Source organism: Camellia sinensis, chromosome 3 (genome assembly GCF_055761805.1).
Source record: "Camellia sinensis isolate YWXY chromosome 3, ASM5576180v1, whole genome shotgun sequence".
Lineage (NCBI taxonomy): Eukaryota > Viridiplantae > Streptophyta > Magnoliopsida > Ericales > Theaceae > Camellia > Camellia sinensis.
Genome location: NC_138963.1, coordinates 217,293,245 through 217,347,146, shown reverse-complemented (window position 1 = coordinate 217,347,146; position 53,902 = coordinate 217,293,245). Strand labels below are relative to the sequence as shown.

The following is a 53,902-nucleotide window of genomic DNA, read 5'->3' as shown; positions in this document are numbered from 1 at the left end:
AAGACTTTAATTAGGTTCTTGAATAAGCCTTTGATATTAAATGCAATGCAGTAGGACCAATGTGTGATTGAATGATCACTATGTCCTTTCTCTTGTTATTAATTTTAAGCACCATGATTAATTGTTAGTTATTAACACTAAAAAAGTAACAACCTAGCTAAGGTGGTATGCACTTTTGGAAGATAAAACTTCATCAACTCCAAATCATTGTTGCCGCCAAGGAATCTTTGAAGTAAAATGACAAAGGCAATCACTCAAGAGCAAGAGGTGTTGTGGCCGAACATCATTTTCATAGACTCTTCAAATCAATTCACTGAGGTCTACTACTCTCAATGGTTTGGTTGGTTTATTAAGGGTTCGTTTGGGAAGAATTTTTTTAGCCTGACTTTTTGAATTTTTGGTTAATTTAGCCGGGCTAAATTAGTTCTACTTGGGAAGAACTTTTTAGTTTTTTTATGAGAGAAAAAGTAAAATAATTATAGGTTTGATATGACATTTTATCTTATTGACTTATTTTGCCTATTTTGTCTTTTTGTACCTTTTTAATCCCAACCTAAACCCTCACTTGCCAAACGAGGACTAAAGATGTCGGATTGTTGTTTCTTGATTTTCAAAATTAAAAAAAAAAATAAATCTCTTTTTTATCAAATTATTTTTTCATCAGAAATACTATCTGGTACTATACAACAAGACCAAACTACTACATACAATTAACAGTAGTATCTTGTCTAAAATTTGTAGTGAAATCAGAAAAATAAAAAATAGTAGTGTGTTCTGACTAGGATTTATAGTGTTAAATCCGTCTGAAATATGAGAAATCAATTAGATAATTTCCAAACAACAGCTAATAATTTCAAATTAAAGCTTCAACTCTCTCAAATTTTAAATCAAATTAGCATAAAGAAGACGAAATTCATTACGAGAGAAACGATCAAAACATAGAAAAGCAAGCATCTAGGGTTTCAATTATCAAATTTCCAACCAATTGGAAACGATGGGGATACAAGTTACCTTGAGACGAGTCCAAAACCTCTCCAGCCTCTCTCTCCAATTGTTCCTGCGGGAGATGGCTTGATAGAGCCACATCACCCGCAAGAAAATGAATGACTCAAATTTGTTTCTTTAAACAAAAAAATTCAAGGGCAATGGTAGAGGGCCACAATTTTTGTGGCTCAAATGGCTCAAAATTGCCAAAACGACGTCGTTTTGAGCACAAAACATGCCAAAACGACGTCGTTTTGGCAATTTTGAACCATTTGAGCCACACAAATTGTGGCTCTTAAACATTATTCAAAATTCAAAACACACCCACAATGAATTTTATTCCCTTTTTCTCTAACACTCCTTTACTCTCTCCCTCACTGACAGACGCACACGTCTCACGTCCCACTAGTTCTCTCTCTCTCTCTCTCTCTCTATACATATTTATATATATATATATATATAATTTTTAATATAAAAATTTAATTTTATAAAATTAATATCATTAAAAATATACCTTTAAAATGAGACTAATATTACACATATTTAATAAAAATTTAAAATAAAGAAAAAATAATTACTATGTTTAGTTATGTTTTCAAATTATTCTTTTATAAATATAAAAATTAATTTTGTGAAATAAATACACAAAAATCATATATTTTTGAAATTCTCAAAAACAATTTTCATTCCAAAAAACAAAACAAAAAATCATATAAAAATAATGACTTTTAATTTTATTTTATTAACCAAACGAGTTTATAATTTTTTTAAAAAGAAATAAAAAATATATATATTATACTTGATTTGCACCTATGCACAGATTGAATTTGTGTTTTAAAAAAAAATAAAAAAAATTACACCTATGCACAGATTGGATTTGTGTGTTTTTTTATTTCCTTTAAAAAAATTATAAACTTGTGTGGTTAATAAAATTAAATTAAAAGTCATTATTTTCATTTTTTTTTAAAACGAAGATTGTTTTTGAGAATTTCAAACATATATGATTTTTGTGTGTTTATTTTCATAAAAATAATTTTTACATTTTAAAAATAATAATTTGAAAACATAACTAAACATAGTAATTACTTTTTGTTTATTTTAAATTTTTATTAAATATATTTAATATTAGCCTAATTTAAAAGTATATTTTCAATGATATTAATTTTATAAAAATTAAAATTTTATATTAAAAATTATATATATTATGAAAATAAAATGAAAAAGATTAAAATAATTTTTTTAATTTTTATTAGAAATGTGATAGAGAGTGTGTGTGTGTGCGCGCGCGCATGCGCGCGCACTGTGAGTGTGTGTGATTTTAATTTTTTATTAGAAATGTAATAGAGAGAGAGAGAGAGAGAGAGAGAAAGTGTGTGTGTGTGTGTGTTGTGAGTGTGTGTCAGTGGGCGCGCGTGTGTGTGTGTGTGTTTTTTTTTTTTAAAGAAACAAATTTGAGCCATTCATTTCTTTGTGAGTGATGTGGCTCTATCTAAGCCGCCTCCCGTAGGAATAGCCGGAGAGAGAGGCTGGAGAGGATCTGGACTCCCTTAAGACTACTGCCAAGTTGGGGATTTCTCAGGAGTGAAATGTCCTTTAGCACAGAGAGAGAAAGAGAGACGAGCTGAGTCAAGGAGAAGAGGAACCGTGAGTGTCTCAATCGATCGGATGTTTTCAGGAAAAACGACAATTTGAGTGTTTGTCTACTCAAGACTTTCTGCGTACGGGACAACTTATACGCATCGCCAAACGTCATAGTGAGGTTAAATTTGAAATATCTATTCGGTGTCGCCACTACCAGGGGTTGAGAAGTTATTGGTTGCTCCTCGCACCGCCATGGGTACCCAATGGTAGAGATAAGTAGAGGATATTTCAATCTATCCAAACTGACCAAACCGAACCGAACCGATCTGCTCTGCTCCATTTTGGACGGATGCGTAATGACGAGCGGACGATTGCAGATTGATTTTTCAATCTGCCTACTTTTGGATGAATAGCGGATTTGAGGTTCCTTTGACTACAATCGAACCGCCAAACTGCAAACACCCCTAATAATTTGTAAGACTTTATATTTTCAATTTGTTTAGATATACTGTTTGTGTTTTCGATTGAAAAAGAGTTTAGATATTCTGTTGTATTTTCAATTTGTTTTCAATTTGGAAATCTTTTTTTCAAATGGGATATTTGGTATTTTTGTATGAAAAATATAAGGCTTAATTTTTTCATTTAAAAAAAATCAAATTAAATAATTTTGGAATAAAAAAGAGTAATGAAATAGTTTGATAACGCATGGTTTTCTTATATATAATTATTATTGGTATTTGACAATTTACTTGATAATCTTTTGGTTATGTTGATTTAGATTGTTATCCAAAAAAAATTGTTGACAAGTTGTATTATGTTCAAAATTTGTAAAAGTTTAAACCACTAAACGGATCTGCCAATCCGCTCCATCCGCATCCGTCAATTCGGCGGACAAATGCAGATTGATTTTTTCTAATCTGCCCATCCAGCGGATGGATGGCGAATTAAAGGATTCCCAGCCGCAACCGAACGGCGAACACCTCTACCTAATGGTATTGTGATTGGTGCAAATGATGAGATTCACGAATTTGTATTGAGTGATTAGAGAATATGAAAGGAAATGGTGAATTGTAATTGGCATTTGGTATGGCTACGTAACACCCCAAGACCCACCAATAATTTTCGATAGTAAGGGGAATAATGCACCGGCCTTCACATGGAAGAACAAGGCTCGAATTGTAGGGGCATGACTTTCGCAAGATAAATGTGCTACGTTTCGATCATAATTCTGCCTCTTATTATGGGGGTGTGTGAGATCCATTGTTATCCCAGTGATGGGTCATTCTTAAGGGTTAAATTTAGCCATCAATCGACTGTCCTGGGACCAAGGCTTACATATACTATGATACCCTTACAGAATATTCTCTTTTTTTTAAAAAATAAATAAATAAATATATATATATATATATATATTCGGCACAACCATTACTATTTCGTCACACTAAGGTTAAATTTTAAAATAAATAAATAAATCTTACTATTTTAACATACGTAATTATATAGTTTATTAAAATTTTAAGGGTGAAGCACCAGTAAATCCCAAAATGTGATCTTATAAACTGTTTAGTCCTCCTTTTTTTCTTATGAACCCAAAAGTCCTATTAATGAAAATTACACAAAATGATAATCACTTACATATTTGGATTTAATTTTCTAAGGATAAAAGTGGATTTTTCTAAATATAAAATTATACATTTGAACAATTCACATTATAAAGGTGTAGGATTTTCCCTCCTAGAACAAATTCTACATTACGAAAAAAATGTGTAACACTCCAAAAACGTAATACTCTAGTGTAACACTAGCGTAACACTCAATGTAAAACACTAAGAAATTCCTTGGTGTACTTTTCTCAAACGTAACAACGTAACACTCCAAAAAAACTCATTAGTATACTTTTTCAAACATAACACACCAATGTAGCACAAAAAAAAAAACTCCTTAATGTATTTTTTCCAAACGTAACACTCCAATCAATATAATCTCAAACATAACACTCTAATATTACACACAAAAATATTAAAAAATTTCTTAATGTAATTTTTCTAAACGTAACTCTCACAATTTGAAATTATACATTTGTTCAAAACTTACTAAGGAATTTTTGTACTCCTTTTGAAATAGTTTGAAGAATCTCACATCCTTTTGGAATGGTTTAAAGAATCCCATATCATTTTTTTGGAGTGTTACATTAGAGTGTTACGTTTGAAAAAAGTACACCAAGGAGTTTTTTCGTGTGTTACATTGGAATGTTACACTAAGAAATTTTTTTGATGTGTTATATTAGCGTGTTATATTTGGGGGAAAAAAAACACTAATTTTTTATTTTTGAGTGTTATATTGGAGTGTTACGTTTAAGTGTTATATTGGAGTGTTACAGTTTGAAATTATACATTTGCCAGCGTTTACTAAGGAATTTTTGTACTCATTTTGAAATGTTTGAAGAAACTCACATCCTTTTGGAATATTTGAAGGATCCCACATTTCAAGTCATTTTTGTACTCTTTTTGAAATGTTTTCCAAATAAAAAAGATTCTCGTATAAAAATTCATCGCAAATTTGATTCTCATAGATTGTGTACATTACCTTTCTAGCACAAAAGAAAAAAAAAAAAAAGAGAAGCAAATATAATAGAAATAAGGTTATAATCATAAATCTAATTTCTAAATATTATATTAAATCTACCTTTCCAAAATCAATGTGACTCATTGGTCTATAAGAAAATCCTTGGGACTAAATGGATCGGCATTTTTCAAAATGAGATTTATAAGTAAATTTTTCAAATTTTAATTCGCATTAATTATTTTTATTAATAATTTATTAAGTATATAAATAAAAAATTGATGACAAATAAGGATATTTTATGTTATTTATACAAGTAACAAAGGTAAAATATACATAATCTTGTTATCTAATTACTAATGTTTAATCAACTTGATTTTCTTTACACAAATGATCATTTTGACAAAGCCAATATAATTAAAGATTCGTATTATTAAGATGAGCCAACAACGTACCAAATAGGGAAAATTATCTCCAGAAAAATGTAATTGGATATGATCGATGAGTCAACAACATACCAAATGGGGAAAATTATCTCCAACAAAATGTAATGGGATATGATCGGTTAGTTTACAGTGGATATATATATATACTCTCTCACAGTAGCAGAGCTAAGAAAATAAATCAGAGGGGACACTTCATAATTATAATATTAAAAATATTTACAAAAATATTTTACATAAATTTTTACGATTGACTTCAAGAAAAATTAAAAAAAAAAAAAAAACTGTGTGTTTAGTTTGAGTTTTTTTAATTAAGTTTTTTAAAAATTTATTTTTTATTTTATTTTATTTTATTTTTGTTTTTAGTGAATATTTTTAAAATTTTAAGCATTTTTTTTAAACTTTTTTAGATACATGATGTATCTAAAAAAAATAAAATATTTGTGAAAAAATATTTTAAAAAATTAATAAATACATAAAAATATGAAAAATGTATTGATTTTTCGTATTTTTTTATATTTTTGCTATTTAGTGAATTTTTTAAAGATTTTTTCACAAAAATTATACTTTTTAAGCATATTTATATTAGGTGTGTCTAAAAATTAAAAAAAATTACTTAAAATATTAAAAAAAATCAATAAATACAAAAAAATACGAAAAACAAAAACGCAGAATTTTTTGAAAAGTGTTTTTAGAAAACTCAAACTAAACAAAGTGAATATGTTATTTGTAATTAGTGTATCATGGGCAATATTAAAAAAGTCATGGATATAAAGTTTTAAAATAAATTATATAATGTTAAAGTAATTTTTTTATACAAAATATGCGTAAAAATTCAATATAATAGTCATACCACGCAATCATTGACATGTGATATTATCAATCAATAATAAAGAAACACATGGAGGGCGAACCCTGCATATTAAATGTAACTTAACAATTCAATAAATTTTATATTTTCATTGAAATTAATTATGTTTGCATATCAATAATGATAGAGATCACCATTATATTGAAATTTTCATAGATAATAATATCATAATCTCTTTATTTTCAATCAAAACAATCATTATTGTTCTTATAATTTTAAAAATATCATTGACATTTCACTCTAAATAATATTTTTATAATTTATTTTTATATAAAATATTTGTTTTATGTTTGTAAAAAATATATATATAAATAAATAAATTCAAAACTCAGGAGGGACACGTGACCCTCCTGAGCCCTCCTACCCTCCGCCCCTGCTCTCTCAGTCCTAAAATAACAGTTCTTTTTGGATAATTTAATTTTTTTATAGAATATAATTATTGTCCTTTAAAAATATTAATTTTTCAAAATTACCCTTTGATAGTATATTTTTTTTGAGAATATCAATTGTCATAATTATACTTTTTGTGTTGTTAATGAATTTAAAAATTGGACAAAATAAGAAATTTATATTATTTTAGTCCTTAATTTTTGAAAGGGGACTAATGTTTTGAAACAATAAAGAATAAAATAAGGGATTAATATTTTGAGACGGAGGGAGTATTTGTTTTTTATTAAAGAAAAAAATAGTATAATAGTAAGGATTTAATGTGTATATATATATATATATATATATATAAAGGGACTAGTCTCTCACTTCTATTATACAAAAGAAGAATTAAAAAACACCCAAAGATGTTGCTTCTTTTCCTTGTAGCTATTCCCATTTTCCTCTTATTCTTGTTCTTCACAAAAACAGAGGAAATGGGCATGTCCTTCTTCCACCAGGCCCTCCTGGGCTTCCCTTCATTGGAAACTTACACCAACTCAATAACTCCGCTCCTCACCGCTACCTCTGGCAACTCTCCAGCAATACGGTCCTCTCATGTCTTTACGACTCGGCTCTGTTCCAACCCTTGTGGTTTCTTCAGCAAGAATGGGAAAAGAGGACATGAAGACCCATGATCTTGAGTTTACTAGTAGGCCTTCCATGGTTGGTCAGCAAAAACTCTCTTACAATGGCTCGGACTTGGTTTTTGCACCATTAAATGACTACTGGAGGGAAATGATAAAGATTTGTGTTCTTCATCTCTACAACTCCAAAAGGGTACAATCTTTTCAATCAGTTCGCGAAGATGAAGTGCTCCTAATGATCAAGCAAATATCTAAACTAGCTTCTGCCAATAAAGGTATTGTTAGCTTCATAAACTTTATTGGGGTTATTTTTTGAAAGTTCAAGTTTTTAAGACAATTGATTATCTAACAAGGTCTTAGAGTTTTGGTTCCATTCTCGATAATTGGGCTTATTTACTAAGAAGTTTTTTGGGACAATTGGTGACCTAACAGGTACTAACTTGAGTGACACACTCATATCTCTCACAAGCACCATAATCTGCAAGGTTGCTTTTGGGAAGAGGTATGAGGATGAAGGTCATGCAAGAAGTAGATTTCACAGCCTACTTAATGAAGCTCAAGCCTTGGCAGCGATCTTCTTTGTATCGGATTATTTTCCTTTGATGGGATGGATTGATAAACTCTCTGGACTATATGGCCGGCTTGAGAAAAATTTCAAGGAATTGGATATGTTCTACCAAGAAATCATTGACGATCATCTTGATCCAAAAAGACAAACAACTGCGCAAGAAGACATCACAGACGTCTTGCTTAAATTGCAAAGCGATCGTTCATTTGCGATTGATCTTACTTTGGACAACATTAAAGTTGTGCTTATGGTAATCTGTCCCACATACTGTGAGATGTACTGTATAATTGATTTATGTGTACTTATAATTTTTTCAACCTAGTAATTTTCTTATAGAATATATTTATTGCTGGAACAGACACAAGTGCGGCAACATTAGTTTGGGCAATGACAGCGCTAATGAAGAACCCAAAAGTGATGAAAAGAGTGCAAGACGAAATCAGAAATTTAATCGGAGAGAAGGTGTAGACACCCCATTTTTGACCGTCCTCAAGACTTGAACGTCATCGCTTGAACACTCGGTGATCATCCATGTTTGTGTTCGTCTTGAGTTCTCGGAGGCCTCGGCTACGCGCCTTGCCTTAGGATCTCTCGATTCGACTGTTTTGTGTCTGGTTTTGCACCAAACACTTGTGTTTTTGCTTTGGAGGGCTGGGAATGGCTTTTGGGACATCCCCACACTCCACCAGCCATGGCTTGAGGCTACCGGCTGTGTTATGTTGCCATCGGCCAAATGTGATGGCCGGCCGGCCAATTTGACTGCCGGTCGGCCACTTTGATGGCCGGCCGGCCAAATGTGGTTTTCAACAGATATCTCTGTAGACAGCTGGCAGCTGTCATTTTAGGCCATACCCCAGCCCATACCTGGACGTGGGAGTTCTGAGGAGCTGCAGATTGATATATTTCTATATCAATCAAGCTCTCTAACACAAGGAGGAGGAGATATACAACTTTGAGCAAAAAAAAAAAAACCACTCTCTCTCTATATCTCCCTCTCTCTATATATATATATATATATTTATCTGTGTTAGAGTGCCCTAAAGTGAGTATTTGTCCACTTTCTCACACTAGAACACCTTGTAGCATACCACCTTTGAGTTGTTGAAGTGTTAGGGAGTTGTTTGAAGAGTCTTGGAGCTGGTTTTAATCCAAAAGGGTTGCTGATTTGGTGTTTTGAAAGAGGTCTTCAAGGGTGAGACACTTACCCTCTTATTCCTTCTTTTTTTGTACAAGTTTTTAGACTATCTTTCATATTGATTCGAGCTTAGCTATAAACTGAAAAAAGTTTTGTATTTGCATGCTTAACATGTTTGTTTAAGGTCATTTTGGTGTTGGGGGTCGTCCACCCCCTCTTAGGCCTTGTTTGGCCTCATTTTGAGCCTTATCGGTTGAGCTTTGGAATTTTCATATATTGGCCTTCTCACCACTGAAATCCAGAGGATTTTCAGTGGTGAAGAAGTGGTTTTGAGGTCTTGTATAGGGGAGGGACACCCCTCTCCCTTCATTATCTCATTTTCTTGTGTTTTGGCTCATAAGGGTAGCATGTATGCCTAGCTTTGTTTGGCTTAATTTCAGAGGTTATTTGGTGTTTATTTAGCATGTTTTACCTCTGTCCCATGTTGGTTTGTTGGCCCCTCTCATTCTTAATACACTTTGTAGACACCCCATTTTTGACCGACCTTAAGACTCAGACGTCACCGATTGAGAGCTTGGTGATGTTGCATATCGTGCTCGTTCAGAGGTTTCAGAGTCTCGATTGCGAGCCTTGCCTCCGGACTTCCGGACTCTTTCATGCTTTGCCTCGGTTTGCGAACCAGGCTCTATTTTCTCTGTTTTCTCTTCCCGAAGGGAGGGAGAGGTTTCGTAGATCATCTCTCAGTGGCCGTAGGCTATGTTTCGTGGTCATAGGCCATTTTGCCCATTTGGAGTCCAGTTTCCGGTTTTTCGGAGCCCCTGGCCGTGTGCCTCGGTTCGGGACCGCTTAACCACCTCCGTTTGCTCCGGTTTTTGGCATGCATCTTATTTGCTCCCTTTTGAGGGACACTGTGGCTCGAGAGACCAACTTTGTGGTCGAACACCACTTCCGGTGCCTAACAGTCAGTTTTCGGGGCCTCGGGCTGCGCGTTTCGGCCCCCGAACCTCCATTTTGTATCGGTTTGAGTTCATTTTTGGCAGGGACCTCTGTTTCATTGTTAAAAAGGTCGTAGAAGGGTGGGAGGCCATTAATTGTTCTGACAACTAGTTTTATTCCTCCATCGCCCTCCGTCGCCCGTTTTTCTCACTTGAAAGCCAATGTTGACCACCCTAAGGCCACTTTTTCCAGCCCTAAACCACATATTTGTGTTGTACACACCTGGGAGGCCCCCAATATCATATGGCCGGCCAGTAATTGTGTGTGACCCTTTTGAACCCCTCCTAAAAGTGGCCTTTTCTCTCTCCTGGATCATCTTCTCCAGTTTTTGACCACATGGTTGTGTTGTGCACATATAGGAGGCCATCAATCTGGGGTGGCCGGCCACTAATACTGCTTGACCCTTTTGACCCTTGGCCGACTGGCCATGGGGAGGGCCGGCCGGCCACCTGCAACTTAGATACCTGGCCGGCCATGATCCCCTCCTCTGGTACATTACAAATATGTATTTTGTTTCCCCCCAGATTGTGTATCCGGGGGGGCTGCACTTTTGGGGGGAAGTTTGAATTCCTTTCCTCCCCTTTTTTCCCCCCTCTTTTGCCTATATAACAGCACCTCCAGCTACATTTCAAGAGGTTACAAAATTTCCTTTGAGGCTCCCACATTGTATCTCTCTCTCTCTACACCCCAACCCTCAAAATCTCCCAAACCCTACACCATTTCTGCACCACCACCTAGAACCATACCACCACCATCCATTCCAGCCACTTGGAGCTGTTTTCCAGAGGCAAGGAGCACCTTTTCTCAAGCCAAGAGGCTATTGAAGTTTGGTCTACAAGGGTGACCCATACTTTCTCTCTTTTTGAGCTTCTTTTGCATGCTTTCTAAGCCATACTTGCTTCCATTTTTGAGCTCCGACCCTAACTGAAAATAGCATTATTTTGAGGTCTTTTTCATGTTTGTTTAAGGGCCTCTCCCTGTTTGAACCTTCCTTTTTACACTTGCTACTTTACCTCTCTTGTATGCCTCATTCTTGCATAGTATTTTAGGCCTATTTTTAATCTGTTTTGAGCTTGGTTATAAACTGAAAAGTGGCTTATTTTGAGCCCTTCTTCAATATTGTTGAGAGATCTTCACTATTTGAGGCTTCCTTTTGTCACTTGCCTCTTTATCCCTCTTTTGGCCTTATTTTTGCATGTTTTGTTAGCCCCTTGTGCTTGTATTTTTGGGCTCTGGTCCAAACTATAAATAGCCTCATTTTGACTCCATCTTCATGTTTGATCAAGGGACCTTTGCTGTTTGAAGCTCCCTTTTTGCTCTTTGTGTTTAAACCTCTTTTTAGGCCTTATTTTGCATAGTATTTTAAGCTTGCATGTGCACTGTTTTGGGTTTGGTCACTAACTGTAAAATACCATGTTTTGGGCCCCTCTTCAACTTTTTTGAAGGGCCCTCCTCTGTTTGAGGCCAGCAACCATCACTTGCTTCTTTGTCTCCCTTTTGGCCCATTCCTTGCATAGTGTTTTAGGCCTTCTTGTGTTTGTTTTTGTGGCTTGTTGTAAACTGTAAAGTGCTTCATTTTGAGCCCCTCTTCAACTTTGTTGAAGGGTTTTCAGCCATTTAGGGCCAGCAGCTGCTACTTGCTTCATTATCTCTCTTTTGGGGCCATTTTTGCATGTTAACTTAGCCCTATTTGTGTTCACTTTTTGGCCTTGCTTAAAACTGTAAATATGTTTGTTTTGGGAATTTCTTGATTCTGTATTTACACTTCATGTTCAAATAATGCATGCTTTGCATAGCCATAGGTCATTCCATGTACCTAACTTCATGTTTCGGGTCTCATTCCATGTATCGGGTGCCATGTTTCCATGTTTCGGGATCATTTTGCATCGCATTTCAGTGCTGAAACTTGCATGTTTATATGTCATATTCCATGCCTTGCCATGTCTTGTTAGAGTGGCATTTATGCCTTAGGGTCGGTCCTCGGTTTGCGTGCATGTGTGCACGCATTTCGAGTGTTTCATTTTCGTCTCATGGCCTCTTATGTGAGTGTGGCTGAGGTCCACTCATGTTGGTGTAAGTCCATTATGCATTGTGTATGCCATTTCATTTCATAGCATTGCGTATGCTAGGTTGTATGTTAGCGCATTGTGTATGCCATGTTATCTCGTGCATCATGTATGCCATTTCATAGCATTATATATGTTAGGTTGTATCTTAGTTGCATTTCATGCATATCATGCATATTTCATCGTGCTTGGGATAGGAATTAGCCCGAGCACGGGAAACGAGGGACGTTTCGTACTTCGAGTGACGAAACATGTCTCAATTCCCTGTCACCGACACTCTGGATTGCCCATGATGGAGTTAGGTCTTGTTGTGTTTTCATATGCATTCATTCTGTATTGAGTTGCACAATTCGACTCCTCGGCCATCATGCATCGAGATGCGTGATTAGTGGCACGAGGATCGAGGCATGCATATATTTGTGAAAATACATTGCCATGCACTTTTCCTGCTCTCTGTTGCAGCAAATCAAGAATCAGTAGCCTTTCAAAGGCCTTGCACAGCATTCCGGCATCAATCGCAAACAGAGGCTAACTGGGGCATCGTAGTGGATTTCCGCACAAGGCAACTCAAGCATGCATTATCCATCATCCGGAGCAGAGTTGAGGCAGTCCCTGGCTTGCATGCCAATTTATTGCTTTCCTAATTTAATTTGTTAATTAATTAGGGTTTTGTACATATTTGGACTGTAATATTCATTCGGGACTGTATATTATTTATTCGGACCCTCCGCGTGAGGGCAATATTGTAATAAGTGTACGTGTGTGTGATGTATGTCTTCCAACCCCACGTCTTTCTCCCTTTTATTTACCAGCTTATGATGGTTAGACTAGGGCATATTTCAATTAGCATACAGTATGATAGCATGTTTGCATTTATTTATCTGTTTTGCATGCGTCGGGCTCAGCGCATCATACTAACTGCATTGTATTTTCAATTTCAAGTTGAATACATGTTAGCTGTAGCATTTCATATGCCATGTTTAGAATAGCCGAGCCTGCTATAGTTGCATTTTTTGCATGTGTTGCATTAGACATTTCTGTATAGTTAGGATCATGCATGGATTTCTAACCTAGCTTCTGTTTTGGCCTTGTGTACTTGGTAAATTTTACGCTTTAGCATCCTTGCATGCGTGTGAGTGAATGCCATGATAGCATACTTACCATGAGGCTATGTGCTTATGTGATATAAGCTGCCTGAATGCCTGTGGGTGAAGGTTGGGTTATTTGAATTAGAACAATTCATTAGTTGTGAGTTTTAAGCCCACTAGATAGTGGCAAAATCATGTTTTCTAAGCCCACCTGAGGGTGGGAAATCCACGTCTTAGCCTACTTGCCAGTAGCACCATCAAACCATTTTCAAACAAACAAACATGAAATGTTTTGTTCCAATTCAGGCGATCCAGTCTATACTTGTATGCTGTGCGCATCACATAGTAAATCTAGGCTAATAACCGGAATAAGAACGCATAATGTTTTCAAAAATAGATATCATGGTTAGTAGACGCCGATCTTTGATCGGGCGAGCGGGGGTGCTCACGAAGTGACCTTCCCCTATCGTACCCAAGTTTCCAAGCCGAGGCAACTTTGGTGATGACGGACACATGGCCTTAGGCAAACGAGTCTGGGTTTCCTAAATTTCCCCAAAATAAAATATTTAGGTGGCGACTCTGTATCTGGCAAAGCAGTCCATGTTGGCACTTCTTTCAAAATCTGTTTTCTCAAAACGATTTGCCGGATTTGGACTCTATGGTTCAGATTTAGAACCGTGACAAATTGAGAGTCTGAACTGTAGTGAGCCCAATATCGAACGGAACGGGGGGGACTCGTTCCTCCCGGGGGCGTTCAGGGATGTCTACAGTTTCTGGCGACTCTGCTGGGGAATTAGAGAACTTGACTCGAACTCATGATATCTGGTTTTGACTACACTTATGTGTTTCTTTGCATTGCATTTGCATTGGTGCGCCTAGGACACCGTGTTTGCCATCTGCTATTCCTGAACGGTTTGCCGGAGGCTTGTCTTGTCAAGACATGACCATAAGGCTAACCGGTTGTGGGCTCTGCCAGTATGGGAACACAAACCCCGGTTTTACCGGGGCACTCTTTTTGACCATTCGACCTAGTGCATATTCGGAATCCATAGTGACCATTCTAAACTAGGACTGGTTGCTTACCCAATATAGGTTGTTTGAAACCGCTGCGTGCGTAGTGAAACCCTAACTCCTAACAAAATAGGACAGGGAAACCCTACCCCAACATAGGGGTGTTTTGGCTCTCACTTGTTTATTATGTGCTTTTAGAGTGCGTCTTTATACGAATGCATGTATTAGTTTGCAAGTTTGGGCATCAGGCCTGCGGGCACCAGTTCAGTGTTTCTGGGTATCAAGGGCCTGCGGGCACCAGTTCAGCATTTTCGGAATCAGTTATCCGCGGGTATCAGATTCAGTTTTGGGGGCAGTAATTTTGGGAACAGTGATCAATGGTCGAATGCAGTTATTCAGTTATATTCATGTCTGTATTGGTGGGATTGGGCTGAGATGCTGCATGTTTTCTCTTTCAAGGTTCAGAGACTCGGTTCAGAGCAACTAGTGTTCTCCTTTGCTGAGGCAAGATAGGAAAAGGCTCGCCGGTTCTTCAAATCCGTCAGTCACCAGTCTGGTCTATCTGATCCGTCAGTCAGCAGCCACATCACCTCTGTTCAGTTCAGCAAAACTCGTGATGACGCAAAATTCGGAAGAAATTATGGTTATGGCAGCCGCATCAGACCAAGGAATCACATTGCAGGATGATACCAATGTTGAAGTGCCATACCCACCCAGGTCACCTGCCGCACATCTGATCTGGGAACCCCAGTTATTTCAAACCCGTGAGCCCACCACATTCGAGTTGATGGGAATGATTAGGGACCTTTAAAGATCTGTGGCGGATCTAGCCTGCGGAATGTCGGTTTCGCCACCAAATGTATCGTATGCTGGGAATTTCATACCGCAGGAGCCCCCGCTACTGGGGCGAATTGTAATCGAACTTAGCCAACCTGAAGCCATCCCAAGTTCCGGCAATGGCATGTCGACAACAACGGGGCTCCACTCTGATGTAGCAACTCAAACCTTCTACCAAGCCAAGGCCAGTGGTAAGAACAAGATGAAGGTGGACACCGATCCCTACGAACAACTCCTGTGGGCTGTTGAGGCTTTGAAAGCCGGAGGATTGAATGAACAACAGGTGCTCGCTGTTGCTGTAAAAACTGTGGATGACATCTTCCCCACTCAGGCCGAGAGCAGTTTAAGCCTGAAGAAAAATTGAGATGGGGACCGTCGTACCAGAACAGTTCCTTCCAATCCTAACCCTACACCTGGAAAAGATCAGAGAGCCAAGGCAGCACCTACCGACCCTTTTTCGAGTGCGTCCAGCAAAAGTCAGCAAACCTCGAAGTATCCGCCCCGAGGTCGCAGGGTCTTCCATGCGCTCTACATGCCTTTGTCTAAGGTCCTTCAAATCCTCGTCAAAGAAGGGCATCTCAAACCCCTCGAGCCTCGACCTCTCCCAAGTCCCCTTTCAGCTAAGCATGATGGTACCCAGTACTGTGCATACCATCAACAAACTGGTCACAGCACCGACAACTGCTTCCGTCTTCGCCACGAAGTGCAAGATTTGTTTGACAATGAGGCCATCCTCCTGCCGAGCTCAGCAAAGTCTATCGGCACTGGATCAGTGAATTTGGGGGGATAATGTTATGTGATCGGGGGATGAACCACCTGCAGGTAGCGCTCGATTAACTCCAGACGTGGGAATGGCATGCACTGTTCTGAGCAATATGCAAATACCAGTTTTTGTGCTTTCTGACTTGGGTATTGGGTCAGTCTTGTTGTGTCGTACAGAGTCAGTCTTTTCTTACTGAGTCAGTTGGGTCTGTCTTGTTGTACCGAGTCAGTCCTGTTTTGTTAGAGTCAGGTGATTCCGGGGGTGTTACCTCGGGCATCACTGTTTTGTTTTGTGTTTGTCTTTTTGCTTTCTTTTGAGTCTGTTTCTGTCTTGGAGCCAGTAACGCCAACAGATTTGAATGAACAACAGTGATTTTCACATTCTTGTGTTCGCTTCCGCCTTGTGCCAGTTGTGCCAGAAGTTCTGAATGAAACGACAGTGCTTTTCACCTGCTTTTCTGTGCTTTGAAAATCATTGCATCGACCCAAGTTTTTCAAAACCTTTTGAACATTGTGATGAAAACAAAGGGGAAGGAATTCCTCGGGATTTGTAAAACTTTGATCAAATTGAGAGAAAGAGAGGCGTGTTAAGCCCTTAATGAATGAAATCATGTTTGTTAACGTGAGTACTGAGAAGGATCCTGGCTTGATCCAGATTGGTCCCACACCGTCTTTAGTGCGAGCGATTAGTTATTTTCTTAAAAGATTTCAAAAAAAAAAAATGTTTTACGCGGTCCTGCGAAGACCTGTGTGGAATCGCTCTTGAGATTGTGCAGCTTAGGATCGCTCTCAGCCTCAAGACTCGACTCCTCATTTTCAAACCTTGGACTAGAACTCAGAAAGTTCAAAGGTCAACTACAATGTAAGGCCTGTGTGGCTGGATCCAGAGCAGCCCGTGAATTAGCGGCAACAAAGTCAGATCAAGAAGCTTGCGAAGCTAGATCAAGAACACCCCTCGAACTAGGGGCAAGAATTTCAAATGTGCTCGAAGAGTCCAAGATGAAGATCGGTAAGAATGCCAAACCCCAGAAGGGAGGAAAGAAGAAGATATTGTTAAAGGACAACCGAGTTCCTATCCACAAACACTAGGGGTAAATTCACCCTCCATTGGATGGACTCTTGCATCGTCAGAGAACAACTGTCATTCTCCTGGATTCAGATGACTTCGGGATCTCAAAACCATTTGACAAGGACAAAGCTATACTTTTACCCTTGAGAGGCTCGCTGGGCCGAAAACCCGGAAGGGCGGCCCAGGCAAAAGTTAGAGCAAGAAAAGAATAAAAGAACAAAAAAGAAAGATGCAAAGAAAATAACAAAAAAAAAAAAATCAAAAAAAAAAAGAAAAGAAAAAAAAGAACACAAAAATTGAAAAGAAGAAAAACATAGCTCGCAAGGTTGAAAACCCGCAAAGGGCGGCCCTGGCAAAAGTTAGAGCGCAAAAGGAGAGGTTAAATACCCAAGTGTACCTTAACCCCGAACTACGTAAGGCTTGATTCCCATCTTTGGGATACGTAGGCAACTTCATTCTGAAGTCCAGCTATAAAACACTTCAAATTGATTGTGCCCATGTAATGGTTTTGATCATCTTCGCTTTCTCTGTATTCGAGAATTTGGTTGTGTTCGTCACTCTGAGGACTGACTACAATGCGCTGTGGGGGCCGTTCAAACAAGGGGCAACTTTCCGTTGCCATTCAATGCGCTGTGGTGCCGTTCAAACAAGGGGCAACTTTCCGTTGCCATTCAAAGCGCTGCAGTGCCGTTTAAACAAGGGGCGACTGTCCGTTGCCATGTAGCTCCCCTCAAGCAAGGGGCAATTTTCCTTCAAATCTAAGGTTGTGCATCTCGAGAGTGGGTTCTATGCTTGTTGAGCAGTGGTCGTTTGAAAAAAACAGTTTTTGAGAATTTTTACTAAGGTTGACTGATCTTCTCTCGAAAACTATTCTATTTTTCCAAAACTGGACCTTTTTCTTGGACCCAAAAAAGGAAAATTTCCAGTGCTCATAAACTAACTTGCATGATTTTGAATCAGAAAATCGAACAAGCGTGTTAATCTAACTCTCATTTTGGTTAAAATTATTTTAGTAGAAAGCCAAAAACAAAAATGGTCAAAATGATGAACTAGGGGCGCAGTTGAGTCAAGTGTTCTGCCTTCTCCCCATTGTTAACATCAATGGCAGAAAAGGCGCCATACTTGCCAAGAAGGGCACTCTACCTACCAGAAAAGGCACAACTGAAGGCGACAACAAAAGGCCTGAAAGCTCTCTCACCCTCTAAGCAACGAGGTATCGAGCCAAGTGCGAGGCACGAATTGGAATGGATTAATATATTCCACTCCCTTATCCGACGCATCGATAGATGTCACCGGAGGAAATAGCCGCGAACTGATTATGTTGGGCAAGAGCCCGCAACTTTCTGTTTATCCATCAACCACCCAAGGGAGGGATAAAAAAAAATGAAAGATTGAAGAATAGAGAGATGTGCGCTGAGAGAAAAAGTGAGAAAAGGGCTTTTTTAGAAAAACAGAGCCTGAGGGCCGAGTGATGTGAGAATCACAAATAAGAAAAGGGTGGGAAATAATACCCGGAAAAACTGGCTCCTCGTGCACCAAGAGGTCTCTTGCCTTTGTAACACAGTTGAGCGTTGTGTTTGTGTGTTTTGTTTGTCTCGATTCTTGTTTTGAGTTGTTTAAGTGTCAACAGATGTGTTTAGGTTGTTCTACCTTTGTTTTCCATTGTTTAGTCGTCTTGGCTGTGGTCAGTTGTAGGCTCAATACTCGGTTGAGAACCCTTTTCTCATTTCAATTTCAAAAATCGTTTTGTGCTCAGAGTGCCGTGTCGTTCTCCACATTTGTGCAAATCAGGATTGGTTCCGTCATAAAGCCGCGGGATTCAACCCAGGTCATATGAAAACAGTAAAACCAGGACCCATCTGAAGCTATATAGGTTCCAGACTTCGAAGCAAAAGAAAAAGGAAAAACGTCGGGCATCCGAGTTTGTTTCAACTTCTGCAAGTTCCGTCGTCGCATCCTGTATGCTCAGAATAAGCTGTATGTTCAAAATTAAAAGAATTCTGTGTTATAAGCCGTGTGTTCAGATCAAGCAGAGTTGTGATATGAGCTGCGTGTTCAAAAATTGAAATGAATGAGCTGCGTGTTCAGAAATGAAATATAGAAGCTGCATGCAAATGAAGTATATGAGCTGTGTGTTCAGATTTGAAGTGTGTGAGCTGCGTGTTCAACATGAAGTATATGAGCTGTGTGTTCAGAATTGAAGTATATGAACTGTGTGTTCAACATGAAATATATGAGCTGCGTGTTCAGAAGAGGAATGTGTGAGCTGCGTGTTCAACATGAAGTATATGAGCTGTGTGTTCAGAATTGAAGTATGTGAACTGCGTGTTCAACATAAAGTATATGAGCTGCGTGTTCAGAAGAGGAATGTATGAGCTGCGTGTTCAACATGAAGTATGTGAGCTGTGTGTTCAGAATTGAAGTATGTGAACTGCGTGTTCAATATGAAGTATATGAGCTGCGTGTTCAGAAGAAGAATGTGTGAGCTGCGTGTTCAACATGAAGTATATGAGCTGCGTGTTCAGAAGAGGAATGTGTGAGCCGCGTGTTCAAAATGAAGTGAATGAGCTATGCGTTCAGAAGTGAAAATTTATGAGCTGCGTGTTCAGAATTAAGAATGAACTGCGTGCAAATGAAAATGCATGAGCTGCGTGTTCAGAAGAGAAATGTGTGGGCTGCGTGTTCACAAGTGAAATGTGTGAGCTGTGTGTTCAAAGTGGGATGTATAAGCTACGAATATGCTGCGTGTTCAACTTTCAAAAACTATGGACTGTGTGTTCACCATCAAAAGCTTGGGTTGTGTGTTTAACTTTTAACAAGTATGGGCTGCGTGTTCAGAAATTCAACAGTATGGGCTGCGTGTTCAACTTTCCACAAATGTGTGCTGCGTGTTCACCTTCAAAATGGGCTGCGTGTTCATCATCAAAGTTTGGGCTGCGTGTTCAACTTTCCACAAGTGTGTGCCGCGTGTTCACCTTCAAAATGGGCTGCGTGTTCATCATCAAAGTTTGGGCTGCGTGTTCAACTTTTCACAAGTGTGTGCCGCGTGTTCACCTTCAAAATGGGCTGCGTGTTCATCATCAAAGTTTGGGCTGCGTGTTCAACTTTCCACAAATGTGTGTTGCGTGTTCACCTTCAAAATGGGCTGCGTGTTCATCATCAAAGTTTGGGCTGCGTATTCAACTTTTAACAAGTGTGTGCCGCGTGTTCACTTTCAAAATGGGCTGCGTGTTCATCATCAAAGTTTGGGCTGCATGTCCAACTTCTTTCAACAAGTGTGTGTTGCATGTTCACAATCAAAATGGGCTGCATGTTTAGAAATTCAAAAGTTTGGGCTGCGTGTTCAACTTTCAAAAAGTATGAACTGCGTGTTCACGGCAAAAGTTTGAGCTGCGTGTTCAGATGTCAGAAAAGATGGGCTGCGTGTTCAAGACAAAAAAGTGCTTAAGCTGTGTGTTCAAAATGCAAACCAAATGCTGAGTTATGGACCGAGTGTTCAGATCGAGTAGTATTATGAGCTGTGTGCCCGAAAACGAGCTGCCTGCCTGGAAAATGAGCTGTGTGCCAAATGAATGGAATGCTGTGTCGTAAAGTTATGTACCAAGTCCTGCATTGTGCATGCAGTTCACTCGCGCTGTTTAGCGTATCGCACTGTCTTGTGCATTTCTAATCACTCGCGCGGTTTAGCGTATCACACTGTTTTGTGCTTTTCTTATCATTCGCGCTATTTTGCGCACCACAATTGCACTGTCTTGTGCAGTTTATCATTCGCGCTATTTTGCGCACCCCCATTGCACTGTCTTGTGCATCGCATTCATCGCGCTATTTTGTGCTTAGCATATCACATCGCACTATCTTGTGCATTTCAAATCAATCGCGCTGTTTAGCGTATCGCACTATTTTGTGCATTGTATCATTCGCGCTATCTTGCGCACCTCACCTACACTTGTTAGTGTATTGCATCACGCTATCTTGTGCCGTGACCATTACTTGCATTATGCATGCATTTTATCGCGCTATCTTGCGCACCTCACCTTTAGCATCGCGCTGTTTTGTGCATTCACCCTACTCGCACTGTCTTGTGTACTCACCTGATCCAAGAGACCTTAAATCCTTCGGTCTAAGGAGACCTTAGATCCTGCATCATCATTCGTGCTGTTTTACGCATCGCACTTGCATTTATTCGCGCCGTCTCGTGCACTCTTCGGTCTAGGAGACCTTAAATCCTCTAAAAGTGCAATTCCTTTGGTGTTTGTCATGCCCGAACGACTTTCAGTGGTCTGGTATAGCCACCTGCCTGTGTTTGCGGTGAGTTCCTAGGAGACCAACTGAGACGGTGGAAACTAGAGTTCGAATGGCTCATGCCTAGAACACAAAGGTTCAGGATTTCCAAGACTAAAGTCTGGTTTAAATACCCAGGGATATATCCTCGGCTTGAAATCTGTATGGCAGCCCCATAGATTGAGATAGCATGTGTATGCGCCTCAATTCTGGATACTGATCCAACCTAGTCTATCACCCTGTTGGAGAATAGGAAAAGCTGCAACCATAGTCAGGGAGAAAAGTAGTACATGTGGTTCAATTGAGAAGAAGAGGAAGATTCCCACATCAGCATGAGGTAGGACATTGCCGAGGTAAGTCATTACCAATTGCCCCTGTAAGATACCTTTACCTCTTAGCTATTACATTGCATCTTAGCCACTACATTGCAGTGCATTGCATGAGTCCTCAATTTTCAAACCGGCTTCGCGTAGCGTATAAGTCCAATTTTCAAACTAGCTTCGTGTAGCGTATAAGTCCAATTATCAAAATCTTCCTGCATATCATTTTGTATCTTGCCCCCTGCCTGCGGGCATGCCTGCGGGCACATCTTTGTTATCTTGCCTGTTTGTCTAAGTCTTCGGCCTTGTCAAAAATGAGTTGTCTCTAGGCTTTGACATTCACTCCCGTCACTTATGACTTCTGAGTTCTGTCAAAGAGGGGCAACTGTAGACACCCCATTTTTGACCGACCTTAAGACTCAAACGTCACCGATTGAGCGCTTGGTGATGTTGCATATCGTGCTCGTTCAGAGGTTTCAGAGTCTCGGCTGCGAGCCTTGCCTCCGGACTTCCGGACTCTTTCATGCTTTGCCTCGGTTTGCGAACCAGGCTCTGTTTTCTATTCCCAAAGGGAGGGAGAGGTCTCGTAGATCATCTCTCAGTGGTCGTAGGCTACGTTTCGTGGTCATAGGCCATTTTGCCCGTTTGGAGTCTGGTTTCTGGTTTTTCGGAGCCGTTGGCCGTGTGCCTCAGTTCGGGATCGCTTAACCACCTCCGTTTGCTCTGGTTTTTGGCATGCATCTTATTTGCTCCCTTTTGAGGGACACTGTCGTCGAGAGACCAACTTCGTGGTCGAACACCACTTCCGGTGCCTAACAGTCAGTTTTCGGGGCCTCGGGCTGCGCGTTTCGGCCCCCGAACCTCCATTTTGCATCGGTTTGAGTTCATTTTTGGCAGGGACCTCTGTTTCATTGTTAGGAAGGTCGTAGAAGGGTGGGAGGCCAATAATTGTTCTGACAACCAGTTTTATTCCTCCATCGCCCTCCGTCGCCCGTTTTTCTCACTTGAAAGCCAATGTTGACCACCCTAAGGCCACTTTTTCCAGCCCTAAACCATATATTTGTGTTGTACACACCTGGGAGGCCACCAATATCATATGGCCGGCCAGTAATTGTGTGTGACCCTTTTGAACCCCTCCTAAAAGTGGCCTTTTCTCTCTCCTGGTTCATCTTCTCCAGTTTTTGACCACATGGTTGTGTTGTGCACACATGGGAGGCCATCAATCTGGGGTGGCCGGCTACTAATACTGCTTGACCCTTTTGACCCTTGGCCGACCGGCCATGGGGAGGGCCGGCCGGCCACCTGCAACTTAGATACCCGGTCGGCCATGATCCCCTCCTCTGGTACATTACAAATATGTATTTTGTTTCCCCCCAGATTATGTATCCGGGGGGGCTGCACTTTTGGGGGAAAGTTTGAATTCCTTTCCCCCCCCCCTTTTTTCCCCCCTCTTTTGCCTATATAACAGCACCTCCAGCTGCATTTCAAGAGGTTACAAAATTTGCTTTCAGGCTCCCACATTGTATCTCTCTCTCTCTACACCCCAACCCTCAAAATCTCTCAAACCCTACACCATTTCTATACCACCACCTAGCACCATACCACCACCATCCATTCCAGCCACTTGGAGCTATTTTCCAGAGGCAAGGAGCACCTTTTCTCAAGCCAAGAGGCTGTTGAAGTTTGGTCTACAAGGGTGACCCATACTTTCCCTCTTTTTGAGCTTCTTTTGCATGCTTTCTAAGCCATACTTGCTTCCATTTTTGGGCTCCAACCCTAACTGAAAATAGCATTATTTTGAGGTCTTTTTCATGTTTGTTTAAGGGCCTCTCCATGTTTGAGGCTTCCTTTTTACACTTGCTTCTTTACCTCTCTTGTATGCCTCATTCTTTCATAGTATTTTAGGCCTATTTTTAAACTATTTTGAGCTTGGTTATAAACTGAAAAGTGGCTTATTTTGAGCCCTTCTTCAATATTGTTGAAGGGCTCTTCACTATTTGAGGCTTCCTTTTGTCACTTGCCTCTTTATCCCTCTTTTGGCCTTATTTTTGCATGTTTTGTTAGCCCCTTGTGCTTGTATTTTTGGGCTCTGGTCCAAACTTTAAATAGCCTCATTTTGATTCCATCTTCATGTTTGATCAAGGGACCTTTGCTGTTTGAAGCTCCCTTTTTGCTCTTTGTGTTTAAACCTCTTTTTAGGCCTTATTTTGCATAGTATTTTAAGCTTGCATGTGCACTGTTTTGGGTTTGGTAACTAACTGTAAAATACCATGTTTTGGGCCCCTCTTCAACTTTTTTGAAGGGCCCTCCTCTGTTTGAGGCCAGCAACCATCACTTGCTTCTTTGTCTCCCTTTTGGCCCATTCCTTGCACAGTGTTTTAGGCCTTCTTGTGTTTGTTTTCGTGGCTTGTTGTAAACTGTAAAGTACTTCATTTTGAGCCCCTCTTCAACTTTGTTGAAGGGCTCTCGGCCATTTAGGGCCATAAGCTTCTACTTGCTTCATTATCTCTCTTTTGGGGCCATTTTTGCATGTTAACTTAGCCCTATTTGTGTTCACTTTTTGGCCTTACTTAAAACTGTAAATATGCTTGTTTTGGGACTTTCTTGATTCTGTGTTTACACTTCATGTTCAAATAATGCATGCTTTGCATAGCCATAGGCCATTCCATGTACCTAACTTCATGTTTCGGGTCTCATTCCATGTATCGGGTGCCATGTTTCCATGTTTTGGGATCATTTTGCATCGTATTTTAGTACTGAAACTTGCATGTTTATATGTCATATTCCATGCCTTGCCATGTCTTGTTAGAGTGGCATTTGTGCCATAGGGTCGGTCCTCGGTTTGCGTGCATGTGTGCACACATTTCGAGTGTTTCATTTTCGTCTCATGGCCTCTTATGTGAGTGTGGCTGAGGTCCACTCATGTTGGTGTAAGTCCATTATGCATTGTGTATGCCATTTCATTTCATAGCATTGCGTATGCTAGGTTGTATGTTAGCGCATTGTGTATGCCATGTTATCTCGTGCATCGTGTATGCCATTTCATAGCATTGTGTATGTTAGGTTGTATCTTAGTTGCATTTCATGCATATCATGCATATTTCATTGTGCTTGGGATAGGAGTTAGCCCGAGCACGGGAAACGAGGGACGTTTCGTACTTCGAGTGACGGAACGTGTCTCAATTCCCTGTCACCGACACTCTGGATTGCCCATGATGGAGTTAGGTCTTGTTGTGTTTTCATATGCATTCATTCTATATTGAGTTGCACAATTCGACTCCTCGGCCATCATGCATCGAGATGCGTGATTGGTGGCACGAGGGTCGAGGCATGCATACATTTGTGAAAATACATTGCCATGCCTTTTTCCTGCTCTCTGTTGCAGCAAATCAAGAATCAGTAGCCTTTCAAAGGCCTTGCACAGCATTCCGGCATCAATTGCAAACAGAGGCTAATTGGGGCATCGTAGTGGATTTCCGCACAAGGCAACTCAAGCATGCATCATCCATCATCCGGAGCAGAGTTGTGGCAGTCCCTGGCTTGCATGCCAATTTATTGCTTTCCTAATTTAATTTGTTAATTAATTAGGGTTTTGTACATATTTGGACTGTAATATTCATTCGGGACTGTATATTATTTATTCGGACCCTCCGCGTGAGGGCAATATTGTAATAAGTGTGCGTGTGTGTGATGTATGTCTTCAAACCCCACGTCTTTCTCCCTTTTATTTACCAGCTTATGATGGTTAGACTAGGGCATATTTCAATTAGCATACAGTATGATAGCATGTTTGCATTTATTCATCTGTTTTGCATGCACCGGGCTCAGCGCATCATACTAACTGCATTGTATTTTCAATTTCAAGTTGAATACATGTTAGCTATAGCATTTCATATGCCATGTTTAGAATAGCCGAGCCTGCTATAGTTGCATTTTTTGCATGTGTTGCATTAGACATTTCTGTATAGTTAGGATCATGCATGGATTTCTAACCTAGCTTCTGTTTTGGCTTGGAGTACTCGGTAAGTTTTACGCTTTAGCATCCTTGCATGCGTGTGAGTGAATGCCATGATAGCATGCTTACCATGAGGCTATGTGCTTATGTGATATAAACTGCCTGAATGCCTGTGGGTGAAGGTTGGGTTATTTGAATTGGAACAATTCATTAATTGTGAGTTTTAAGCTCACTAGATAGTGGCAAAATCATGTTTTCTAAGCCCACTTGAGGGTGGCAAATCCATGTCTTAGCCTACTTGCCAGTAGCACCATCAAACCATTTTCAAACAAACAAACATGAAATGTTTTGTTCCAATTCAGACGATCCAGTCTATACTTGTATGCTGTGCGCATCACATAGTAAATCTAGGCTAATAACCGGAATAAGAACGCATAATGTTTTCAAAAATAGATATCATGGTTAGTAGAGGCTGATTTTTGATCGGGCGAGCGGGGGTGCTCACGAAGTGACCTTCCCCAATCGTACCCAAGTTCCCGAGCCGAGGCAACTTTGGTGATGACGGACACGTGGCCTTAGGCAAACGAGTCAGGGTTTCCTAAATTTCCCCAAAATAAAATATTTAGGTGGCGACTTTGTATCTGGCAAAGCAGCCCATGTTTGGCACTTCTTTCAAAATCTGTTTTCCCAAAACGATTTGCCGGATTTGGACTCTTTGGTTCAGATTTAGAACCGTGACAAATTGAGAGTCCGAACTGTAGTGAGCCCAATATCGAACGGAACGAGGGGGACTCATTCCACCCGGGGGCGTTCGGGGATGTCTACACACTTGCTTTGTATTCCTCCATTTTGCCTAGAACTGCATCTAGCCATTAGACCATCATGCTTGCATATTCTTGCCTAGTTTTGTGAAGCTTTTGGCCATGATTTATCATGATTGAGGTCTGTTGGTCATATTTGATATGTTTTGTGTACCCCCTTTGCATTCTAGCATGTTGGCATCGGGTGTGTGAGTCATGAGCATGCTTGAGTTGGGTTGTTTCAGTTGATTTGGAGTCATTTCACATGCCATTTCAGTGCCTAATCCATGCTTGTATGCTTGCATTCATCATCTCTTTCATGCTTTGAAGGGTTGTTCTTTTGTGCCTTGGAAATGGTCATTGTGCATGCCTATGTGTTTAGACATTAGGCTGCCATATCAGTGGGTTTTGAGGGCCCTTTTTGCATGCTAAAACTCTGTTTTTTTATTGAAAAATTCATGCCATGTTTGTTTGAGGGAGGTGTTGAGTAATGCTCCCTTTTGCGGCCTTGAATGCCCTTGTTTTGGACTCATTCCTTGGTGGGTTTTGACTATGATCTATGTATGCTTTAGTCTTGTTTTGGAGTCCCTTGGGACTGTTTTAGGTCATCTTGGTCCTTTAAGGTTTGGTTGACATAGCTTTGGTTCGACCCCCTTTATTGGCCTTAAGTACTTGGACCATTATTGCATGCTTTGCTTGTTTTGATTAATTGGTTTGGCACCTCTCTTTCATGCAATTTCAAAGCTTATGATACATGCCATATGCCCATGTTTGTCTTCCTATTAAGTGTCCTTAAAGGTTGCTTATTTGATGTTCAAGTGTTAGCCCATTTGCATGCATGTGTGTGTGTATTGGTTATCATTTCCATAGCATTGGCCACTGTTTTAGGCTTGTTTAAGGGCCGCCTAATTTAGTTTAAGTCCACCCTTTGGCATGTTGTTGCATGCTTAGCTTATGACATGTTGTTGCATGTTGAAATGATGTTGCATTTGGTATGTATTCTCCTCGTTGTTTTGGTTGCTTAACATACCATATGTTTTGCATGCTTGTGTGTTGACATTGTGCCTTGTATGTTCATTTAACTTGCATGCTTGTTATATGCCTTGCATGCTTCCCATATGCTCATGTTGCATGCATAGTTAACATACTTAGGTTGCATTGCATTTGCATGCATGCTTCACCTCTTGATCAAGCCATGATAGAGGTTGAAAGCCCCTTGGTTTGTTTATGTGCATTGCATTTCATTTGAAATCAAAATGCACACTTGATTCTTTGGGCCATCATGCATGGAAATGCGCGATTGGTGGTCCGAGAATCGAAGACCATATCCCTTTGAGTCATAAATATGATAAGAGGTGTGATTGGTGCATACATTGCTTGAAATGCATTGCCATGCCATGTTTTGTCCTCTGCTGCTGTCAAACCAGTTTTTGCAGGAAGATTTGGCCGGCCGGCAGTGTTGAGTGCCGACCGGCAAAGAGTGTTTGGCCGAGAGCATAATCTTTAGCCAATGACCATTCTAAATGGCCGGTGATGATCCCACTCAGCCGGTGGTGTTCCAAAACACTCAAAGAAGCAACCTTGAGAGTTGTGCAATTTTCAGAGAAGCAGAACAGTCAAAGCAGAGGCAACTTGTGCATGGCATTGACTTTCTGAGCGGAGCCGAGTGCGCATTGCATTGGGCCCTCTTCCCGAGGCCATTTACTGCTCTCATTAGATTAGTTAACTTGTTAATTAATTAATTGGTCTGTAATATTTAATTAGCTTGTAGGTTAATTAACTTGTATTATTCTTTCAGTCCTTCCAAGCGAGGGCAAATCTGTAATATGTGTGGGTGCGTGTGTGCATGTCTTCCAACCCCCACTACTTTCTCCCTTTTACTTACCTGCTTTTGATGGTTAGTATTAGGACATGTTTACTTTAGCATACCTTATGCTATGCATGCGTGCATAATTCATCAGTATTGCATGCACCAGGCTCGGCGCATCATACTAACTGCATAAGTATTTCAAATCTAACTTGAATACATGCTACTTGTGCATTTTCATATGTCATTTATAGACTAGCCGAGCCTACTCTAGTGGCATTCCGTATGCGTTGCATTAGGCATTTAAACATGGACTTGGATCATGCATGATTTCTAACATGTTCTTGTTTTGGCACGAAGTACTAGGTAAGCATTTATGCTTTAGCATACCGCATGCGTGTGAGTGTTGCCATAATAGTATGATTACCATGAGGCTAGATGCTTATGTGATATAACTGCTTGAATGCCTGTGGATGGAGGTTGAATTACCTAAATTGGAATAATGCATTAAAACTCTGAGTTTTAAGCCCACTAGATAGTGGCAAAACCATCTTTTCTAAAAGCCCACTCGAGGGTGGCAAAACTTGCATTTTACCCTACTTGCGAGTAGCAAACCATCTTCAAAACAAGCATGAAATGTTTTGTTCCAATTCAGGTGATTTGGTCTATACTTGTTTGCTATGCGTATAACATAGTAATTCTAGGCTAATAACCGAAATAAGAACACATAACGTTTTCAAAATCGGATATCATGGTTAGTAGAGGCCGATCTTCGGATTGGGCGAGAGGGGGTGCTCATAGCTGACCTTCCCCAATCGTACCCAAGCTCCCGAGCCGAGGCAACTTTGGTGATGACGGACACGTGGCCTTTGGCACCGAGTCAGGGTTTCCTAAATTTTCCAAAATAAAATATTTAGGTGGCGACTTTGTATCTGGCAAAGCAGTCCATGTTTGGCACTTCTTTTCAAAAAATCTGTTTCTCAAAACGATTTTCCGGATTTGGGCTCTTTGGTTCAGATTAAGAACCGTGACACAAATTGAGTCCGAACTATAGTGAGGCCCACGGGCGCGTCTACAGTTTCTGGCGACTCTGCTGGGGACTTAGGAGCTTGACTCGAACTCGTGATATCCTGTTTTAATTTCATTTATGTGTCTCTTTGCATTGCATGTGCATTGGTGCGCCTAGGACACCGTGTTTGCCATCTGCCATTCCTGAACGGTTTGTCGGAGGCTTGACTTTGTCAAAGCATGCCATAAGGCTGACCGGTTGTGGGCTCTGACAGTATGGGAACACAAACCCCGATTTTACCGGGGTACCCTTTTCGACCATTCGACCTAGTGCATATCGAAATCCATAGTGACTATTCCAAACTAGGACAGGTTGCTTACCCGATGTTAGGTTGTTTGAAAACTGCTGCGTGCACAGTGAAACCCTAGCTCCTGACAAAATAGGACAGGGAAACCCTACCCCAACATAGGGGTGTTTTGGCTCTCTTTACTTGCTATGTGCTGTCAGAGTGTGTCTCTACAGGTTGTGTGTATCAGTTTTCAAGTCTGAGTATCAGGCCTGCGGGCATCAGTATTTTGGGGCAATCAGTTTTACCTGAGGGTATCTGTTTACAAGGGCAGAATTCAGTAAAGATTCAAATCTGTTTTGGCGAAATCAGGCTGAGATGCTGTCTGTTTTCTCTTTTGCTAGGGTAGTCTGGGAACCATAGCTTCAGAAGGCTCCGATATCCCCCAGGTACATTGGACTAGTGCTGATAGACTTTGTTAGGTCAGAAATTTAATTCAAGGGCAACCAGTGTTCTTTCGCTGAGGCAAGGCAAAGAAAGGCCAGTCAGGGCTCACCGATCCATCTGATCCGTCAGTCGCCGGTCACATCACCTTTGTTCAGACTCAGCAGACCATGATGGCACAGGGTTCGGAAGAACTTGTAGCCGTGATAGCAGCGTTAAATCAGGGAACTGCCATGCAGGCTGAGACCAGTATTGAAATGCAGCGTCCATCTGGGGCATCTGCCTCACATCCAGCTTTGGGACCCCAGCCAAACTTTGACCCACTTATGCTAGTTGAAGATTTGTAGTGTCCGAATCCTCGAGAAAGGTTAACTCAAGCTCAGGTGCTCAGACCCATGGTGCAGCCTAATGAGAGGCTTTATTCCGTTGATGTTAATGAGCTCAATCCGACTGCAGTGAAGATTGCGAACCTTGAGAAGCAATTCAAAAAGGCACAGGGCCTTTACTCCATTCCCGACATTGAGGATGGGCACACTGAGGCTGCCGTACGGCTCCCAGACAGATTCAAAATACCATATATTGACTGTTTCGACAGGTCTGGAGATCCAATGGTACATATCCGACTTTGTTTGGATGTCCTGAAGCCGATGGGTCTGACCAAGCCACAGAAACTCTCCCTGTATGGAAGAACCCTGTCGGGTGTAGCAGCCACTTGGTACGCTAAGTTGGAAGATAAAGTGAAGCAAAACTGGGAAGAACTGGCTGAGGCCTTTGTCGATCAGTATTCATACAACACCCAAGTTGAAATGACTATGCAAGAGATTGAAACAACCCGCCAGAACCCAACAGAGCCTTTTGTGGAATTTGTTGCAAGGTGGAGGGCAAAGGCAGCACAGATGACAGATCGCCCTTCTGAGAGGGATCAAGTGCAAATGATGGTGCGAAACCTTGAGCATGATATGTTGCAAAAGTTAATAATCGCTCCACTATTCACTTTCAAAAGTTTGCATGAACTGGGGGTTCAGATCGAGAATGCGTTCAACAGTGGGATCATTCCCAGAACAAGTGAACCGACGAGGAAGGTTTTTGCAGGGAGTACCAATGCTGGTAGTAGTGTCATTCCCAAACCCACCGAGATCAATGCAGTCGCCACAGCCAACCCTTTTGCCAAACTAAGCCTACAAACAGCCAGCCCAACCCGAGCTCAGGACAGAACTTTCACTCCCCTCTATATGAGCTTGACTAGCGCACTAAAAGTCTTGATGGAAAGAGGGCATCTCAAAGCCCTCGATCCTCAACCTCTGCCTGACCCACTTCCAGCCAGACATAATCCCTCCAAGTACTCTATGTACCATCAGCAGCGCGGTCATGCAACTAACCGTTGCTACCGCCTTCGTCATGAGGTCCAAAATCTCATTGACAACCGGATGATAGCTCCACCTTCAGCCCCCAATGACCAAGTACCTCATCCACATCTTAATCTGATCCACACACTGGCCGTCCCTTACGACCCCAGCGTATACATCACCCCGGCCCATCTACCCAAGCCTGAGGTGTTTATCCCGAAAAGCCTGGACTTATGCATGATGGGTGCATCTGAACCCCAATCATCTCAAACCCACGAAACCACTACTTCTGAGCTGATGAGGATGATCGAAGATCTTCAGAGAACTGTGGCGGATCTGGCCTTTGGAGCTTTGGCTCCGTCGTCAACCGCATCACATACTAGGGAGTTCATATCAAAGGGCTCCCTAACCTTGGGACGAGCTGCATTAGGAGAAGGCTAATCTCTTAGCAAAGTGGAGGCAAGTGGTAAGAACAAGGTAGGGATAGGCATTGGTCCCTATGAACACCTTCAGTGGGATATTAAGGCTTTGAAAGCCGAAGGGTTGAACAAACAGTAAGTACTCGCAGTTGTTGCAAAAACTGTGGATGACACTTTCGCCACTCAGAATGAGAGTAGTTCCAATCAAGGAGCAAGTTGGGAGAAGGGTCGTTGCACCAAGAATGTCCCTTTCAGCTCTAATCCCGTGCTTGGAAAAGATCAGCAAACCCAGGCAATGCCTACCAATCCCTTTGCTGGTGCATCCAGCAAAACTCTACAAACCTCAAAACACCCACCTCGAGGCTAGAGGGTGTTCGCACCACTATACATGTCTTTATCAGCGGCCTTGAGGGTCCTGATTAGAGAGGGGGATCTGAAACACCTGGAGCCGCGACCACTGCCAGATAGACTTCCTCTCTCCCATGATCCGGCCAAGTACTATGCCTTTCATCAGCAAGTCGGCCATGTCACTGATAGTTGTTTCCGTCTTCGCCACAAAATACAAGATCTGATTGACAATAAGGTCATCGTCGCACCAACTCAGCAAAGTCTATCGTCATTGGATCAGTAAACCTGGGGGATAATGTGATGTGATCGGGGGATGAACCACCTGCGGGCGACGCTCAGTTTACTTCAGATGTGGCATATGGCACGCACAATTTTGAGCAATGTGCGAACACTAGTTTTTGTACTTTCTGACTTGGGTATTGGGTCAGTTTTGTTGTTTTGTATATGGTTAGTCTTTTTGTACTGAGTCGGTCAGGTCTGTCTTGTTGTATCGAGTCAGTCCTATTTGTTAGAGTCAGGTGATTCCGGGGTATTACCTCGGGCATCACTATTTTGTTTTGTGTTTGTCTTTTCGCTTTGTTTTGAGTCTGTTTCTGCCATGGAGCCAGTTACACCAACAGTTATGAATGAAACAGCAGTGGTTTTTCATGCTTTTGTGCTTACTTCTGCCTTGTGCTAGTTGTGCCAGAAAGTCGAATGGAACGACAGTGCATTTCACCTGCTTTTCTGTGCTTTTAAGTCATTGCGTTGACCTAAGTTTTTCAAAGCTGTTTTTGAACATTGTGATGAAAACGAAGAGGAAGGAATTCCTCTGGTTTTTGCAAAAATTTGATCATTTGAGAGAAAGAGAGGCATGCTAAGCCTTTAATGTTTGAGATCATGCTTGTTAATGTGAGTACTGAGAAGGACCCTGGCTTGATCCAGATTGGCTCCACACTGTCTTCAGCGCAAGCGATTTGTCACTTTCTTAAAAGATTTCAAAAAATGTTTTGCGTGGTCCTGTGAAGACCTGTGTGGAATCGCTCTTGAGATTGCGCAGCTTAGGATCGCTCTCAGCCTCAAGATTTAACCCATTGATTGTCAAACCTTGGACTTAAATTCAGAATGTTCAATGGTCAACTACAACGTGAGGCCTGTGTGGTCAGATTCAAAGCAGCCCTCGAACAAGGGGCAGGAAAGTCAGATCAAGAAAATCAGATGTCATCAAAAGAAACTTGCAAAGCTAGATTAGAAGCACCCCTGGAACTAGGGGAAAAGAATTTCAAATGTGCTCGAAGAGCCGAAGATGGATCATTCCACAAATCAAAGAAGGTCGGCAAGAATGCCAAATCCCAGAACGGAGGAAAGAAGACAGTTTCTGCTGAAAAACAATTGAGTTCCTATCCGCAACACTAGGGGCAAAATTAGCCCCCGATTGGATGGACTCTTACATCGTCAGCGAACAGCAGCCATTCTCCTGGATTCAGATGACTTCAGGATCCTAAAACTATTTGACATGGACAAAGCTACACTTTTACCCTTGAAAGGCTCACTGGGTCGAAAACCCGGAAGGGCGACCCAGGCAAAAGTTAGAGCAAAGAAAAAAGAAAAGAAAAAAAGAAAGAAAAGAAAAGATGAAAAAAATGAAAAGAATTGAAGAACATAGCTCGTAAGGCTGAAAACCCGCAAAGGGCGGCCTTGGCAAAAGTTAGAGCACAAAAGGAGAGGTTAAATACCCAAGTGTACCTTAACCCCGAACTACGTAAGGCTTGATTCCCATCTTTGGGATACGTAGGCAACTTCATTCCGAAGTCCAGCCGTAAAACACTTCAAAATCAACTGTGTCCATGTAATGGTTTTGATCATCTTTGCCTTCTCTATATCTGAGAGTTCGGTTGTCATCGTCACTCTGAGGACTAATTGCAATGCGCTGCGATGCTATCCAAACAAGGGGCAACTTTCCGTTGCCATACAGTGTGCCGTGGTGCCATTCAAACAAGGGGCAACTTTCCGTTGCCGTGCGCTCTTTTCAAGCAAGGGGCAATTTTCCTTCGGATCTGAGGTTGTGCATCTCAAGAGTAGGTTCTGTGCTTGTTGAGCATTGGCCATTTGCAAAAATAGTTTTTGAGAATTTTTACAGAGGTTGACTGATTTTCTCGAAAAGTATTCCATTTTTTTTCAAAACTGGATCATTTCTTGGATCCGAAAAAGGAAAATTTTCAGTGCTCATAGCTGGACTTGCATGATTTTAAATCAGAAAATTGAACAAGTATGTTAATCTGACTCTCATTCTGGTCAAAATTGTTTTAGTAGAAAGCCAAAACAAAAAATGGTCAAAATGATGAACTAGGGGCGCAGTTGAGTCAGGTGTTCTGTCTTTTCTCCATTGTTAACATGCTTGCCAAGGAGGGGCACCGTATTCGCCAGAAAAGGGCACCACTGAGGCTGACCGCAAAACGGCAGAAAGCTCTCACATCCTCCAAGCAACGAGGTATCAAGCCAAGTGCGAAGCACGAACCGGAATAGGACAAGATATCCCATTCCCTTATCTGGGCAGATCTGATCACGTCCAAACTCCCCAGCAGGGCATCGTCAACTGATTTCAGCTGCAGATTTGCTACACACCCAATTGTAGCGTAGCCCCTCTGTGGAAGAAACTCACTGTTGTGAACAAGAAGAAGAATCTAGCGGAATGCTAGGGGCAAGACCCCGCAACTTTCTGTTTATCCACCAACCACCCAGGAAAAGGATAAAAAATGAGAGATTGAAGAATAGAGAGATGTGCGCTGAGAGAAAAAGTGAGAAAATGGCTTTTTTTTAGAAAAACAGAGATTGAGTGCCAGAGTGATGTGAGAATCACAAATGAGAAAAGGGTGGGAAACACTACCTGGAGAAACTGGCTTCTCGCGAACTGAGAGGTCTTTTGTCTTTGTAACACGTCTGTGTGTCGTGTCTTTTGTTTTGTTTACCTCAACTTTTGTTTTGAGTCTATTTCGAGTGTTACTTGATGTATTTAGGTCGTGTACCTTTTGTTGAGTCATAGTATGCTGTGTTCAGTTGGAGGCTCAATACCCGGTTGAGAACCCTTTTCTCATTTTCAAAAAATCGTTTTGTGCTCAGAGTGCTATGCCATTCTACACATTTATGCAAAACAGGATTGTTTCTTTCATAAACTGTAGGGTCCACCCCCGATAAGTGTGAACAGTAAAATAAGGACCTATCTGAAGCTATATAGGTTCCGGACTGCAAAGCAAAAGAAAAGAGGGAAAATTTGGAGCATCTTAGTCTGTTTCAACTTCGGCAAATTCCGAGACTGCATTCCAGGTGCACCTTCTTAGACCTCGCCATTTCTCTGGAGTATGAGTGTATCTCGACCCCAAGTGTAAGCCTGCTTCAAGTCAGAATGGCAGTCCAAGCAGCACCCGAGGGTTTCACATGCAAATGTTATCTCTCGCCAATATAAACAGGGTGTCCCCTTTTGAGCTGAGTGTATTGCCAAGTCCTCCGAAAGGTAAATCAGAGGCACCAGAGTACGTGTTTGATGCCCTTCCATTGCATAGAATGTGCACTTTCATATACACTTCTATTACATGTGTGCCGCGCATTGTTATGATTCATGCATAGAATATGCTTGCTTTCGATTCTGCATAGAGTTTGCTTTCAATATTGCATAGAAAATGCTCGTATCTTTTGCATAGAAAATGCACTCTTCCATACTTGCATGGAAAATGCACCTCATTTGCATAGAACATGCATTCACTCGCACTGTCTTGTGCACTTACACTTTGTATCTCACTAGCACTGTCTTGTGCATCTTGTGGTTATATCTCACTCGCACTATTTTGTGCATTGCATATCAATCGCGCTGTTTAGTGTATCGCACTTTCTAGTGCATTTCAAATCAATCGCGCTGTTTAGCGTATCGCACTGTTTAGTGCATTTCAAATCACTCGCGTTGTTTAGCGTATCGCACTGTTTAGTGCATTTCAAATCACTCGCGCTGTTTAGCGTATCGCACTGTTTAGTGCATTTCAAATCACTCGCGCTGTTTAGCGTATCGCACTGTTTAGTGCATTTTAATCGCGCTATTTAGCGTATCGCACTGTCTTGTGCATTTCAAAATCAATCGTGCTGTTTAGCGTATCGCACTGTTTAGTTCATTTCAAATCACTCGTGCTATTTAGCGTATCGCACTGTCTTGTGCATTTCAAATCACTCGCGCTTTCTTGCGTATCGCACTATTTTTGTGCCATTTACACTCGTGCTGTTTAGCGTATCGCACTGTTTCGTGCAATTTACTTTTGCGCTTTCTTGCGCATCGCACTGTTTTGTGCATCACATTGTTTCATTCGCGCTATTTTGTGCATCGCACTATTTTGTGCAGTTTACACTCGTGCTCTCTTGCGCATCGCACTATCTTGTGCATTTCATTACATGCTCTCTCTGATCTTGCATAGAAAATGCTTGTAGCATTTGTCAGTGCATTGCATCGCACTGTTTTGGGCACCTTACTTGCATTTTGCATGCATTCTATCGCGCTATCTTGCGCACCTCACCTGTACTTGTTACTACATTGCATTGTTTTGAATACAAACTGGCTTCGCGTAGCGTATAAGTCCAATTATCAAAGTCTTCTTCCTTATCATTTGCATCCTGCCCCTGAACTACACTGGTTTGATTCCTTGCAAAGGGATACGTAGGCAGCCTGCGGACACAACAATTTATTTATCGGTATTTTGTTTGTTTGTCCAAGTCTTCAGCCTTGTCAAAAATGGGTCGTCTCTGGGCTTTGACATTCACTCACGTCACTTCTTGACTTTCGAGTTCTGTCAAAGAGGGGCAACTGTAGACACCCCATTTTTTACCGTCCTCAAGACTTGGACGTCATCGCTTGAACACTCGGTGATCATCCATGTTTGTGTTCGTCTTGAGTTCCCGGAGGCCTCGGCTACGCGCCTTGCCTCAAGATCTCTCGACTCGACCGTTTTGTGTCTGGTTTTGCACCAAATACTTGTGTTTTTGCTTTGGAGGGCAGGGAATGGCTTTTGGGACATCCCCACACTCCACCGGCCATGGCTTGAGGCCACCGGCTGTGTTATGTTGCCATCGGCCAAATGTGATGGCCGGCCGGCCAATTTGACTGCCGGTCGGCCACTTTGATGGCCGGCCGGCCAAATGTGGTTTTCAACAGATATCTTTGTAGACAGCTGGCAATTGTCATTTTAGGCCATACCACAGCCCATACCTGGACGTGGGAGTTCTGAGGAGCTACAGATTGATATATTTCTATATCAATCAAGCTCTCTAACACAAGGAGGAGGAGATATACAACTTTGAGAAAAAAAAAACCACTCTCTCTCTATATCTCCCTCTTTCTCTCTCTATATTTATGTGTGTTAGAGTGCCCTAAAGTGAGTATTTGTCCACTTTCTCACACTAGAACACCTTGTAGCATACCACCTTTGAGTTGTTGAAGTGTTAGGGAGTTGTTTGAAGAGTCTTGGAGCTGGTTTTAATCCAAAAGGGCTGCTGGTTTGGTGTTTTGAAAGAGGTCTTCAAGGGTGAGACACTTACCCTCTTATTCCTTCTTTTTTTGTACAAGTTTTTAGACTATCTTGCATATTGATTCGAGCTTAGCTATAAACTGAATTTTTTTTTGTATTTGCATGCTTAACATGTTTGTTTAAGGTCATTTTGGTGTTAGGGGTCGTCCACTCCCTCTTAGGCCTTGTTTGTCCTCATTTTGAGCCTTATCGGTTGAGCTTTAGAACTTTCATATATTGGCCTTCTCACCACTGAAATCCAGAGGATTTTCAGTGGTGATGAAGTGGTTTTGAGGTCTTGTATAGGGGAGGGACACCCCTTTCCCTTCATTATCTCATTTGCTTGTGTTTTGGCTCATAAGGGTAGCATATATGCCTAGCTTTGTTTGGCTTAATTTCAGAGGTTATTTGGTGTTTATTTAGCATGTTTTACCTCTTTCCCATGTTGGTTTGTTGGCCCCTCTCATGCTTAATACACTTGCTTTGTATTCCCCCATTTTGCCTAGAAATGCATCTAGCCATTAGACCATCATGCTTGCATATTCTTGCCTAGCTTTGTGAAGCTTTTGGCCATGATTTATCATGATTGAGGTCTGTTGGGTGCTGGTTTGGTCATATTTGATATGTTTTGTATACCCCCTTTGCATTCTAGCATGTTGGCATCGGGTGTGTGAGTCATGAGCACGCTTGAGTTGGGTTGTTTCAGTTGATTTGGAGTCATTTCACATGCCATTTCAGTCCCTAATCCATGCTTGTATGCTTGCATTCATCATCTCTTTCATGCTTTGAAGGGTTGTTCTTTTGTGCCTTGGAAATGGTCATTGTGCATACCTATGTGTTTAGACATTAGGCTGCCATATCAGTGGGTTTTGAGGGCCCTTTTTGCATGCTAAAACTCTGTTTTTTTATTGAAAAATTCATGCCATGTTTGCTTGAGGGAGGTGTTGAGTAATGCTTCCTTTTGCGGCCTTGAATGCCCTTGTTTTGGACTCATTCCTTGGCGGGTTTTGACCATGATCTATGTATGCTTTAGTCTTGTTTTGGAGTCCCTTGGAACTGTTTTAGGTCATCTTGGTCCTTTAAGGTTTGGTTGACATAGCTTTGGTTCGACCCCCTTTATTGGCCTTAAGTACTTGGACCATTATTGCATGCTTTGCTTGTTTGATTAATTGGTTTGGCACCTCTCTTTCATGCAATTTCAGAGCTTATGATACATGCCATATGCCCATGTTTGTCTTCCTATTAAGTGTGCTTAAAGGTTGCTTATTTGATGTTTAAGTGTTAGCCCATTTGCATGCATGTGTGTGTGTATTGGTTATCATTTCCATAGCATTGGCCACTATTTTAGGCTTGTTTAAGGGCCGCCTAATTTAGTTTAACTCCACCCTTTGGCATGTTGTTGCATGCTTAGCTTATGACATGTTGTTGCATGTTGAAATGATGTTGCATTTGGTACGTATTCTCCTCGTTGTTTTGGTTGCTTAACATACCATATGTTTTGCATGCTTGTGTGTTGACATTGTGCCTTGTATGTTCATTTAACTTGCATGCTTGTTATATGCCTTGCATGCTTCCCATATGCTCATGTTGCATGCCTAGTTAACATACTTAGGTTGCATTGCATTTGCATGCATGCTTCACCTCTTGATCAAGCCATGATAGAGGTTGAAAGCCCCTTGGTTTGTTTATGTGCATTGCATTTCATTTGAAATCAAAATGCACACTTGATTCTTTGGGCCATCATGCATGGAAATGCGCGATTGGTGGTCCGAGAATCGAAGACCATATCCCTTTGAGTCATAAATATGATAAGAGGTGTGATTGGTGCATACATTGCTTGAAATGCATTGCCATGCCATGTTTTGTCCTCTGCTGCTGTCAAACCAGTTTTTGCAGGAAGATTTGGCCGGCTGGCAGTGTTGAGTGCCGACCGGCAAAGAGTGTTTGGCCGAGAGCATAATGTTTAGCCGATGACCATTCTAAATGGTCGGTGATGATCCCACTCAGCCGGTGGCGTTCCAAAACACTCAGAGAAGCAACCTTGAGAGTTGTGCAATTTTCAAAGAAGCAGAACAGTCAAAACAGAGGCAACTTGTGCATGGCAGTGACTTTCTGAGCGGAGCCAAGCGCGCATTGCATTGGGCCCTCTTCCCGAGGCCATTTACTGCTTTCATTAGATTAGTTAACTTGTTAATTAATTAATTGGTCTGTAATATTTAATTAGCTTGTAGGTTAATTAATTTGTATTATTCTTTCGATCCCTCCGAGCGAGGGCAAATCTGTAATAAGTGTGGGTGCGTGTGTGCATGTCTTCCAACCCCCACTACTTTCTCCCTTTTACTTACCTGCTTTTGATAGTTAGTATTAGGACATGTTTACTTTAGCATACCTTATGCTATGCATGCGTGCATAATTCATCAGTATTGCATGCACCAGGCTCGGCGCATCATACTAACTGCATAAGTATTTCAAATCTAACTTGAATACATGCTACTTGTGCATTTTCACATGTCATTTATAGACTAGCCGAGTCTACTCTAGTGACATTCCGTATGCGTTGCATTAGGCATTTAAACATGGACTTGGATCATGCATGATTTCTAACATGTTCTTGTTTTGGCACGGAGTACTAGGTAAGCATTTATGCTTTAGCATACCGCATGCCTGTGAGTGTTGCCATAATAGTATGATTACCATGAGGCTAGATGCTTATGTGATATAACTGCTTGAGTGCCTGTGGGTGGAGGTTGAATTAACTAAATTGGGACAATGCATTAAAACCGTGAGTTTTAAGCCCACTAGGTAGTGGCAAAACCATCTTTTCTAAAGCCCACTTGGGGGTGGCAAAACCTGCATTTCAGCCTACTTGCGAGTAGCAAACCATTTTCAAAACAAGCATGAAATGTTTTGTTCCAATTTAGGTTATTTGGTCTATACTTGTTTGCTGTGCGCATAACATAGTAATTCTAGGCTAATAAATGGGATAAGAACACACAAAGTTTTCAAAACTGGATATCACGGTTAGTAGAGGCCGATCTTCGGATCGGGCGAGAGGGGGTGCTCATAGCTGACCTTCCCCAATCGTACCCAAGCTCCCGAGCCGAGGCAACTTTGGTGATGACGGACACGTGGCCTTTGGCACCGAGTCAGGGTTTCCTAAATTCCCCCATAAAAAATATTTAGGTGGCGACTCTGTATCTGGAAAAACAGTCTATGTTTGGCACTTCTTTTCAAAAATCTGTTTCTCAAAACGATTTGCCGGATTTGGACTCTTTGGTTCAGATTAAGGACCGTGACACAAATTGAGTCCGAACTGTAGTGAGGCCCACGGGCGCGTCTACAGAAGGGCTTTGTGAGTGAAGATGATCTTCAAAAGCTTCCATACCTCAAGGCTATAGTAAAAGAAACAATGAGATTGTACCCTGCAGCTCCATTGCTTGTGCCAAGGGAAACAACTCAAACAATTAAACTAGAAGGATATGAAATTCCACCCAAAACCTTAGTCTATGTGAATGCGTGGGCCATTGGAAGAGACCCTGAAGCTTGGGACAACCCAGAAGAGTTCTTGCCTGAGAGATTCTTGGGAAGTGCTATTGACTTCAAAGGTCAACATTTTGAGCTTGTTCCATTTGGCGCCGGTCGAAGAGGTTTTCCTGGGATCTACATGGGTGCTGTGACAGTGGAACTTACACTTGCTAATCTTCTTTATTCATTTGATTGGGAACTGCCTAATAGGATTGTTAGGTTTTATTCTTGGCAACCCCGTTTGACAAAACTCCTTTCAGTTGTATTTATTTTCGCACCTTTTATTTCAGTGAGGGTATGAGTTTATTAGATGCAAATCCAACCCGAATTGTGCCTTTGTCAATTTCCATGGATCAAAACCGAGGTTGTAACAGGATCTAGTTTTTTAGATTTTCCAAATTTTGGTCGTCCCGCTCGAGCGGGGAAAGTGATGCTCGAGCAGCGATTGCAAGCTCACAGCATCTCTGTTTCGCCTGAAAAAGTATGGGATGGTGTGATTCAACGCTCGAGCGTGGGGACGTCAGCTCGAGCGTGAAGCCTATATGAATCACACAATTTTGAAGCCTCCGCTCGAGCGGGAAGTCTCACACTCAAGCGGACAGCGCGAACACAGATTCTTGGATTTCTATAAGGAATTGGTTTTCTTCTAAAATTAGGATTACTTTGGATTTCTATAAGTAGTTGGTTTTCTCCCAAAACTTGGACAACTCCTCCAGATCTTCTTTTTGGGTTCTAAAGTTTATATCTGAGGATATTTTGCTAGTTTTCTTTGATGTTTTGATTGAGTATTCAACTCATGGTTTTAGAAGTTTACATCAAAGGATTGTTTGTTTAATTCTACACAAAAGAGAGAGTTGTTCTTCAGTGGATTTTGAAGAATTCGAGCCTGAAGCTTTGGTGGATTCCGGGGTGGCTCATCGTCAAGACAATTCTGAGGTGAAAATGGGGTTGGAAGAGACACATAGAGGTTGGTTTAATTCGGGCATGGATTCGCTAGGTAATTGGGAGTATACTTGTGTAATTCCTTTATATCTTCTTAGTGGATTGTTTTGTGGCTGTTGCCCGTGGTTTTTTTTTTTTTATCACAATTGGAGGTATCCAATTGTGGTTTTTTCACGTAAAATCGTTGTGTTGATTTTTCTTGATTGTTTACTACTTAAAATTGATACATAATCACAAATCAACATCTAGGGGATTTCTAGATTTTTCAATTGGTATCAGAGCAGGTCGCTCTATTTTTTTGTTTTACAAATCTATTAGAGCGAGATCTTGTTTGATTTGTGATAATGGACTCAATTCGTGAGGAAAATTCTATGGTTCGACCACCCCTACTTGACGAATCCAATTACTCTTTTTGGAAAGCTCAGATGAGATCGTTTTTGAAATTAATAGATGAAAAAGTTTGATAATCTGTCATAAATGGATGGACCGAACTAACAATTACCGTTGATGGAGTAACATTCCCCAAACCAATTGAAAAGTGGGACACAATTGATTACCAAAATAGTAACTGGGATAGTAAAGCTATCAATTCTCTTTTTTGCGCTGTCACACCTAAAGAGTTTAGTCGAATTTGCAATTGTGAAGTCGCAAAAGAGGCTTGGGATATCTTACAAACTATTCATGAGGGCACTCTTTCTGTTAAACGCTCAAAACTTCAAAGGCTCACGTCTAGTTTCGAAAACCTTTCAATGAAAGATAGTGAGACCTTTGATGAATTTTATGCGAAGTTGAGTGATATTGTAAATTCCAGCTTCAATTTAGGTGAAAAAATATCAGAATCCAAAGTTGTGGGAAAAATTTTGAGATCCTTGCCCGATCGGTTCCAACCAAAAGTTACGGCTATTGAGGAGGCTCAAGATGTTGACAACCTCAAGCTGGATCAGTTGGTTGGAAATCTCCAAACTTATGAGACACATAGGAATTTCAAAAAGAAACAAAAAGATATTAGTTGTGAGAATTGCAGTTATTGGGTGGTGTCTTGACGTTGTGGTTCATTTTCCCTGCAATGGGAACCTGTCTTGACTTGGCTTCCAACTTTCAATTTTTAGGTCTAGGCAAATACACTCTCCCATACAACTTATAACAATAAGGGCGAATATGACCATGCACACCACAATGATGACAAATAAAAACAGGGTGTACCTTCTTTTCTTTTACCTTACCAACTCTAGGAAGTTTGAGAAGTCCATCCTTATGTTGAATTTTTTATTCTCCCTTTTCTTGAGTTCTTGTATCATGAGATGTTGAAGCACTCTGTTTTTGCTCTTTCTTACCACCAAAGCCAATGCCACTCTTGTCTGAACAAATTTGTTGAGACCCAATAATATTGTCCAAAGTCTTTGATCCTCTGTTCCAAAGACCAATGGTAGCCATAGCACAAGGATGAAGAAGGAAGATTTAAACACTGAGGTGATGCCTGGTATAGCAATGCACAAGAAAAATGCCCTTTACCTTGTGGCTAGAAACTATAATTAATGGATATGAGAATCTGATCTTTTGTTCTAAAATATATGCATGTCTTAATATACTTATAGCTATACAATTGTGACTCGAAAATCTTTCTATTTCAAAGTTTTCATCATATCTCGTGTGCTTCTACAGTGCATTAGGAATGGAAAGAAAGATATTTTGAGAATACTTTTTTTATGGCAACAGCTCTAGTATAATGTACAACAAGACCAACGCTCTGGTAATCCATTTATAAAAAATGCTTCATTTACTCTAACAGTAGTATCTAGTCTAAAATTCGTAGTAAAATCAGAAAACAAAAAACATGTTCTGACCAAGATTTATAGTGTTAAATCCGTCTGAAAGAGTGTTGTCAAAATTATATCATATTGTATGGAAAAAAAATACAGGGGTGAACTATTGTACATTTACATGGCTATGAACATTGTGAAAAACAATATTTCAACAAGAATTTCTTTTCTGGTGAGAGCAGTGATGGATGAGGCTATGAGCAAGGTTGAAAGTGAACTCCTATGCAGGGGGCTACACCCACGAGTGTCCTTTTGACAAGGAAGCAAAAGAGAAATTTGGAATCACTCTGCTTTCTCTTTTCTAAACAAAAACTCTTGGCAACTATCAATCCCACTACTATATGTTTGGAACTCACATCACATGCAGAATTGTACATGAACATGCACACGTGTCCATGCATATATTTATTGTGTGAGTATATATGTACTTCCTAAACTGGAAGCAGGCTGAATAATTCCTCACTATTACAAAAGGCAAGATGAGGATGAACTGTTTCTCGGAAATGATGCTGTTTTTATATTACAAGCAACTTGTTTTGGTAATTTAATCTCTTAAGTTTAAGAATCTTGAACATCATTTGATCATGACAAGCAAACAACTGTATCATATCATAGTTTTCTTAACAATTTACACTTTTTGACAACCAAGTTTGGAGACTAAAGAAAATTTAGTCGCCAAAAGTTGTAGAATAGGCGACTAAAAATTTGGTCAGCATTGAAAATGGTTTTAGCTACTAAATTTTTTTAGTAGCTGTATATTAATTATTGACGAAAAAAATTTTAGTCACTAAATATGCCACAATAGATGGCTAAATATTTAGTAGCACCCAAAAAAAAAAAAAAATCAAACTTTAGGCAACTAAAACTTTAGTAGTTAAAAAAAATAAAACAAAAAAAAAATTGGCAATTAAATATTTAACAGCCAAAAAAAATCAGACTTTAGGCAACCAAAACTTTAATAACCGAAAAAATAAAATGAATTTGTTTTTTTTGCCAACTAAATGTTTAGTAACCAAAAAAAAAATCAAACTTTAGGCAACTAAAATATTTAGTAGGTAAAAAATAATAAGATGAACAAAAAAAAATTGGCGACTAAATATTTAATCGTCTTATAATAATTGAAGCTTTTGGCGACCAAAAGTTTTAGTCACTGAAAATGTGCTATTAATTTTATTTGAAAGCTTTGGCGACTAAATTTTAGTCGCCAATTGATGACTTTCAGCGACTAAACCTTTTTTAGTCGCCAATTACCTTTCCCGACAATCATTCGACAACTAATCTAGCAACCAAATAATTTTACTTGGTAAAAATTTTCAGCGACCAAAAAGTGACTTTTGACAACCAAAAATTTAGTAACCAAAAAATAAAATGATTTTTTTTTTTTGCCAACTAAATATATAGTAACCAAAAAAAAAAAATCAAACTTTAGGCAACTAAAATATTTGGTAGGTAAAAAAAATAAGATGAACAAAAAAAATTGGCGACTAAATATTTAATCGTCCTATAATAATTGAAGCTTTTGGCGACCAAAAGTTTTAGTCGGTGAAAATGTGTTATTAATTTTATTTGAAAGCTTTGGCGACATGGTTATCAGAATACCGATCCGGTTCTTATGATCCTACGATCTTACGATCCATTTGAGTACAATAGATCCGGATCGTGTAAAAAACTCCTTATAGGTAGGATCTTTCGATCTTGGTAGTGGGATCTTATAGGATCGCGGAATCCCGATCCGAATCCGATCCTATCCGATCCAATTTACAAGCCTTGTTTTGTATTGTATGACATATTTTATTGTAAATTTTATGTTTGTTGTCTAAATACCAATTTATGTGGTCAAAATAAAATAATAAAAATTAAGTAGTATTGAATCAAATAGACTAAGAAAAACAAACTAGGAAACAAACATTCAAATATTGCGGTAATTTAAAAAAATTAAATAATCGAAAAAACAAACTTAGCTTTAGCGGAGTCTAAGGAGGGTAAGATGATTGCAAATTTATCTCAATTTTGGGAGGAATTATTTTTGTGACTTGAATCCACTCCACCAGGGATGCTAACGACAAACTTTATCATTCGGTTAAGTTATTCTTTTGAGTTCTTAATCTATTTTCATATCAACTTTGTTAAATATTTTTTCTTCACTTTTTATGCATCAATGTAGATTGTAAAATATTTTGTTTTAGAATTCTTCTTCTTCTTCATATTCTTTTTTGATGAAATACAATACTTTTACCATCGAGTTTTCTATTGTATAATATTATATGTACATTTTACATGGAGTATTATATTTTTCATAATATTTTCACTTCTTTTTAATAGAATATAAGCTCATTTTATGTATGCTTTATAAGAAATATTTATTTAAATTCAATTATTATGTAATCTGTCTTTTTCAGTAGGATCTTACGATCCTCGATCCGATTCTACGATCCGATCCTATAAACACCTCCAACGATCCAACGCAGGATCCCAATTTTAACAACCTTGTTTGGCGACTAAATCTTTAGTCGCCAATTGATGACTTTTAGTAACTCAACCTTTTTTAGTCGCCAATTACCTTTCTCGACAATTATTCAATAACTAATCTAGCAACCAAATAACTTTACTTGGTAAAAATTTTCGACGACCAAAAAGTCACTTTTGACAACTAAAAATTTAGTTGTCAACAGTGCCATTTGTTGTAAGAACAAAATAAAGCTGCATCTGACATGCGTTCCTTGCAACCTTTGTTGGCGTTACACTCAGTCATGCTGAAGAGGAAAAAATTCGACCTAATTGATGGTCATAAAAGTCCAAATATGTAGAAAATTACTGTCCCAAATTAGGTGATATCCAGAGTTTGTACTTGTTTTTCTATTGTGAAAACCCAACTAGATTGAAAACAAGAGCAGTGCAGAATGTCACCAAGGATCCTCTAGAGTATTTTTTTTTCTAAAATTTCCTAAAGTGGTGTATTGTGTGGTTGAGATTTAATACTGAAAAATTGATGTGGTTTGTCATTAAATCTCAACCACACAATGCACTACTCTAGGAAACTTTAGGGAAAAAAAAAACTCTAGAGGATCCTTGCTCGCAGAATGTACCTTTCACTTTGCAACAAATTATCAAAGTAGTCAACGTGTCTCCAAGCCTTCAACACGTATTTCACTGCAAGTCAAACTACATCGTGCAACCTAATCTGAAAAAGATAACGATGAAGTATTTTCGAGTCTTGGCTATAAATAAGAAGTAAACTCGCAATAATTCAGTATCAGGAAGGGTACAATAGTATAAAAAGTTTACAGAAGGCTGAAAAAAAAGTGAATTTGCATGGACAAACCTAACATCCGACACAGAAAAGTAATTACGCTGTGCAAACGTAAATAAGAAACCCTTGTTATCAATATTTCTCACACGATGGATCAAATCCGTTTGGGAAGTGGGTTGGTTTTTTGGCCTTTTTGATTATTTTAGCCTGGGGCTAAAAAGTCTGATTTGGGAAGAGTTTTTGGCTTTTTTTGTGAGAAAAAAATGTAATGATTATGGGTTGGACGTGATATTTTGTCTTATTGGACTAAAATAGTCTATTTTGTCTTATATGGCTATTTTAACCCAAATTTTGCTTCCCAAACGGAGGCTTAAGGTATGTGAACAACAAACAGGTGACTTAAGGTAGGAGAACAACTTCTTCAAAATTAAAACCCCAAAAATAAAAAAATAAAAAATTCAATAAGAAATCTCAAAAAAGTGAATTAAGGGGTGTGAAACCCCATCTATATATAATAATTAAAAATTAATAAAAAAAAAAGGAATTATGGTCTGAAAACAACTTTAAAACTAGAACTCCGAAAATGAAAAATAAACAAGAAATACACTTAAAAAAACAAAATGATAAAATTCCACTTATTCAACATGGAATAAAAAAATACATGTAAAAATATTTAAAAATTTAAAAACACAAAAATAAATGGAAACAAGCAAACAAAGATGCATTAACAAAAAAAAAAAAAAAACCCTCAAATAGTAATGGTAAAAAATAAAAACACAACAAACAGCCAAAAATCAAGTACTTAATTAGCAACTAATAGGAATGGTAAAAAAGCAGAGAAAACACCCGGAATAATAATAATAATAACAACAACAAACAGTTGAATTAAGGTCTGAAAATAACAACTATAAAATTTGAACCCCAAAAATATTAAAATAAAAATAAACTCAGAGAACACCCAAAAAATAAAAATACTTGGAACAAAAAAATAAAAATAGACTTAGAAAACAAAAATGATAAAACCACACCACTTGTTAACCTAGATTAAAAAATGCATGCAAAAAAAATTAGAACCCAAAAAAAAAAAAATGAACACCGAAAAACAAACTAAACATTATAGCAAAACAAAAACAATTTTACAAATTCAAACATGAAAAAAAAATAATACTTAAATGGTAAAACAAAATAAAACAAAACAAAAAAAAAACACACACACACAAAAACAACTTAATTAACAACTAAAAGGAAGGGTAAAAATTAAAACACATTAACAAAACTACAACAAACACCCAAAATATAAAATAATAAATAACTGAATTAAAATCTTAAAGACAACAACTTCAAAATTAGAACCCCAAAAATACAATATAAATATAAAAACATAAAAATAAGCTAAAAAAACACCCAAAAAACATATAAACAATATGTTGATAAATTCCATTTGCTTACCATATTACCGATAAGACATAATATATTCAAATTTGAAAAAAAAAAAAACTTACAAAATACCCAAAATAAACAATAAAAAAATAGTTAAAACTAATGCATGCAAACAACAACTTAAACACTATAATAAAAAAATACTCAGAACACTCAAAAACAATAGCTGGGAAAATGGTAAATATTAGAATACAAAAGTTGAAAACAACTTAAAAAGCTGAAAACACATAAGAAAAACAACTAAAAAATATATGTGTTACAAGTTAAACTATATAACAGAAAAACTTAGAAAACACCCAAAAATTGAAAATGGCAAAAATTCGAATAAAAAAAATAAAAAAGTTTAAAACAACTTAAAAAATTAGAAGACCAAACACAAAAAACCACCCAAATAAAAATGGTTTCATTAACCGCTAACAAAACAATTTAAAAATTAGAACACTAAAAAAACAACTCATAAAACAGCTAAAAGCAAAAAAACAAAAAATGCCAAAACGAAATGTACATGCAAAACAATGTAAGACTAAAGAAAACAAAAAAAAAAGAGCAGAAAACACCGAAAACAAACAATAAAATTTAGTTGAATTAAATACCTGAAAACAACTAAAAAACTATAAAAAAAAAAAACTCAAAAAAACAGCCTAAAAACCAATAGAAAACACAGTTGCACTAGCCGCTGTATAAACCAAAAAAAAAAAAAAATTGCATTAATAGCTGCTTTAACAAAAAAAAAAAAATTAACCGACCAAAAAAATCTTAATTAAGAAATGGAAAAATTAGAATACAAAAAAATAAATAGAAAAATTAGTAAAATATCCGTCTCCAACTTTATGTAGTAAGAGAGGTCCAAATTTTTTTTTTTATTAGCTAAGGTTCCTTGATGAAATCAGAGAAATTTCTCCGTGAAAATTGAAATTTTTGTGCCAAAATATCTCTGAGGTAGACACAAATTTCTCTGAGTTGAATTTTTTTGGTGAAAATGTTGAGGGACCCCGACTATTATGAAAATATTTTATATGTCATTCATTGTGACGACCCCACCGTGTATAATAATTTACATTTAATTAATTAAGGAAATTTAAATTTTAATTGTTCATTATTCTGATTTAATTTGGGATTTATGAGAATTATTGAGTCTGATTCGTAAATGATTTTATTAAGGATTTATTTTGAAATTAGAAATTAAACGTCAAAATAGCCTAAGGAGGTGAAATTGATAAGTTGAATCAGTTAAATTTCAAATATTGGACCATATAAGAGTTTAATTAGATATTCAATTCAGTTTCGATTCAGTGTAGTAAAATTGGAATTTGAATAATTGGCTCCGAATTGGAGTTAATTAAATATGAGGATTGAGAATTGTGATCAGTTTGAACTAAATTTACATATGAGGTGTCCAATTTGAATACCCAATTTATTGACGGAGATTTTGAGTTTAATCTGAAATTGAAAGCTTTAATGATTTGAGAAATCAAAAGTGATGATGACAATAAGTTTAATATGATATTCGGAGCCTTTTGGGAGTTTGATTAAAAATTTAATTTAGATTGTTAAAAATCAAATATAATTAATTGGGTCTTAATTGAAGTCTATGAGACTAATTAAATTATGTGGGATTTATGATTAGTTACAATTAATTAATTTATGTGTTAATTAAGATTTATTAAGACTAATTATTAATTATAATTAGTTAAGACTAAGAGGTGTTTAGTTAACCTGATATGTAATTAATAGACTAATCTAATGTTGCTCAACTTACTTACCACGTTAGTGTATAGTGAAGAGAAGATGAGATTGTTCTAGAATTAAGTAGAGGGACCTAATATTGCGCTGGACTTCATAAATTGAAGGGAGAAGTATATGCCTCGGGTCCAACTATAGTATAGTACGCAAATGGTGGTATTCATATACCATGCGTAAATTAATATCAGCCCTTAGATCTTTCTTTTTGATCTGGGCTGTCCACCAAAAGTTCTGTTAACCGGTTACAACCGGTAACAACAAAACCCATAGCCTTCTCCTTTTCTTCTCTCTCTTCTGGTATAATAATAATAATAACACCAACAAACAGTTGAATTAAGGTCTGAAAATAACAACTATAAAATTTGAACCCCAAAAATATTAAAATAAAAATAAACTCAGAGAACACCCAAAAAATAAAAATCCTTAGAACAAAAAAATAAAAATAGACTTAGAAAACAAAAATGATAAAACCACACCACTTGTTAACCTAGATTAAAAAATACATGCAAAAAAAATTAGAACCCCAAAAAAAAAAATGAACGCCAAAAAACAAACTAAACATTATAACAAAACAAAAACAATTTACAAATTCAAACGTGAAAAAAAAAATACTTAAATGGTAAAACAAAATAAAACAAAACAAAACAAAAACACACACACAAAAAAAAACAACTTAATTAACAACTAAAAGGAAGCGTAAAAATTAAAACACATTAACAAAACTACAACTTAAAAATTAGAAGACCAAACACAAAAAAACACCCAAATAAAAATGGTTTCATTAACCGCTAACACAACAATTAAAAAATTAGAACACTAAAAAAACAACTCATAAAACAGCTAAAAGCAAAAAAACAAAAAATGCCAAAATGAAATGTACATGCAAAACAATGTAAGATTAAAGAAAACAAAAAAAAAAGAGCAGAAAACACCGAAAACAAACAATAAAATTTAGTTGAATTAAATACCTGAAAACAACTAAAAAACTATAAAAAAAAAAAAAAAAAACTCAAAAAAACAGCCTAAAAACCAATAGAAAACACAGTTGCACTAGCCGCTGTATAAACCCAAAAAAAAAAAAAAAAAAATGCATTAATAGCTGCTTTAACAAAAAAAATTCACCGCCCAAAAAAATCTTAATTAATAAATGAAAAAATTAGAATACAAAAAAATAAATAGAAAAATTAGCGAAACATCCGTCTTCAACTTTGTGTAGTAGCAGAGGTCCATGATTTTTTATTTTTTTTATTAGCTAAGGTCCCTCGATGAAATCAGAGAAATTTCTCCGTGAAAATTAAAATTTCTGTGTTGGGGCCAAAATATCTATGAGGTAGACACAAATTTCTCTGAGTTGAATTTTTTCTGTGAAAATGTTGAGGGACCCCGACTATTATGAAAATATTTTATATGTCATTCATTGTGACGACCCCACCATGTATAATAATTAACATTTAATTAATTAAGGAAATTTAAATTTTAATTGTCCATTATTCTGATTTAATTTGGGATTTATGAGAATTATTGAGTCTGATTCGTAAATGATTTTATTAAGGATTTATTTTGAAATTAGAAATTAAACATCAAAATAGCCTAAGGAGGTGAAATTGATAAGTTGAATCAGTTTAATTTCAAATATTGCACCATATGAGAGTTTAATTAGATATTCAATTTAGTTTCGATTCAGTGTAGTAAAATTGGGATTTGAATAATTGGGTCCGAATTGGAGTTAATTAAATATGAGAATTGAGAATTGTGATCAGTTTGAATTAAATTTACTTATGAGGTGTCCAATTTGAATACGCAATTTATTGACGGAGATTTTGAGTTTAATCTGAAATTGAAGGCTTTAATAATTTGAGAAATCAAAAGTGATAATGACAATAAGTTTAATATGATATTTGGAGTCTTTTAGAAGTTTGATTAAAAATTTAATTCAGATTGGTAAAAATTAAATATTATTAATTGGGTTTTAATTGAAGTCTATGAGACTAATTAAATTATGTGAGATTTGTGATTAGTTGTAATTAATTAATTTATGTGTTAATTAAGATTTATTAAGACTAATTATTAATTATAATTAGTTATGACTAAGAGGTGTTTAGTTAACCTAATATGTAATTAATAGACTAATCTAATGCTACTCAACTTACTTACCACCTTGGTGTATAGTGAAGAGAAGATGAGGGCAAATTATTTAATATTTCTGGATCACTACGCATCTATATTTCAAGTCAATCACCAATTAGATAGTCTCATATTATTTCTTCTTTTTTAATATAAATCGTGAGCCCTTACGTCTCTCTACCAATCAAAATATTATAGAACACCACATATTCATATTCTAAAAATATTGAATAATCACCCGAAGATGAGATTGTTCTAGAATTAAGTAGAGCGACATAATATTGTGCTGGACTTCATAAATTGAAGGGAGAAGTATATGCCTCGGGTCCAACTATAGTATAGTACGCAAATGGTGGTATTCATATACCATACGTAAATTAATATCAGCCCTTAGATCTTTCTTTTTGATCTGGGCTGTCCACCAAAAGTTCCGTTAACCGGTTACAACCGGTAACAACAAAACCCATAGCCTTCCCCTTTTCTTCTCTCCCTTCTGGTATCTTCTCTTCCCTCTGTGTATTTCAATTTGGATGGATAACTCTTGCTCTCCTATTATTCTCTTCTCTCTCCTTTGATTTTTATTTTTTTAAAGTTCGATAGATGGAATTCCATGAATTCCGGCACCGCAATAGGAGGCCATCTTCAAATGCACTCCCACCTTCTCCAGCAGCAGCACCTCCTGCTTCACCTTCTTAACGGCGGCGACGTCTTACTCCGCCCTTATTGAATAGTATGCCCATCCTTCAGCCCCTACATATAAAGTCGAAGACCACATGACCAACATGGTAGGGCGGTGGGCCTGGCTGGCTTTTTGTTCCCATTATCATCATCCTTGTATGGATTTTGAATTTCAATCCCAACTGTTATGGGTCAATCTTAAATATGATGATGTTTTATGTGTTTGTAATAAATAGATAATCAGTGAATTCAGAAATATCATTCAGGATATTTATTGAAAATTTTAATTAAAATTAAAATTAATGTTAGTGATTAAACTACACCTTTAATGATGTGATACAAAAAAGTAAAACCTTATATAATTGAGTATATGATAAATTAAAAGTTTGACATTTATCATTTTACATTATTATAGGTGAAATTGTGGTTGAGTATATGATAAATTAAAAATTTGACATTTATCATTTTACATTATTATAGGTGAAATTGTGGAGATTTTATTAAAAATCTCAAACATTTTTCTTAAATTATGCACCCAAAAAAAAAAAAAAAAAATTACACTTATCAATATAATCCACCTTCAATAAATCTTTTAATTTAAAATTTTCACTAATAAACAAAAAAATAATTTTAATATATTGTTAATACTATTTAACATATATATATATATTTATAATAAATATATAAAGTTCCAAATTTACCCTCAATAAATTATACTTCTTAAATATAGTTAAGTAGTAAGCAACTTCATAACTAGTCATAAATAGATTCAAAACAAATAATAAATAAGTTTAGAACAAGTGGTAGTTATATGTTATTTCAAAATGAGTAACAAGTTATTTCATGTGGTAAGTCGT

The 53,902-nt window shown here is 38.5% G+C and overlaps 1 pseudogene across 1 annotated transcript; it reads left to right on the top strand.

Annotated features, from left to right (window-relative positions):
- Positions 1–7,235: 7,235 nt before the first annotated feature.
- LOC114295369 (6,7,8-trihydroxycoumarin synthase-like) lies at positions 7,236–43,579 on the top strand (annotated as a pseudogene). Its single transcript, XR_014365256.1, has 5 exons — positions 7,236–7,729; positions 7,887–8,272; positions 8,359–8,484; positions 40,870–41,267; positions 43,433–43,579. The product of XR_014365256.1 is annotated as a 6,7,8-trihydroxycoumarin synthase-like (transcript).
- The last annotated feature ends 10,323 nt before the right edge of the window (positions 43,580–53,902 follow it).